At 43.7% G+C, this 72,089-nt stretch overlaps 1 long non-coding RNA gene across 2 annotated transcripts; it reads right to left on the reverse strand.

The window, feature by feature from the left end:
* Nucleotides 1–37,139: 37,139 nt before the first annotated feature.
* LOC115089567 lies at nt 37,140–58,997 on the reverse strand. 2 transcript variants are annotated; one of them, XR_003856169.1, is made up of 3 exons: nt 58,731–58,997; nt 38,156–38,293; nt 37,140–37,636 (listed from the first exon to the last, which is right to left on the reverse strand). It is a non-coding gene; the product is annotated as an uncharacterized LOC115089567 (long non-coding RNA). The 2 variants fall into 2 exon arrangements; XR_003856168.1 differs by lacking the exon at nt 58,731–58,997 and adding an exon at nt 48,595–48,773.
* Between the last annotated feature and the right edge of the window lie 13,092 nt (nt 58,998–72,089).

A 72,089-nucleotide genomic window follows, 5' to 3' on the forward strand; every position in this document is an offset into this window, starting at 1 on the left:
AAAAAAGCTGATAATACCCCTCCTTTCACACCTTTCTCCCTGCAGATCTCTTAAACTGTCTGATCATGGTTTTTAAGCATTCTGCTGAATTTCAGGCACCCTCACACAGATGGGCACTAAATGGCCTTTGTGTTCCCAGTGCTCCCAAGAGGAAAAAGCTGGACTGCAGCACTGGACCCTTCCCCGGATAAGGGAAGCCATGTGTATGCGTCCCCTTCCCCGCCCCCCAGGAGACACGTGGGAGTGTGCACGCGGCATGCTGGGAGTCCATTCTCACAGCATTGCGATTGGGTCAGAGAGCTCATTAGATTAGTCACATAGCTGCACTAACAGTCGTTAGGCTGGCTGACTAATCCTCGCTAATTAACCAAAGCACAGAAAGGATCTGACTGGGCAGCGAAGCACACACACTGTTAATAAGCAGAAAGCGGCAGCACACCAGCACAGACACTGTGTGAAGGAAATAAATAATTTCTTACTGCTATTAATAGCACATAGCAAGAATTTAAATCAGATGTCGAGGGGCCAGCCTGGTGCTCCATGGCAGAGCTGTGCATGGTACATGGTCCCTGACCCAGGACTGTTGCTGTTCTGACCAGAATAGGCATGGGGGGAGCTCTCCAGGTAGTTGGGATGGAATGATGGCTCCGGGTGCCAGATTCCAGCCTTGATTCTGAATGAGCAGGAGGAGGAAACTGTAGAGTCAAAAACAGAACAATAGTACCAAGGGTTTCCACAGCACAGGCACTCTGCAGGTTCCCCTGGGTGTGTTTAATATGGGGGCGTAAACAGCAAGCAAGCCTTGACATTTGTAAATATACATGCATTCTTTAACCATGACCAGCTGCTGGCAGAAATAGTAACATAGGGACTTGATACTAGCTGTTCGTGCATACATACACATACTTGCCCCTCTCTCCCTGAACAAAATGCACATAACAACAATGTGGCATTAAATAATGGCCGCAGTTTATTAAAACATAACCCGAGCCAGCAAATTATACAAAATTCCAAAGTTAATTCCCCCAAACCTCCACCGCCCCCATGCCCCTCTTTCGCTTACCACCGCGTCTCAATGGTAAGCCGACTTTAGGTACCCCCCCCATCACTCACCCCGCCATGGCACCAGCGAGGGTAAGCCTGCGGCCTGAGCATCGGCCCCCTCTTGCTCTTTAGGCCTTCCCGTGTAGCAGCCCCAAACTACACGAGCATTTCCCCCCCCCCGCCGACTTTAGGCACCCCCCCATCACTCACCCCGCCATGGCACCAGCGAGGGTAAGCATGCGGCCTGAGCATCGGCCCCCTCTTGCTCTTTAGGCCTTCCCGTGTAGCAGCCCCAAACTACACGAGCATTTCCCCCCCCCCCTCCAATGTCCTTTACAATTCCAAATAATACATTAAACATATGGCTCGGGTTTTTTCCGCCACAAACAAAGGCAAAATATTTGCCTTTGTTCCCCCACTGCGGCCACTTAACCTAAAAGCTGCTGCTTGAAAACTTTCTCCAAAGCATTATTAAATAAATCAATGCCCACGTCAGAAAGATGCACCCCATCTCCCAAGAAAAAACCACCTAAGGTTACCCATGACCCTGTGTGGCGAACCCAAAAAACCACCGTGTTGAACTACCCATTTACCAACTTGCCTATTCAATTCATCTTCCAAAACCCTTTCGCCATAAAGGCTCCGTGTAGTGTGTGATACGAACTATAATATTAGACCCGCCAATTTTAGTATTATGCAGGTAATTCAGTATGGTAGCCAAATCTTTGCGTATGATCGCTGCTAATTCGCGACGTGTTACGTTACCAAAATCATTACCCCCCAGATAATCGATAACAATCTCCGGGATTCCCCATCTTAGCATTCTATTCTGGAGAAAGATAAGCAGATTCCCCCGACGCATTCCCCCATTGCCAAACCAGCGAACAATCCATTCTGTATGATTCAGATCCGGGTGTTCACCATAAGGCCTCTCCTCCGCCCTTCGCAGAGCCCGATGCAAAAGAATGGCCCACGACCAAGCTCATTCACGGATCCACTCCCCCTTTTTATGTCTGCAAAACAAATTTTTTCAATTATTTTCATGCAGAACATCGTCTTCTCATCTTCCAAGAAAAGCTATTTTCTTACATAACTACGATAAACCTCCGACTTCCATTGTCCCAGCGCTTGAATTCTCCGGGCCGACCACCCCAATTCCGCGGCTGTAGTTGCTGTGCCCCTCCTAAATGAAGGTGCCGAATAGTGCCCCACTTCCAACCCCAAACCAATAACTGGTAGAGGCAAGATTCGCTTTCCTTTTACCCCCCCCCCCCTCCCCAAACACATTCCCCTTTTTCCTTGCTTCACTGAAAAAAGACAAACACCTTTATTTGGTCAAATAAAGGCCGCAGTTTATTTACACCAGACCCGAGCCCCATAACTTTATAACAAGCTAAAACATGACCCCCCCGCCTTGTAACATCCTTCTTAACTGGCCCCCCACCGCATCCCAGTGGTAGAGCTCCACCTGTATCCTCTAGACCTATAACCCCACCTCGTCCGAGCGTGGGTCAGGGATATCGCCTCTGAGCATCGGCCCCCTTTTTGCTCATTGGCCATCCCGTGCAGCAGCCCCCCCGCACTGCACAAGACTCACCCCCCCTCCTTTTGCATACCTTTTAACAATACAATAAATCAACAATATTTGGGCTCGGGCTTACCGCCACCAATGCAACAAATACATATAACCATACGCTTTAACAACACCACCGCTCTTTCATCTTCTCCCCCATTGCTAAGTAAGAGCTCCATATAGCAGGAGCCAGGGATTGTCTGATCAAATTCCGCGTTACTACGTGCAAAGATGCCAAAGGTGTTCCGGCATGCTCTCTCCCAACCCACTGGCATGAGGAGCTTCGGCCCAAAGACATCCCATTTAAAACGCGAAAGAGCATCAGCAATCATATTCAAATTCCCCGGGACATGTCCTACCTTATGTTACATGCAATTTTAAACATAATATATCATTACTCCCAACAAAGCAAAACTCTCAGACACTTTGCTGCTTGCTTATGAACCACTTGGACCACGCACATATTGTCACACCACCAAACTACTTTCTTGTTAGACCACTCCTTGCCCCATATAGTTAAGGCAACGAGGATAGGAAAAAGCTCCAAGAAAGTTATATTCAATACTAAAACATCTGAAACCCATAGCCCTGGCCACTGCGCTGCACACCGCTTGCCCCTAAAATACACACCAATTAATAATAACCGAAAAGCTGATTCAATATCAGCTTTGGCTAACCAAGACCCCCAGGACCCGCCTTACGGACCAAGTCTATGGCTTAATCGAATGATGCATACTTGACTGCGACTCACTTGTTTAGGGATGAAATCATTAACTGAAGATCTCTCAGGGTGTGACAAATTAAAAATTAACTTAAATTTTCCCGGCATTTTTTTTTTTTTTTTTTTAATCACTGCTAATGGTGAGAAGCCTATGCTCAAAATGTTTACAAGGAAATGACCCGGCTACTCTTCCACACTGAAGTTCCACCTGTATTTTATCTCGTGCGCCCTCAGCCATCCGATAAACAGATTTAGAATTCTCAGCCCTCTCCCTACCCCGGGACCTTCTTAACGGATATGGAAGTCGCATCTAAAGCCCCAGACAACATAGCAACAGCATCTCTGTTGGGATACGATTTCGAACCTTCCACTAAAGCTGCAATAAACTATGGGAGAGTCAGCCTTGCTCTACCATGGAGATTCACTTAGCGCTTTTGATAACATTAGCACCTTGACCTTGCTAACCTTTGACAGCCGAATGCGCCCCACCCCCCCGCAAGTGGCACATGCGTACCTGGAGTTACCTTCGGGGAACAGGCAAGTGAGCTTATTAAACCTCCAACAGATGTCAGATTCGCGTCCCTTACTGTTCGTACCAGACTCGATTTTGCGAACAGTTCCAGGACCACAAAAGGAAGTATTCGTACCAATACTGGAGGATAAAGTACCGGAACTAGCACTAAAGCCAGCACTCCCTGTCCCACTTTACTAAATTGGTTCCATTGTTGGTCATCTGAGTTAACCATAAATGAATGTCCTGAGAACCCCATGACAAATTTGTTCCCAGCCATTTTATCCCAGAACTTTTCAGCATAATTGGGCCATGCCCAACCCTCATAATCCTTAAAGGCTCCTAGAATACTATCAGCGGAGGACAGACGTGCTCCGTACTGAGTAGGATCAAAATGACTACCAACACTTACTAAACGCAAAAAACCCCTTTACCCAATAGACTATATTCTTAGACATTTTTGGGCCCGCACTACCTTTCTTATTCTGCCTGTTAGACTTATGGATGTTTTCCTCCCCCTTTTCTTCCCTCTACAATCAAAATATTAACAGAATTTTTTTTTTTTTTTTTTTTAAGCCTTGTAACTAACCGGATAGGACCTCCTCCCAAAGCTCCATTAAAGAAGCTAAAGCCGGAGGACCCGTATCATACTATGGCCCTACAGATAAAGCCGTATGCTGACCTGGCCCCGTGTCGCTAGTACTCGAGGAAAACGAAGAAGAGCTTAAACTACTACTAGAATGAGCCCTCTTTCTCCTCTTATTATCTTTCTTACCCTCCCGAGCACTACCTTTGGAAGTCTTACCTTGCTCAGCTCCCAAACACTGCTGCCGTGTGTTCCCGATGCCAAGCCACTCCTGTCGTCCGCAACATTCCTCTTCAGTCCTTCCTGATCGCCCTGAGCAGTAAAGGCATGCGCTGCCGTATCCAACTCCCTCCAGGCCTCACGACTGGAAGGTCCAGGCACCGAATCATCGGCTTCATCTGCAAAACCACCTGTATCCGCAACAATCCTCCCCCTCCCCCGCCACCAAATCCCCCTTTAGCGCCCCTGAATGTAAAGGGATCTTTTGTAAAGGGGCCCCGTTTTGCTTGCCCACAAGGGGCCGCCCTTTTATTCCAACATCCTGAGGATAAATCTGATTGCCTAAAGATGCTCCTAAATCTGAGGGCCAACCTCCTATACCTTCTGCACCTTTCCCCTCACCCACCACACCTGCTGAAAATTAACAAATCCTGCTTTAGCCATGAGACCTAAAATATTGACAATAAATGCAGCTGTAGCCTTGGCCTAGCACCGACGGGCACCGAAGGGGCAACTGGCCGACTGGGAAGTCTGCCACCACATTCACCATCCCCTGCTGGGAACTTGCTCTGGGAAGAATCCACTAACTCGCCCCTTACTCCACTGCTTGCCCGTTCCAGCAGCTCCCGTAAAACACTGCCCTTAAAAGAATATCCCATCATAACAGGAGACATAGCAGGCAGTCACTGGCTAGAGAAAGGGGGCTCCACTGCCACTAGAGCAGGCACGCTCCTTCTGTTTCTTAGCCTTTATCGGATTCACATTTAAATGTAAATCACTCTGTAACCCGAAACCAATAATTCTTTCCCAGTGACCTCAGCGCTGACTGCCTCTCTCACAAAATGTTGCACGAGCTGGCTGAGGAGAAAAAACAAGTACAAGGTTGTGGAAACCGTAAGCAGCAGGAACTCTGACACGAGGCTGTCTCCTAAGGGCAGGGCTTTGCCGGGGGGGGGGGTGGGGGGGGGGGAACAGCAGGTTCTGGGCCGCTTACACCTGAATCAGTGGGGGAGGCGGGGCAGCAGGGCAAAGGGGAATTAGGGGGGGGGGGGGGGGAACGTCAGTTAGTGAAGACGAAGCCACTCACCAAATGAGGCCTGCAGATCTGTAGAGACCGTCACCTGCCAACCCCTGACGACCTCGCTGAGGAACGGGATGAAATTCCACCCGCTGCAGCCACCTCCGGTTTGTTTTTGGCTCTCTTCATTTTGCTAAATAACTAACTAAAAGACAGCGAAACCGCACAAATGACAGTTGGAAAATCCCCAGCGCAGCAAAGCAAAAACCTGCCCTCTGCTTGCTGTTGAATTCCCAACTGCCGTTCTGAGCTCTGCTCCAGCCTATTGTTTAACTACTGACCAATAGCATAACAGCATTCAAATTGCTGATGCTGCTATTGGTTACCTAACTCCCCTTTTTTCCCCCAACCCCACCTGCCTTTGCTAATCCTATCCCTTACTCACAGCTGCTCAAGCCCATGTTATCTGCATCGGGCCGGGACAAGCCCGTACCGCCTTCCTGAAGTGCAAAGTGCATGCACCATGTGCACCTCCACTAGCCAGGTAGAGAGTCCAGGTGAAAATTATCCACAAGGGATTTGGGTATCTTATAACTGAACGGGCCAGTCACACACCAAAAGAGATGGTCTCAGTAGTACATTTGAATGAAATGTTCTCCTTCCTCTCTCTCTGTATCTTCTGAGGAAACTGCAGTCTGTGCGCTTCTTAATCATTTGAATTTCCCTTGCTAGTATTGCCTCGCCCTCACACTGTACATTTTTTCCCTTCTTTGACTTGTGCTTATGTTTAGTTGCCTTGCTGGTTTAAATTCTGAGGTCCATATTCAGTAAGGCAACGAGTGGACCAGTTATCCAGATAAAGTTATACAGATAACTTGTCACAGATATTCAGCAGGATTTAACATCCCACTCAATATACTCGGCTAAAGTTATCCAGTAATGTTATCCAGATAACGACACAAGTAAACTAACTGGCTATGTTTGAATATAACTGGATAGATTTAAAGGTATCCAGGCGGATAACTTTTACTTTAACTGGATGTAATCAACATTTAGCCTATTAAGTAGCACATATCCTATCTCCCAGTTCCAGACACCTGTAAAGGTTTGACAGTTGCGGGTACATAATTTGGGATTTCAGTTTGATTTTTCATGACTCGTACAGCTCACATTCAAATGTTTCTGCACCCTGGGTTTTATATGTATCTGGCCCCTGTCTTGTGCAGCGAACACCCTTCAGGGGTGCCATGGGTCCGGGTCTGAGTCCGGATTGGGGTGGGGGGGTGGAGAAGTTAATCTCTAGGACCCTTCACAAGGTCATCAAAAATAAAACAAGGATGCCAAAAGTGGTGTTCAAATTAAACTCTTTACGCAATTTAAAGAAAACAGCATGCAGTCCAAAATTACAAAAAACAAAACAATCAACATCAACCCAATGATCACAGTGAAAAAATGGTTTCCTTTTCCTTGTCCATCTCTCTTGCACCATTATCCATAGCCAAACTTCAGATTTGTTCAGAGGTCTTCAATACAAGAGTCCAAAATACAATTCTCTTCACCCTTGCTTTTCAAAAACGACTCAGCCCTTCTGGATACCCGGGGGGAGCCCATTCTTCCAGATGGTCACAGTTCCAGTCTTCTCCATCTCCACTGCACACCACAGCAAAATGTCTTCTTCTCCTTTTGATCAAAGACCTTAGGGAGGGAGGCTATGAACCAAGTGCAACTCCTGCTCCTCTGTACTTTTTACTTTTGAGATCAAGGGATGATCTCCAGCTTCTCGTCCTCTCTCTAGTCATTCTTCCCTCTCTTCAGCTCCTAACTCCCTAAGACTGTCTTGAGATCCTGAGGGGATTTCTAGCTTCTTTCTTCCTGGCTTCTTCAGCCGTGCCTATGCCTAACCCTCTGACTATTGAGCATGCTCCAAGGGATCTTATCCCCCCTTTGAAGCCTATCCCCCCAAAAGGTGGGGTTTTGGCAAGGGGAGGATTAAAAAATGTGAATTCACTCCCATCCCCATAGCTGGAAAAATCTGGGAATTATATTTAGTGATAGGCATATAAGATGCATTTGTTAAAATATGTGAGATATTTGTTGCCTTATGTATTACGGAAATAAAAATTGTGCTTCCAAAATATAGAATTCTTCGGCTGTTATGAAATGTGGCTATGGGTTTGATTACATATAGGAAACTTCGCAATCATGTTACACCAATGTTAAGTTTCACTGGCTACCAGTAGTCCAACAGATTAGATTTAAGATTTTAGAGTTAGCCTTTAAAACATTTAATTCTCCTTACTTTATGAAACCTCCTGTCCATCAGGGTCACCTTCTCAGCTTTGGGGAAACAGGAGTAATTCACTCAAAGTGAGGGAAAAATCTATCGGGTCGTGGGCCGAGGCCAGGCAGGCCTGCAGGGCCAAACTGAGCCAATGACACTCACACAAACACCTCCACAAAGGCACTGTCCATTACAGAGAGTGTGCTCCAACAAGAGAGGGTTTATTTAAATAAACTGGTCAATCAATTCAAAAATAGTAGAATTCACACTTCCAGGAAACTCAGCAACTTCACTCTCAGTCTTTTTCAAAGATGTCAGGACAAAGCCAAATTGCAGTTTGGTATACCAGCTCTCTCCAGCCTTGGACCAGGCGCAAACTCTACATCCATCCACAGCAGTTTAAGTCCCGATTTGTTACAACTTTTAGGATACCTGCAAGGCAAGACATTCCCTCTTGTATAAGATGGATTGCAGCTCCCGAACCCTGCTCAGAGGCTCCGGTCATGCACAGGCTCCTCTCTGGTTCTGAAGGCCATCCTTACAGTTTCCTTTATTCACTCTGTAACTAAAATATTAAAATCGTCCCTTGTCTTTTCACTTTACTCAGGCTTCCTGAGACACTTGTGGGGTATCTCTGTCCACAGTCCAACTCCTTTTCCTTTCCCCTTTGATCCTGGGAGAGGGTCACAGCTGCCCCCTTCTCCTGGCTTGGTGACTCTGAGGGAGCCCCAGCCCACATCCTAACCAGGGGAATACCCTTTCCAAAACCCTGCGCCCCCTAGGGCTGAACCATTCTGTCTGCCAAGGATTTCAGGAACACCCCTTGACCAACAGATAACCTTTACTTAAGTGGAACCTTCTCTGCTCTTCTGTCCTCTTTAGTATTCCCCGTAGAGGGAAAATGACGTTAAACACAATACACTTTCTGCACATTACACTTTTCACTCTTTGTGTAGCACACGGGTATTACACAAAGTTATTTTCCCCATATCAACCTTTTCTGTCAGCTTTGATCATCAAATTTGTCACCATTGGTAGTGCCTGCTTTTAAACATACTCGACTTGTTGCAACTTGTGCTTCTGCTTTTTCCTCTTATAAGTCCAGTTCTATGGAATGAGCTTCTCAAACTGTTGCGTTTTACTTGGATGTTAAAGCTTTTTGCAAACAAATAAAAGCCCATCTATTTTACGAAGCTTTTAAGACTGCAACTGTATGAATATTTGAATTATATTTTACAGCTATTTTGTGTACTTTACTATGTTTGTGATTTATGATGTTCATGTTTCATTGTTAACTGCTTAGTACCAAATTTTTGGGTCATGCGGTCTATAAATATTTTAATAAAATAAATAAATACAAATTTAAAAAGTCTTCCAGGCCAGGAGGCCAGATTTCTCATCCTCATCCTGCAAAATCGGTCAAAATGATGTTAGACATAGTGCCCAATAGCCCTCCCATCCCTTCTAAAGCAAGACTATATCAGCCCAAGGAGCCTTCTCTCCCCCACCATCCCGCATACACAAAAAAAAAATATATTCTTCTTCTTCCCACCATATCCTCTACCCCAGGCTTTCTGCTCCACCCAGCATCCCCATGAGTGCTGGGAGTGCAGTACATTTGTGAGAAAATAGATTCAGGCTCTTTGCATGTAAATGTAACCTTTCTCATGTGTACTTTTATGCAAACCTGGGAGACGAATTCTGGTGGGCGGAGTTGGAACTTACACACATACTTTCTGATTTTAAAAAGTAATTGCGTAAATTAAGCCAGTCAAGTTACACCCTCTAAAGAGCAGGCATAACGTTCTGCAAGTTAATTTGTGCCTGTATCAGGGCAATTACTCTAGAATTCTCAAAGCAAACTTATGTGCAGTTATACAATTCTCCTCGCTATGTTTCAGAAACAAGTGCTTAAATATCCCAGGCGTGCATGGCTTGGCAATAGGCTTCAACAGGAGGGACTTCCAGTGTCACCTCAGAGAACCCCAGAACCACCATAAAAATGCCCCTATTGCCATACCTGGATTCAAAACAGCAAAGTCCTGCTGAGTGCCAAAGAAAGTATAGAGGAAGACAAATAAGGCATACCAGAGGATGGATGAGGGTGCTGCTTCTCTGATTACTACCTCAATGAGAACTACCTCACAATTAAGTACTCCTGAGGTAACTGCCCTTAGAAGGTCACCTTTGCAGATGACTGCAATGGACAAGAATGTAGCAACCACACCAATACTGCCCCCATCAGCAGAGGTGTCAACTCCCTTTCCTTTCCAGCAGAGGGGGCAGAGGCTAGGGATATGCACAGGGACTACATACGTTACATTCGGTATTCATATTCGTCGGGGGGCAGATACGTTGCATTCGTCAAGGGGGGCCCCCCGATCCGTTCAAGCGTTCCATTCTTATTCGTTTTCCGGCTAAAATTTAATTAACTACAACCCCCCACCCTCCTGACCCCCCAAGACTTTCCAAAACTCCCTGGTGGTCCAGCGGGGGTCCAGGAGCCATCTACTACACTCACACCGTCGGCTGCCGGTATTCAAAATGGCGCCGATAGCCTTTGACCTTACTATGTCACAGGGGCTACCGGTGCCATTGGTCGGCCCCTGTCACATGGTAGGAGCAATGGACGGCTGGCGCCATCTTATGCTCCTACCATGTGACAGGGGCCGATCAATGGCACCAGTAGCCCCTGTGACATAGTAAGGGCAAAGGCTATCGGCGCCATTTTGAATACTGGCAGCCGACGGCCCGAGTGCAGAAGATAACTCCAGGACCCCCGCTGGACCATCAGGGACTTTTGGAAAGCCTTGGGGAGGTCAGGAGAATCCCCCAAGACTTGCCAAAAGTCCCTGGTGGTCCAGCGGGGGTCCGGGAGCGATCTCCTGCATTTGGGCCGTCGGCTACCAGTAATCAAAATGGCGCCAATAGCCTTTGCCCTTACTATGTCACAGAGGCTACCGGTGCCATTGGTTGGCCCCTGTCACATGGTAGGAGTACAAGATGGTGCCGGCCGGCCATTACTCCTACCATGTGACAGGGGCCGACCAATGGCATCGGTAGCCCCTGTGACATAGTAAGGGCAAAGGCTATCGGCACCATTTTGAATACCGGCAGCCGACGTTGTGAGTGCAGTAGATGGCTCCCGGACCCCTGCTGGACCACCAGGGAGTTTTGGCAAGTCTTGGGGGGGTCAGGAGGGTGGGGGGTTTGTTTAAATTTGCTCCTTTAGACGGCCGAATAATTTGGTGAAGATTCGTTGTATTCGTGGGAATTGCGATACGTTTCACAACGCAATGAATACAACAAATATGGCCCTATATGTTGCGGATTGCCAATACGTTGCAAACGAATGCATTCCCCTAGCAGAGGCTAGCTCCAACAGTTTGGCTGTCAAGAAGGAGGAAGCTGAGCAAGGACAAGGTGTGTCTGAACATATCAGGCACCTGACATCCTTGCCAACAACCCCATGAAACATCTGGCCCTCCTGGTTCCCTCCCTATTTCCTCCCCCATTGATAATATGAGGTGGAGGGATGGATAAGAAGTGAAAAGAAGAAGAGGGAAGTGATGGGGTAGAGAGGATGTGGCTGCAGGGAGAAAACCTGCCCCCAAAGTCAGGAGGAGGATTCTGGGACTTGGAATCAAATCTAGAAAATCCTAGACCAATCACTAACAAGGGCCAGGATCAAGGGCCTAAAATGGCAGATCATCTGGCAAAGATACCGTCAGAGGTTAAGACTTTGAAACACCAACTCTACTGGGTAGAGAAGATTCCTCCAAAAGATTTCCTTCATCCTCCAATGTCTTCACAGTTCATTGAGGTGGAGAATCCTCCTGAATGGACTAGTGAACCAACCCTGTGTCCCTCCCTCCAGCCACCGCTGGCTAGCCAAGGTTTTTGAGCCTTGGGCAGCTGAAGAACAGAAGGAGAAACATTTGGGGTTAATAGCTGGGCAATAGACCCGATCCGTGGTTATAGATAATGGGGCTGAGTTACATAATGGAGCCCATTTGGCCTTGGGAGAGGTGAAGCCAGAGGAAATGGTAGAGGAAAAGGGATTCTCTGGATTCTTAGAGACCCCTAACTTGGCCATAAAGAGAAAGCCTGGCTCCATGGAATTGTCCATTCCTGGGATGCTGGAGGGACAGGAAGCAACACCTAGAGCATCCTTAGAGGTTGCTCATCCCCTCATTAGTGGATTTCCAGAAGTTTCAGCAATGATGACCATAACCCATCCAGATGAGCTACTAGAGAGCCGGTCGTATTGCTGGAGGCATTCTCCTTAGCTCCAGAGGCACCATGCCTAGTGTCTCTAGCTTCCACCACTGACAAAACTAGGGGTCCCTCAGAATTATCAACATCATTTTGGGATAGTGAGGGACCACTGCAAATCAAGCTGAGATAGTTTCTACCCAATCAGGAAGAGAGCTTTGAAATTCTCAGCACTGGGGAGGTAGATGATAGTGACCAGTCAGATGATGGGTCTGTAGGTAGTGATGATCCTGCAGACTCTGAGGCTTTCATCTTCCCTGCACAGGAGATCCTTCATTTCATGGAGGAAACCCTGCACTAAAGAAAAATAGAGCTGTTGGTGCTGGAGAAGTGGCCAAGCACGGAGTTGCTGCGGCAATAAGTCTGGGCCATTCTCCATGCCAACCATCAGGCCAACCTGTCCAAAATGGGTGAACAAGACCACCTCTGTAAGTTTTACAATTATCTCAGATCCTTCAGGTCAGGATTTCAGAATCTGATTGGCAGAGGATGGCTCTTCACATAGTCACACAATGTCATGGTTAGTAAGGATGGGCTCTGGAGGCTCCAGATACTCAACTTAGGAGCATAAAGGAAAGGGAAGAGAGTAACCTGCAGGGAACGGCAGTTACAACCCTGAAAAATCTTGCTGGGCAGACTGGAAGGGCCATTTTGGTTTTTACTATGTTACTATGTAAAACATAAGACAGCAGCTATACTGTCTCTCTATTTGGAAATGCACACTGCGACTAGCACATCTCTTCCCAAAAGGAATCAATCAGGCAGGCACCACGACGTAAAGTGATGTACTCCAGGGTCAACCAATGTCCCTCTGCAACACGGAGAGAAGGGTTTATATCAAAATGCCATCAGCAGGCCTCCTGACTTTTTTTTCTTTTTACCAAAAGGACTGAAAACATAGCCCCGTGTAACATTTGGAAATGATTTTTGATGCCTGCGTTGCAAGTCTGACATTTTGTTAATGTCAGTATTCAGGTATTGCTGGCAGCACTTTGCTGGATTTTTACGCAGGGTCTTACCTTGTCAGTGCCCTGGCAGTGCTCTGGTATGACTCTAAAAAGAAACTGTGCCCAGTTAATGCGGTGTCATCTAATCTTGAACACATATAATTACCTGCTCTGCCATCCAAATTTTTTGCCATTTTTGCAGACACCTCAGATGCATAAAATGCTTTTAAATGTCAAACATAAAGTTATCATTGGGCGTGCAATGCTTGACTTTTATCATCATGGGTAAGTTTTAACTGCTGCTGTTGCACAGCATACACGGAATAGGGACTGAGCATAGCTTTGTTTGGGAAGTCCCCAGCTGGCACCTGTACTAGATAGTAACTCTCTGCCTACCGGTGTTTAAAGTCTCCTTTAACTCATTCTGTAAGCAGGGGACAGAGCTTTCTGCAGTGAGGAAAGACATAAGCTAGGAATGACTTTTGCTCCTGTCTGTGCCCTTCTCCTCCACTGCCACCTCCTGACTCTGTGTTTTCCACCTTACTGCCCCCCTGGGCAAGGAACTGGCTTCCTGATTCGGTGCGTCATTCTCCCTCTCTGGCCTTACTCAGATCCAGTCTTTTTGAGGCTGCTTTTAATCCTAACCACTTCAATGCAATAAATGCATGTTTGCTTGTCATATATGTTTGTCATGACTACATTGTAAGCTCCAAGGGACGGAGACATCTTTTAAATATATCTGTACAGCGCTATATATATTTTATTTATTTGAGAATATTTATATTCTGCTCTACTCAGGCAAGTAGCTCAGAGCGGATTACACTGTTTAATAAAGAACAACCAACAAACACGAGGCAAACAAACAAAACTGAATAAAAATAAGAACACAGAATGTGATTGGGCTACATATACTGAAGCGGGCACCAGATTCTTCATCATATAGCCTTGGGCAAGACAGAAAGCTTTAAGCTGTTTTCTAAATAACCAATAGCCTGAGACATCCCACGTGCTAGCATTTCATAAGATACGACCTGAGTCAGAAAATGCTCGCCGCCGACTGCATGTGTGCAAGTGGATCTCTCCGAAAGATGGAACCGTCAAAAGATTCTTATCTGGAGACTGTCATACGCCGGTACGACGATACGGTTTCAAAAGATCTCTTAGCACTTTCAAAATGATAATTAGTTGTAGTAGTTCTAAAGGGAGTCTCCTATTTCTATAAATTTTTTATTTTTTTTTTAATGGGGATGGAGAAAATGCTTCAAAGTCATTCACCCCATGACAAGACCCCATTTTCCCAGAGCCTCATTCCCACTGCACTCCCTTCCCCACACCCACCACTTCCTTCTCCTTTCTGCCTCTGACTGTTGATTGCGTGTTGTTTCAGATTCTAATCCCGGTTCTGCCATTGTCTGCATGACCTGGGGAAGTCGCCTTTCTGCCCTGTCCTTTAGTTTACCCATTGGTCGACCCCTATCACATGGTAGGAGCACAAGATGGCGCCAGCCGTCCATTGCTCCTACCAAGTGACAGGAGTTGACCAATGGCACCGGTAGCCCCTGTGACATAGTAAGGGCAAAGGCTATAGGCGCCATTTTGAATACCAGCAGCCGATGGCGTGAGTGCAGTAGATGGTTCCCGGACCCCCGCTGGACCACCAGGGAGTTTTAGCAAGTCTTGGGGGGATCGGGAGGGTGGGAGGTTGTAGTTAATTCAATTTTAGCTGGGAAACGAATAAGAATGGAACGCATGAACGGATCGGGGGCCCCACTTGCCGAATGCAACGTATTTGCCCCCCCGACGAATACAAATACCGAATGTAACGTATGCGGTCCCTCTGCACATCCCTAATAGATACATGCATCATAATAGTTTACAAAAAACATAGTGATTATAGTAGGAGGCATACAGTTACAAGGAGCAAGTTGACACAGGTACATGGATCAAATTGACATCATATAAATATAGTATAAGTAAGAAGTATTTAAATTGATCAACTTAAGAACTATGTACAAATCTACAATTTACCAAGGACATAAATCTTATTATAAAGGGCTGCACCATCAGGGAATTCCATAAATTTAGGGCTGTGTATGAAAAAACCCTGGCCCTTGTTAACTGATGTTTAAAATGTCAAAGGTCCGGTACCAGAAATTGGCCTTGATCCTTGGAACAGAAGGGGCAGACAGGCTCATACCATCTAAGCATAGTTCTAATTACACACAAGGAATCAATTCTTAAAAATTAATAAATAATTACTAGCAGCTGGAACGTTGAGTGATATTTAATGGTAACCAGTGCAGATCCTTAAGCACTTCTACGTAATCCAGTTAAGACACGTGCTGCCAAGTTGTAGTACTTGCAGTAGTCTATTGGGTTAACATATATACAGGCCACTACAATGATACAACTGCCCTAAAACCAATGACTGGAGCACAATCCTGAACGTATCAGGAGGTAATATATACTTCAAAGGTGTTAACAATTTCAATTTATAGAACACATTTTGAGCTATGAGCCATATGCGTAGTTGCATAGTCAACTGGGTGTCTAAAAGAACACCCAGGCTCCTAACTTAATACAATAATGGTAATGAACATCCCTCAACAGTTATAGAAAACAACATCAGGGGGACCCTTTCCAATCCATAGCAACTTTGTCTTCAGAATATTTAAGGCCAATCCATTATTGGCTAGCCACTTTTTTATCTGTAACATACAGTGTTGAAAAAATTGCATCAGAAATGTCCCCTAGGCATCACATGAAATAAATATCTGCTTGTCATCAGCGTACATATATGATATATTAGCCCCAAGCTCATAAGTAATAATCCCAATGGCACCAAAATACATTAAAAAGGGGGGGGGGGGGGGGGGGAGGGCAGACAATGCCGAGCCTTGAGGAAAACCAGAAGTGAGGTCATGCCACGAGAAGTGCTGATCGCCCATCTGGATATGCTGTCTTCTATTGCTTAGGAAAGAAATGAACCACTTTAGAACCATCCCAGTGTTCTCCAGCCTCCTAACTAGAATGCCATGCCTCACAGTGTCAAAAGACACCCAGCTCAGCTGTACTAACAATTCGGTATTATGATGTTTTCAAAAACCCAAACTGATCTAGTATTTCATGATCGGCCATCTCTTTGGAAAATGACACCAGTCTCTTTTCCTCATACTTTGATCTACTTTCCTAACATGAAGATTAGTTGTGCTACCAATAACTTATTCTAGTTTAGAAGAATATTGTTGTCCTGCTTCACAAAGAGCTTCCTGTCTGCTAGCCCCCTCATAATGTACTTTCCCGTTGTAACAAATTTAGCACTCCTGAAGTCCAGGACTTTGAAATGTTGTCTGATTCCTCTCTGCTTTGACTCTTAAATTATACCATCCAATGATCACTGGCATGCCAGTGACCACCAACCCAAGCTTTAGAAACACTTTCTTCATTTGAAGTAGCAGGTCTAGTATGACCCCCTTCCTTGTGGATCCAGTGACCATTTGCCTGAGAGCTCTTGAAGGGAGTCCAGATCTCTCGGTACTGATTCAGAGGGAACTCCATGGTGGGGCATTGGGTCAGTGCTGGTTCCAAGGGAAAGGTACCTTATAGAAATGTACTGGGGCAATCACTGTGAGATCAATATTCAGCAGCATGGCGAGCAGACAAATTATCTGGCTGAATTGTCACAGATATTCAGCAGAGCACTGCCAATTAGATACTCCATTAAATATAGCTGAGCAAAGTTCCATTTAGCTGGATAAAACTTATCCAGCTACCTTTAGGTCTGCTCTCTGGCAAACCCAGAGTTAAATGGATAAGTTATATGGTTGACTTAAACTCTGCCCCATAACACCCCCAAATTGCCTCCAACTTAACTGGCTAACTTTTATCTGGCTAAACAGTTAGCCGGATAAGTCGAAGATGGTCAGAGCAGCAGGAAGTTTGCCTGGCTAAGCTCCAGATTTAGAAGGTTAGATAGAAGAGTGCCACTTATTGAGCCATTCCCCTTAGCAGGAGGAGTTCTTGGAGGTCTCCTGATCAGCCCTTTCTTGCTGAGAGCTTCTAAGGTCTGCCAGGCTCAGAGCTGGAGCAATACAGCAATGTTTGCTGTAGTGGATTTGCTGGTTTCAGAGTCTCTGAGCATGGATACTTACAATTTAATGAAGTACTATTGGAACCAAGATCCAATTTGCTTTTTCCTTTTCTGGCTTTACAGCTGGAGAGAAAGAGAATGCTAGAGAAAATTGTGCTGTCACTGGAGGGTGGAATGAAATTCAGATAAAATATGAAATTTCTAAGCAGTCATCAAAATGGTGCAAAAGAATATGATGAGTGAGGAAATGCGGCAAAATGAAATGTTGTAGGATTAAATGTTTGGATGTGCAGTGGAAGCCACTTCAAATGAACATGTGTTTTTATTACAAGTTTAAAAGCACATTAATACATTAACAGCCTTTGAAGCAAAGTAAACATATGATGTTCTATGAGTAATGTGATCAGTTTTATGGAGGTTTATTTTATGAAAACAGAAAGATGGACGACTTCTGTCAGTTTTGCTTTTCTAGACCCTTTGCTTCTTATCCCCGCAGGATGAGCAAAGGCTTTGCTGCTTTTCTTTCCTCTCCTCGTACTAAAATTTCTTCTGCTTTTTGATGCTCGCCTTTATTGCAAATGGCAGTGAATTTTCATGATTCTCTTTTAAAAGCCTCCATGGGCTGAGCAGGCAGCACTCTCCTTTATAAGTCACGAGGACAGTAGGGGAATGCTATACACACAAATTCACATTTTTCCTGCTGAAACTTTTGCATTAAAGCAAGTGAAATCCCTTACTTCTCACTTTAAGAAGGCGTACATCTTTACTTTTTACATAAAGCAGGAATATATCCTTGCTTTTCACTTTGAGGAGTATTCCATTACTTCTCACATAAAGCAGGAATGTATCCTTGCTTTTCACTTTGAGGAGTATTCCATTACTTCTCACATAAAGCAGGAATGTATCCTTGCTTTTCACTTTGAGGAGTATTCCATTACTTCTCACATAAAGCAGGAATGTATCCTTGCTTTTCACTTTGAGGAGTATTCCATTACTTCTCTCATAAAGCAGGAATGTATCCTTACTTTTCACTTTGAGGAGTATTCCATTATTTCTCTCATAAAGCACGATTACCCTGTCACATGGTAAGGGCAAAGTGGATGGCCAGCGCCATCTTTAAAAACGGGGAGGAGCTGCACTATCTGGCTAACCTAGCACCCAGGTAGAGAATAGAGATGTGCATTCATTTGCGACGAAATAGGAAATAGAGTTGATATTTCCTATTTTGTCACGTTTCAGGGGGGGGGGGGGGGTGATGAAACGATAAGAAAACCCACGAAAATTCGTGTGGTTTTCTTATCGTTTTTTGGGGGGGGGGGGGGTAGAAAGGGCACATTAAAAAAACAAACAAACCCCAAATCCTCCCCAGCCTTTCAAATTTAATTAATTGCAACCCCCCACCCTCCCAACCCCCAAGATTTACCGAAAGTCCCTGGTGGGCCAGCAGGGTCCTGGGAATGATCTCTCCCTCTTGGGCTGTCGGCTGCCACTAATCAAAATGGCGCGGATGGCCACGGGCTATCGATGCCATTGGTCGGCCCCTGTCACATGGTAGGAGCAATGGGTGGCCCGCACCATTTTTTAAGATGGTGCCGGCCGCCATTTCTCCTACCATGTGACAGGGGCCGGCCAATGGCACTGATAGCCCCTGTCACACGGTAAGGGCAAAGGGCCATCGGCACCATTTTGATTACTGGCATCCAACGGCCTGAGAGGGGGAGATCGCTCCCGGGACCCCGCTGGACCACCAGGGAATTCTGGCAAGTTTTGGGGGGGTTTGCAATTAAATTTGAAGGGTTGGGGTGGGTTTGGGGTTTTTGTTTTTTTTAACAACCCCCCATTGTAATAATTGAATTCAAAGGGTTGAGGGGGGTTTCAGGCTTCGGTTCGTGGGCATCTGAAATACAATCAGCCCGAACCACGGGAAAACAAAATTTCCCACAGTGGGTCGATAACGAAGGCCGAACCAAAAGGTTCAGCCGAATCACATCTCTAGTAGAGAATGCATCAAAATAGGGTGAGAGTACATTGTAGAAATCTCATCTTTGTGTACCTTTCCTCACTCCAAATAACATCAAATCTTCACTGATGTGTACTGTGCTGTTCGTATGTGCATGTAAAACTGCCCCCAAACCCTAGACCACCACCAAAACCTCACCTCGAGTTTCTAGTTGACCCTCCTATAGTGCTATAAATAGTTGACTAATAAGAGAGCCTTATAGAGAGTTTCTCTCTCTCTCTCTCACCCCTTCCCTTTGATGAAATTTGCATACACATCACGGCGTTATGGCATTATCGCGGGCATTGGGGCCCTAATACTCGCGAAAGCCCATTTTGATGAATGACCCTGTTAGTCAGCTGGACAACAGGGTATCGCCAAAGATATCTGGTTAAGTAGCGCTGTTATTAAAGAAAAACAAAAAATAAATAAATGGTCCAGCGGGCCATCCCCTCCCTACTCCCTGAAATATCTTAGAAAAGCCCTATTGGGCTATGCCCCTCCAAAAACTTTAAATGTTCACGAGATACCACCCCGCCCCCTCCAATCCCAGTGTTTTCAAAATCAGGACCCACCTGCAAAGATTTACAACACAATGCAAACCCCCCTTCCCTGACCCTCCCAATCCCCCACCTCCCGATACCTTATATTTGTTTACCGGGAGCAAGGGATCCTTTGCCCCGCTCTTGGAGCCTCCACGCTGCAGATCTTCCTTTTCATAGGGTTCTTGGTTCGCAAGCAGTCTGTGTTGATTTTCAGGGAGAAGGAGGCACCTGTTTGCTCAGGATACTATTGAACTCTGGTCCCAAAACAGTGCATTTGTCTCTTTAGGACAGACACTCTCTTGGGACCTCTTTCAGCAAACCACTGACAAGGAATTATTTTGCTTCACTTCAGAATCAATATTCTGCTCTGCTGCTCCCTGTTTATTTCTACAGAATTTCACTTTAAACACCAGCCAGTTATTCCTTGAGAGACATCAGCTAGCATAGGAGAGTAAGATTAACATGTGCCCAGTAATTAGAAGTCAGTCTTTTACTCACAAAAGACACATTGGTGAACAGGAAGACCCTTCTAAGGAAGCTGAAATGGGCTAGGAAACAGATTGTAAATGACAATGAACTGAACATGAATGGAGTGGAATAAGCAGGAAGGAAGTCCTTGCTAACTCGTAGAAAGCATAGGTTGGATGGGTTAAATACTTCTAGCGGGTGATGTCATGCGGAGGGGGCGCTCTCGAGGTTCCCGCCATGACGTGAATAAGAGAGGGCCTGGCGCGCGCGCCTTAGGTAATCCCCGATTCAAGATGGCGGACGGGATCGCCCATGCCGTCCCGGGGACGCCGGGGAAGGCGGCATTTGCAGGCTGAGGCCGCCATGGCTCCGAGAATCGCTGGTGTAGGGAAAAGAGAGGTGAACAGCAAAGGTCACAGCCATCTGCGACCGATGGGCGCAACATCAGGTCGGGCAATTCCCTGCCTTGGGAAGGAAAGGAGTAGATAAAACATGCTTATGTCTTCTCAGGCTCAGTGGCTGGACAGTGATGACTTGCTGCAGGGGTGCTCTACTTCTGTATTTTTGTGAATGTCTTTTGTTTTTTGGTTTGGGAGGAAGCTTTTGCTGCCGCCTTTCCTGCCCAGAAGAGGGGAAAGAAAGGAGTTTTTTTCCCCCATTGAGTGCAGAATTGGAAGTGTTCTCCTGAGAAGATCTTATGTTGCCACCTGGAGAGGGGAATTGGGAGAGAGAATAATTTTATCTGGAGACTCCCACTAGAGTCTTCATCCTGGATGAGGGAGGAAGACTGTGAACTGTGAAGTGTTGGAGAACATTAGATCTTGGTTATTTTTGGGGAAGGGATTCTGCTCACACATAGGATAACCCTGCCACCTGGGATTTTCATTTGTCCATGCCTTGGAGGGACAACTACATAGACACAGAGAAGTCTGGGAAACTGTTGAGAAATGGATGGCATCAAAGAAGTGCATCCGCTGCCAGATAATTACTATTGCAGAGTTACAGTAGTAAAGTTGTAACGCCTCACCAGAGTGGTTATTTGGCAGATACTTCTATCCATACTACACTTACTGAGAGTGAAACCGACAGAAGACGTTCATCCCCTGAACGTTGGGCCCTGGACTTATAGTCTCTCCACCTTTTGGAGAATCCAAGCCCTAGGGCTGTTGTACCGTACAAGTACTTAAGCTCCAGGACTGAATGTCACCCCCCTGCCTTCAAGGACAAATACCAGAAGAAGGGCTAAATTGAAAGGAGCAAGACAGAGAGAGGCCGTGCATGATGGTACCCTGATGAGAGTCAGATAAGAGTAAATACAGAGAGAGGCCATGTCTGATGGATCCCTGATGAGCGCTGGTCAAGAGCGAGCATGGAGAGAGGCTGTGCCTGATGACTCCTTTAGGAAGGAATAAGGAGTGAACTCAAATATGACAGCTCCCCTGCTAGGAGCTGGGTAGGAAGGCACAAAGAAAGTGTGTGCAGGAAGACTTTCTTTGGAAAGACACTGTTTGTTTACACGGTTTCTGCTTCTCTGGATACATTATCTGTCACTCCTGCAATGACTGAATGAGTCTTTGATGCTTCTCCTTGCTCTGGCTGAACGGAGCCCCTTAGAAGTGGCATCTGACTTCTCTGTGACTACCTGGCACCTTGTTTGCTTATGACAAATGCACAGCAATTTTACAGTGTGAGTAAAATTGAAAAAAAAAAAAAATTAAATCCTAAGTGTACTAAGCATCAGTAAAACTGTACTGCATCTCTGTCACATGTCAGCATTCTGACTCGGGAAACAAAGGCTGCTAATTTGGTGCCACACAGAGATTGGCAGATTTACAGTAATTTATCTCTGTCATATCTTAACACTTAATCATATCCTGAATGATGCGTCGTATGTCAAACACTTTCTGGGAGATCAGGGGCTGGGAGCCTCTGTATGTCAGAACAACCTTATGGTGGAATTAATGCTCCGACTGCAGTCTTCTCTGTATTGTGTTTATTATTAACAATACATTTGGTTTCCCCAGAGGTAGGGGAGATAACTACCGTACAATTTGGTTATAGAAAAAAAAACAAAACCCCTGAAATACAATAACTGGCTAAATTTAAAAGGAACACGCGTGCACCCATAAACACACGTATCGACGCGCGAGTAAAGATACGCTGAGATTTTATATTGTGCACGCATGTATCACCCCTCCTACACACATGTGTGTGCGTAATCTTAAGAGGTGACGCTATTTCCCCTAGAGCTATAGCGGCGTTTACGCGCGTATGCAGGCGGATTTTAAAACATGCTCGCGCGAGGGGAAAAAAAACAGTTTTTCCAATGAGTCCACCAGTTTGTCCAGAGGTTATTGAGGCCTTCAAGATCCCTCCGGTTCTTCATCCTGCAAGCCTCCCCCTTGACCCTGGACCCTCATGCTGTGCTGAAAGCCTTAAAAACTCGAGATCTCCAGACTTTCTCCTCATCAGGACCAGCGGTAAAGCTACACGCACCATGGTCAGCTTTTCTAAAATTCGGAGTTACTTGCGTAAATCTTGGCCCTGTCCTGGAATATCCATGCCCCACCCATTTTCCACCCCTTCTTCTTGATGTGCGCATGGGTCTGTACGCAGCCTTATAAAATATGCGTTGCTTGCGTGCAGCCCGCTTACACGCGTATATAGCCGTTTTACGCAAGCAATGCTTTTAAAATCTACCTCTAAGTGTTAATTTTCAGCAATAAATACCTGGACTCAAATTCAATAGAGTTTTCAAAGCCATTTAGATGTAGAGATGTGAATGTGAATCGGAACCGTAATCGGTTCGGATTCCGGTTCCGATTCACATGTGGGTTTTTTTTCATCGGGCACAGCTGATAAACAAAACCACGGTCGGGCCCGATGAAAAAAAACCCACATGTGAATTGGAACCGGAATCCGAACCGATTACGGTTCGGATTCCGGTTCCGATTCCAAGCATCAGTCGCAAAGCAGACACCCAGAGCGGCAAGAACACACCAAGGCTCCAAATGAGGGGCATAAGGTACCAACAAAATTGGTAGAAAGGCCCGCGCCATTTTTAAAGATGGCGCCGGCCATCCAGTGCTCCCTCCCTGTGACAGGGGCCGGCCAATGGCACAGATACCCTGTCACATGGTAAGGGCAAAGGCCATCGGTGCACTGGATGGCCGGCGCCATCTTTAAAAATGGCGCGGGCCTTTCTACCAATTTTGTTGGTACCTTATGCCCCTCATTTGGAGCCTTGGTGTGTTCTTGCCGCTCTGGGTGTCTGCTTTGCGACTGATGCTTGGTGGTCTTCTTGCCACTCTTTCAGTTGCTTTCACCCTCTATCATGGCCTTTGGTGGATGGGGGAGCGGGAGGGTTCTGCTTTTTTTTTCATGCTAGGATGGTGTGGGAGGGAGGTTCTGGAAGCCAAAATTTAGGCTTTTAGGTAGAAAGCTGAAATCCAGATCCTTCAGTGTAGCTAGTGTTCTCTGAAATGCTCCTTGTTCCACGTGCAGGTTCCCAGAGGCAGGCAGAGCTCCAGAGTCCCAATGAGTGGATGAGACGATGGTGCAGGGAAGAGGAATTCAGTTTTGTAAGGAATTAGGCAACCTTTTGGGGAAGGGGGAGTCTTTTTGGAAAGGACGGGCTCCACCTTAACCAGGCTGGAACCAGGTCGCTTGCGCTAACCTTTAAAAAGGAGATGGAGCAGCTTTTAAACTGGAACAAGGGGGAAAGACGACAGGCGCTTAGCAGTGCAAGGTTCAGTGGGAGTTATCTTCGAAATATAGTAATGAAGCTGGAGAATTAGGGCATCCCAACAGAGGTTCCAATAAAAGCACAAGTAGTCCATATGTCGTCTATAAGTAAGTTCCACCTGAGTTAAATGATTCCAAATTATCCCTATCAACTGATAAGCAGGTTAATACAAACAAAAAGCATGCATTGAAATGTCTGTATGCCAATGCCAGAAGTCTAAGAAGAAAGACAGGGAAGTTGGACAGTATAGCACTGAATGAAGAGGTAGATATAATTGGCATCCCAGAGATCTGGTGGAAGGAGAATATTCCAATGGGACAGTATTATACCAGGGTACAAATTATAACACAGTAGGGGTGTGCATTCGGATTGACCGCATTAGTAAAACGCAACTCATATTTTTTTTTTACTTAAAAAATTGATTCGACATAAACGATCGGATTTCCCACATATCGAACATAGATATGTTCGATATGTGGGAAATCGCGATTGTTGAGCCAAAATAAAAATATAAACCCCCTCACCCTCCTTAATCCTCCCCCCGACTTACCACAACTCCCTGGTGATGGAGCGAGGAGTGAGGACGCCATTTCTGCAATCCTTGGCGAGAAGCATGTGACGTCGGCGGCACGTCGAGTGACGCCGGCGTCACGTGATTTCCGGCTTGTTCGCGCCGGACGGCTCGTTCGGCCCAAAAAGAACTTTTGGCCAGCTTGGGGGGGCCTCCTGACCCCCCCAAGCTGGCCAAAAGTTCTTTTTGGGCCGAACGAGCCGTCCGGCGCGAACTCGCCGGGAATCACGTGGCGCCGCGTCACTGAGACGCGACGTCACGTGATTCCCGGCAAGTTCGCGCCGGACGGCTCGTTCGGCCCAAAAAGAACTTTTGGCCAGCTTGAGGGGGTCAGGAGGCCCCCCCAAGCTGGCCAAAAGTTCTTTTTGGGCCGAACGAGCCGTCCGGCGCGAACTTGCCGGGAATCACGTGACGTCGGCGTCACGTGATTCCCGGCTCGTTCGCGCCGGACGGCTCGTTCGGCCCCAAAAGAACTTTTGGCCAGCTTGGGGGGGTCAGGAGGCCCCCCCAAGCTGGCCAAAAGTTCTTTTTGGGCCGAACGCGCCGTCCGGCGCGAACGAGCCGGGAATCACGTGACGCCGCGTCACTCGACGTGCCACCGACGTCACATGCTTCTCGCCAAGGATTGCAGAAATGACGTCCTCACTCCTCGCTCGATCACCAGGGAGTTGTGGTAAGTCTGGGGGGGGGGATTAAGGAGGGTGAGGGGGTTTAAATTTTTTTTTTGCACATATGTACATATACCCAACTCATTGGATTTTTTTTATGTCCATATTGGCCGCAAGTGGGACCCCCTTTCGGACATAAAAAATATGAACATAAAATTTTGCTCTGCACATCCCTATAACACAGTGATAGGGTGCATCTACTTGAGGGGGGGGGGGGGGGGGGGAGGTGGCACTTTATGTTCAGGATGGCATAGAGTCCATCAGGATAAAGTTCATACAAGAGACTAAATGCACAGTAGAATCTTTATGGGTAGAAATCCCATGTGTGTTGGGGAAGGCTATAGAGATGAGGGTATATTATTGTCCACCTGTCTAAAATGATCAGATTAATGATGAAATGCTAAGATAAATTAGAGAAGCTAACAAATTTGGCAGAAGAGTAATAATGGAAGATTTCAATTACCCCCAATATTGACTGAGTAAATGTAACATCAGGACATGCTAGAGAGGTAAAATTGCTGGATGGAATAAATGAATCAACAAGGAGCAATTGTTCAGAAACCGACAAGAGAAAGAGCCATTTTAAATCTAATTCTTAGTGGAATGAAGGATTTGGTGCAAGAGGAAACTTTGGTGAGGCCATTTGGCAATAGTGATCACAACATGATCAAATTTGACCTAATGACTGATAGGGGACAATAAGTAAGTCTACAACTCTAGCACTAAATTTTCAAAAGGGAGACTTTGATAAAATGAGGAAGATAGAAAAAAACTGAAAGCATCAAGGTGAAAGGTTAAGAGTGTACAACAGATGTGGACATTGTTTAAAAATACCATTTTAGAAATGCAGGCCATATGTATTATACACGTTAAGAAAGGTGGAAGAAAGGCCAAAAGACTGCCAGTTTTGTTAAAAGGCAAGGTGAAAAAGGTTATTTTAGCCAATAGGACTTCCTTCAAAAATTGGAAGGAAGATCCATCTGAAGAAAACATGAAAAAGCATAAGCATTGGCAAGTTAAATGTAAAACATTTATAAGACAGACTAAAAGAGAATTTGAAAAGACGTTAGCCATAGTGGCAAAAAATTCATAATTAAAACTTTTAAAAATATATCCAAAGCAGGAAGCCTGCGAGGGAGTCAGTTGGATCGTTAGATGATCAAGGGATTAAAGGGGCACTTAGGGAAGATAAGGCCATAGCGGAAAGACTAAACAAATTATTTGCTTCCTTGTTTACTAATGAGTATATGTTGGGGAGATACCCATTCCAGAAATGATTTTTAGTAGTGTGATTCAGATTAATTGAACCAAATCACGGTCAACCTGGAAGAGTTCAGATGGACAAACTGAAGAGAAGCAAATTGCCCGGAAGAGATGGTATACATCCCAGGATTCTATAGGAACTAAAATAAAGGAAATTTCACATCTATTGATAGCACTTTGTAACCTATCATTAAAATTGTACCTAAGACTGAAGGGTGGCCAGAGTAACTCCAGTATTTAAAAAGGGCTCCAGGGGTGATCGGGGAAACTATAAATGGGTAAAACTGACTTTAGTGCTGGGAAAAATCATAGAAACTATTCTAAAGAACAAAGTCACAGAACTTATAGATAGAAATTCTTTAAAGAGACAGTCAGCATAGATTTACCCAAGGGAATATGTGGGTGTACACATGCTTGTTTTAAAGTTACCGTCCCTGTGTATTTGGATTTTCAGAAGGCATTTGACAAAGTCATAAGAAAATTTAAAAAATCATGGGATAAGAGGCAATATCCTTTTGTGGTTTGCAAACTGACTAAAGATCGGAAACAGAGTAGGATCAAATGGTCAATTTTCTCAGTGGAGAAAGGTAAACAGTGGAGTTCCTCAGGGATCTTTACTTCAACCTGTGCTTTTTAATATATTTATAAATGAGCTGGAAAAAGGTATGACGAATAAGGTGATCAGATTTGCAGATGACACAAAATCAATCAGAGTAGTTAAATCACAAGCGAGTTGTGATAAATTGCAGTAGGATCTTGCAAGCTTGGAAGACTGTGTGTCTATGTGGAAGATGAAATTTAATGTAGACAAGTGCAAGGTGGATGAATATAGGGAAAAATAACCCTTGCTGTAGTTATACAATGTTAGGTTCCATTTAAGGAATTACCACCCAGGAAAAAGATGTGGGCATCATAGTTGATATTACAGTGACATCACTGGCTCAGTGTGGTGTGGTGGTCAAAAAAGCAAATAGAATATTAGGAATTATTAGGAAGGAAATGGTGAATAAAATGCAGAATACCATAACACCTCTGTATTGCTCCATGGTGAGACTTCACTTGGAGTACTGTGTTCAGTTCTGGTTACTGCATCTCAAAAAAGATATAGTTGCACTTCAGGTTCAGAGAAAGGCGACCAAAATGATAAAGGGGATGGAACTGCTCCCCTATGAGGAAAGGCTGAAGAGATTAGGGTTGTTCAGCTTGGAAAAAATATGACTGAGGGGGGATGTGATAGAGGTCTATAAAATCATGAGAGGAGGATTTGAATGGGTAATTGTGAATTGGTTATTTACTCTTTCAGATAATACAAGGACTAGGGAGCTCTCCATGAAGTTAGCAAGTAGCACATTTAAATCAGAGAAAATTCTTTTTCACTCGATGCACAACTAAGCTCTGGAGTTCGTTGACAGGGGATGTGGTTAAGACAGTTAATGTAGCTGGGTTTAAAAAAGGTTTTGATAACTTCCTGGAAGAGAAGGCCATAAACTGCTATTAATCAATAAGGAATAGCCACTGATTGTTGCCAGCATTAGTAGCATGGGATCTATTTAATGTTGGGAAACTTGCAAGGTACTTGTGACTTGGATTGGCTACTGTTGGAGACAGGAGGCTAGGCTTGATGGACCCTTGGTTTCACCCAGTATGGCATAAATCTTATGTTCTTATGTTCACAAGCAGATTGTGATAAATTGCAGGCGGACCTTGTGAGATTGGAAGACTGGGCTTCCAAATGGCAGATGAAATTTAATGTGGACAAGTGCAAAGTGATGCACATAGGAAAAAGTAACTCAGTTTGTAGTTACACGATATTTGGTTCCACATTAGGAATTACCACCCAGGAAAAGGTTCTGGGCATTATAGTGGACAATACATTGAACTCATCAGCTCAGTGTGCTACAATGGTCAAAGAAGCAAATAGAAGGTTTGGAATTATTACAAAAGGAATGGTGAATAAAATAGAGATCACTCCATGGTGAGACTTCACCTCGAGTACTATGTTCAATTCTGGTTACTGCATCTCAAAAAAGATATAGTTGCACTGGAAAATGTTCAGGGAAGAGTGACCAAAATGATAAAGGGGATGGAAAGGCTAAAGAGGTTAGGGCTATTCATCTTGGAGAAAAGACAGCTGAGGGAGGATGAAATAGAGGTCTATAAAATCATGAGAGGATTTGAATGGGTAATTGCGAATTGGTTATTTACTCTTTTATATAATACAAGGACTAGGGAGCACTCCTTGAACATAAGAATATAAGAACATGTCATACTGGGTCAGACCAAGGGTCCATCAAGCCCAGCATCCTGTTTCCAACAGTGGCCAATCCAGGCTATAAGAACCTGGCAAGTACCCAAAAACTAAGGGCCAGATTTTAAAACTTACACGCGGGTGTAGATTTGTGCGTGTAACCCGGCACGCACAAATCTACACCCGATTTTATAACATGCGCGATCAGCTGCACGCATGTTATAAAATCCAGGGTCGGCGCGCGCAAAGGGGTGCACGCCCAGCCACGCAGCCTTTTTCCGTTCCCTCCCGCCCCCCCCACCTTCCCCTCCCTTCCCCTACCTAACCCACCCCCCAGCCCTTCCTAAAACCCCCCCCTTACTTTAACTTAGAAGTTGCGCCTGCCTCTGGGCAGGCGTAGGTTGCGCGCGCCGGCCAACAGCCATCCCGCGATCCCAGGCACAGCGGTAAATGGCTGCTGTGCCTGGAGGCTCCAGCCCCTACCCCGGACTGCCCCACCCACGCCCTGCCCCCTTTTTCAAGCCCTGGGACATACGCGCATCCCGGGGCTTGTGCATGTTGCCGGGCCTATGCAAAATAGGTTCGGTGTGCACAGAAGCGGATTCTCGGGGTTATGCACGTAACCCTTTGAAAATCCGCCCCTCAGTCTATTCCATGTTACCGTTGCTAGGAATAGCAGTGGCTATTTTCTAAGTCAACTTAATTAATAGCAGGTAATGGACTTCTCCTCCAAGAACTTATCCAATCCTTTTTTAAACACAGCTATACTAACTGCACTAACCACATCCTCTGGCAACAAATTCCAGAGTTTAATTGTGCGTTGAGTGAAAAAGAACTTTCTCCGATTAGTTTTAAATGTGCCCCATGCTAACTTCATTCAGTGCCCCCTAGTCCTTCTATTATCTGAAAGAGTAAATAACTGATTCACATAAACCCGTTGTAGACCTCTCATGATTTTAAACATCTCTATCATATCCCCCCTCAGCTGTCTCTTCTCCAAGCTGAAAAGTCTTAACCTCTTTAGTTTTTCCTCATAGGGGAGCAAGTAGCACGTTTAAAAGAAATCGGAGAAAATTATTTTTCACTCAGTACATAATTAAGTTCTGGAATTCATTGACAGAGGATGTGGTTAAGGCAGTTAGCGTAGCTGGGTTTAAAAATGGTTTGGACAAGTTTCTGGAGAAGTCCATATACTGCTATTTATCAAATTCACTTAGGGAACAGCTTATTGCTGACATTAGTAGCATGGGATGTATTTAATGTTTGGGTATTTGCCAGATACTTAAATCCTGGATTGGCCACTGTTGGAAACAGGATGCTGGGCTTCATGGACCCTCAGTCTGACCCAGTATGGCAACTTCTTATGTTCCCCCTTCATGGTGCCTTCTAGGGATGTGAATCGTTTTTTGACGATTTAAAATATCGTCCGATATATTTTAAATCGTCAAAAATCGTTAGAGCGGCGATACAATAACAATTCCCCCGATTTATCGTCAAAAAATCGTAAATCGGGGGAAGGGGGAGGGGAAGGGGGAGGGCGGGAAAACCGGCACACTAAAACAACCCTAAAACCCACCCCGACCCTTTAAAATAAATCCCCCACCCTCCCGAACCCCCCCAAAATGCCTTAAATTACCTGGGGTCCAGAGGAAGGGTCCCGGTGTGATCTTTTACTCTCGGACCTCCGGTGCTTGTAGAAATGGCGCCGGCGCTACCTTTGGTTTTTCCGTACGGAAAAACGATTTGCGGCAGGAGATCGCTGCCGGACCCCCGCTGGTCCCCCAGGGACTTTTGGCCAGCTTGGGGGGGCCTCCTGACCCCCACAAGAGTTGCCAAAAGTCCAGCGGGGGTCCGGAACGACCTCCTGCAGTCGAATCGTGTTGTCTACGGCCGGCGCCATTTTGCGCAAAATGGCGGCGCAAAATGGCGCCGGCCGTAGACAACACGATTCGACTGCAGGAGGTCATTCCGGACCCCCGCTGGACTTTTGGCAAGTCTTGTGGGGGTCAGGAGGCCCCCCCAAGCTGGCCAAAAGTCCCTGGGGGTCCAGCGGGGGTCCGGGAGCGATCTCCTGCCGCGAATCGTTTTTCCGTACGGAAAAAACGATTCGCATGCAGGAAGTCGTTCCCGGACCCCCGCTGGACTTTTGGCAAGTCTTGTGGGGGTCAGGAGGCCCCCCCAAGCTGGCCAAAAGTTCCTGGGGGTCCAGCGGGGGTCCAGGAGCGATCTCCTACGCTCCTGACCTCGGGGGACAAAAAACAAAATGGCGCCGGCGCTACCTTTGACCTGTCATATGACAAGGCAAAGGTAGCGCCAGCGCCATTTCTACAAGCACCGGAGGTCCGAGAGTAAAAGATCACACCGGGATCCTTCCTCTGGACCCCAGGTAATTTAAGGCATTTTGGGGGTTTCGGAAGGGTGGGGGATTTATTTTAAAGGGTCGGGGTGGGTTTTAGGGTTGTTTTAGTGTGCCGGTTTTCGATTTACACGATTTTCACGATATTTAAAAAACCCAAACGGCGACGATCCGATTCCCTCCCCCTCCCAGCCGAAATCGATCGTTAAGATGATCGATCACACAATTCACATCTCTAGTGCCTTCAGCTGTTCATGTCATGCTTGGTACCGCTTTGCCCCTCTCCTATAGCCTTGGATGGTTCATGCCACTGTTTTTGGTGCCCCTTTTCCCCTCTCTTTTGGAGCCTTTGAGTTTTCTGGCCACTCTTTCTGCTGCTTTGCTCCATTGAAATTGCCTTTGAGATCTACTGCCACTGCTGGTACTGTTTTGCCCCATTGTGGGTCCTTGGGCTGTTTATGTCACGTTTGTGCCATGCTGACAGTCTTAATGCATTGGCATGCCTTCCCCCTTTTGATGATGTTTGCTCACCGGGTTCATTAGAAATAATTAGAAAATCCTAATTTGGGAGCCTCAAATAGGCTGCATTGCTTTCCCCATTGACTATAATGGTAAACGAAAGAACAAATCAATTTTCTTTTCAATTGAAACAAACTGAACAAATAATTGCAATGTATGAAATGAATGAATGAACCAAAATGAATGTCTGACTGTACACTGCCTATTCAGTAAAGGTCAGATACTATAAATGCAGCCTAACTCAAATTGTTAATCTAATTCTGGTTTTCTCTCTAACATCACAGTATAGCTTGGTCCTTACTGTTGTGAAAACTGCATTCAGGGCTGTTTTACCATTAGCATACCTGAGAACTCTCCGGATTTGGCCCAGAGACTCTGGAATTCTGAAGGAAATGCTGGGTCTCCAGGCCAACACCCGAAAACTCTGCGTGCCCTGCTGCAGAAGGCTGGAAGAATAATTGGCTGAAGCAGTGCGGAGTGGAGCAGAAGACAGGAACCACTGGCCACTGCAAGAGACCAGGCCGGCGAGGCTGAAGACAGGAGCTGCTGACCACCACTGGACACCAGATGGGCGGGGCTGAAGATTTGAGCTGCCCAGCTGGGGGCCTGTATGTGTATGTGAGATAGGAAGGGTGCTTCTGTGTGTATGCGAGTTCTAGGTGTCTGTGAGAGAGGAAGGGTGCTTTTGTCTGTGTATGTGTATGTATGTGAGAGCTAGAGATGGCTTCTGAGTGTGTGTGTGTATTATGTGAGATCTGGAGGGTGCTTTGTGTATATGTTTGTGAGAGAGGAAGGGTGCTTCTGAGTGTGTTTGTATGTGAAAAAGGGAGGGTACTTCTGAGTGTATGTGAGACAGGGAGGGTATTTCTGTGTGTGTGTGTGTGTGTGTGTATGTATGTATGTAAGAGAGGAAAGGTGCTTCTGTGTGTGTATGTGAGAGAGGGAAGTGCTTCTGTGTGTGTATGTGAGAGAGGGAAGTGCTTCTGTCTGTCTGTGTGTGTGAGAGAGAGGGAGCGTGCTCCTTTCTTTGTGGGTATGTGCGAAAAGGAGTTTGCTTTCTGTCAGAGTGTATGTGGGTAGAAGGGAGGGAAAAGAAAGTTTGTGCATCCACTCTTTCTGTATGATAGAGGACGAGAATTGAGCGAGTATGTGAAAATGAGCATGTATGTGTGTGAGTGAACATGTGAGTGTGCTAGTTTGAAAGTTTGTATGCATGCTGCTACTGCCCCCCATCCCCCCACACGACAATCTCAGGGTGACAGGAATTCAAACGTTCCCAGGTATGACCATTAGACAAACTATGCACCTAGAGTAAGTTTCTTGGGGTTGGCAAAGGGCAGCTGCCATGAGAGAAAAACAATAGGTCCTGGTAGACACTCAAACTCAGAGCCTTTCAGTGTTTTTAATTACTTCTCTTTGCATCTTTCGTGCCCACAGATAAATAGCCACATAAAGTACTACTTTTCACTATAGTTTTGTTTATATGGATGTGTTTATATTTTATTTAAGGGGCTGATTTTTAAAGGGTTTAGGTTTCCAACTTGAGGGGCTCCAAACTTGACCAATTTGAAAATGTACTAGGGCTAAGTGCCTAAACTGAGGCTCCTATGGGACCATTTTCAAAAGTTTATGCTCCAAACTTTTCAAGATAGGTTCCCAATTGACCCTTTTGAAAATTTGCTAAGCCGAGTTCCTGAATTTGGATTCCTAGTTTCATTAGGGTCCTACATTTAGGAGCCTAAAAGGTGGGTGGCTACAGGGGCAGAGTTAGGGCAGGGAATCAGTGATTTTCAGAACTAGACCCTTAACATAGGATCCTAAATCAAGGAAAGTGAATAACCAGCCTTAATATGGAATCCTGAGTTTTAGGAACCTAAATTTATGTGAATTTTCAGCTGAAAATTTAGGTTCATAAATTTGACTGAAAATAGGTGTCAAACTTAGGAATCTAACTTATGATCCTAAATTTAGAAGCTCAATTTTTTTTTAACATTGGCCCCTTTGGCTCCTGATTGTCTGAAAATAGGTCCCTAAGTTAAAGGCCTAAATTTAAGATTCCAGCTTTTTTATTGGCCCCTTAGGGGTCAATATCCAGTAGCATTTATCCAGATAACTCACAAGTTATCTGGATAAATGCCATCTTTTCAATATTTCCTCCACTTATCCGGCTAAAATTTAGCTAGATTGTGTGAGGGCATTCCAGAGCAGAGTTAAGTTAGCTGGATAAGTTATCCAGCTAAATCCTATATTAAGAGTGAGCCTGCTAATGTAACCAGCTAACTCTGGTTTTGCTGTAAAGCAATCCTAAAGTTAGCTGTGCAAACTTATCCAGCTAACTTTAAGATAGTTAGATATTTTCAGTGGTGTTGCTGTGCCACTGAATATCTCACCAAAGTTAGCCAGATAAGTATATCTGGCTAATTTTGCAAGCTGACCAGTGACTGAATATTACCCACTTAGGGGCAGATATTTAAAAAAAAAAAAAAAAAAAAAAAAAAAAAGCTGATCCTAGATTAGGAACCTATTTTCAGCCAAAAATTCACATAAATTTAGGTACTTAAAACTATGGCCCTAAATTTAGGACTGCTTAGATTTAGGCTCCTAGTTGCCCAATTCTGAAAATCAATGCTAAGCTCCTAACTTTGTTTCCCTGCCCTAACTCTGCTCCATAGCCATCCAGTTTTTATGTTCTCAATTTAGGAGCCTAGTGAAACTAAGAGCTTAAATTTAGGCACTCACCTCAAGTACATTTTCAAAAGGGCCAAATTAGTATCCTAACTTGAAAATTGGCCCCTTTGGGTCTACACCTTTGACGGGATGAGTTTTCAACTTTGTTCTCAGGGTTTAGCCTGTGGTGCTGGGAATAGTAGGGAAAAGGGCGAGACTGGAGCAGAGTAGAGAAGAGTTACTCTGCTCCTTAATCCAGTCCCTCCCATCCTGGATTATTTTCTCTCTCTCCTCCCCTCCTAAGGAGGGAACAGGAGGGGGAGGTGTAATAAATGGCACAAAAAGAAGAATTCTACTGCTAATTTGACATCCTTTAGCCTGTATTTGGTCTGTCTATATCCTGTGTGTGCGACCAAGCTGAGGCATTATGAGGATGTGTTGTTTATGTGTAGGGATCTCTAGCAGGCTGGTTTGTTCTGTTTTCTAGATAGGAAGTGTGCTTCATATTTAATGCTTGTGGTTTTTTTGCAGGGTTTTGTACTTCACAGAGTGCCTGGTAATGGGATAAAATGGTCTCTGTCTTCACTTAAACTGCACCTATTAATCCATCTTTGAGACTTTAAACGCTTTCCTCATTCTCCCCGAATGCTCATTTGTCTTATCTGTTTTAAGTGGACTGTAGGTTCCTTGGAGCAGGAGCTCTCTCTTAGTTGTGTGTCACCTGTCTGGTTTTACTATACGGGACTCTACTTTAATATTGGGAACATTCCAGCAATAGGAGGGTCAAGGAGATGTGAGTTAAGAAAGTGAGTGATAGGAGGGGCCTTCCCCCAGAGGGGATGAAAGAAAACAAGATCGGTGTATAAAAGAGTTTCGCGGGCACGTTTTTCCAAGAATAAAGTTCTCTTTTATACACCGATCTTGTTTTCTTTGGTCGCTGTACAGCCATCTTGGATCGGCTTCCGATTTGTTTTTTGGGTCCACACCAGAGGGGATGGGCATCATGTGATATAAAAAAACTGCTTCCACAAGGCACTAGGGGGAGACCTGAGAAAGACCCAAAGCGCCACGTTAAACACCATGCAAAACTCTTGATGCTTGGTATTCAATGTACAAACTTATGGGTCGATACAGTAAAAATCGCGGGAGAGCGCACAGGACACTCTCCTGTGCACGCGATACAGTAATTTAATTTATTTAAATTAGGGCCAGCGGTAAAAAGAGGCGCTAGGGACACAAGCACGATCCTAGCGCCCCTTTTCGGACAGGAGTGGCGGCTGTCAGCGGGTTTGACAGCCGACGCTCAATTTTGCCGGCGTCGGTTCTCGAGCCCGCTGACAGCCACGGGTTTGGAAACCGGGCGCCGGCAAAATTGAGCGTCCGGTTTTCAACCCACGAGCCGCGGGCCTATTTCAAATTTTTTTTTCTTTTTTTTTTTACTTTTTTTTAACTTTCGGGACCTCCGACTTAATATCGCCATGATATTAAGTCGGAGGGTGCACAGAAAAGGAGGCACTAATTTCTTAAAGTAAAATGTGCGGCTTGGCTGCACATTTCACTTACTGAATCGCGCAGGAATACCTAATAGGGTCATCAACATGCATTTGCATGTTGCAGGCGCTATTAGGTTTGGGGGGGTTGGATGCGCGGTTTCGACGCGCTATTACCCCTTACTAAATAAGGGATAAAACTAGTGCGTCGAAAACGCGCGTCCAATCGCGGGTTAACAGTGCGCTCCGCCGGAGCGCACTGTACTGTATCGGCCTGTTAGATTGTAAGCCCTCCAGGGATAGGGAAATACCTACAGTACCTGAATGTAATCCACTTTGAAGCGCTGAAAAAAGTGCAAAAAGCAGAATCTAAATAATTACAATAATAATAATAATAGGCAGTTTTGTGTCTTGCCGGAAGCCAGGGAGAGCAAGCAAGTTGCTGTGACCCAGCCTGGGTTCCAGTTTTGGAAATGGCAACAATTAACTGAGGAATTTCTAACCACCAGGAGAAAAATTTGTCTTGGGCTGGCCAGCAGCCTGCGATCACATTGAAGAATTCCCTGGACTCTGCACATTAATTTTCCCAGGGGCTGAACACTGCCGCAGAAAGCTTGTGGGAGAAAGCATAGTGTTTCAGTGAGCTAAGAAGACTTAAGCTGACTAAGAACGGTGTCTGCATCAAGGGATTTTGAGATTCTGGAATGCACTGTAAGCTGTTTCTGATTTCTGCATTGTTTGGGTGCAGTTTTCCACCTTATTCTTGTAACTGCTGGAACTTGGACTATTATTTTTAATACATTTTCTTGCTATTGTAAACCCTTTTTTGGAGGCTTGTTGCTTCTTAGGGCACACAATTAATTTATTTCTTTGGGGCAGCTCTGGTTAACCATTCCATCCGACACTGACTCTTAATCCCTAGGGGGGACTCTTTTTTATGGGGGGGGGGGGGGGGGACGACAATGAATTTGGTACTAAACCATACCTTGTCTCCTGGTTGGGACTCAGGTGCTGCTCTGTGATGAGCGTCGAAACATTTCTTGGCCCGCTGTCCTGCCTTTTGCGAAAGGCCTTTGGTTTGTTCCCAGAGATGATGGAGTTCTTCAGTTGAGGCCTGGGGCTGTTGGCGATGGAACTGACAAGGGTATTGGTAGTGGAGGTAATGGCTGACGGCAATACACGATCTGGAAAGGGGTTGATCCAGTGGCGGCAGATGGCTGCGAATTCAGGGCGAACTCGGCCCAGGGGAGCAACTCTGCCCAGTCGTTTTGTCTGGAGTTGACATAGGGCAGAGGAACTGTTTAAGTGTACGGTTCATTCTTTCGGTTTGACCATTTGATTGTGGATGGTACGCTGACGTCAGGTCTAAGGAAATATCGAACTTCTTGCAAAGAACTCTCCAGAACTTTGCCGTGAACTGTACGCCTCTATCCGAAAGGTATGCTTTGGCATGCCGTGCAGGTGAAAGATATGCCGTACAAACAGCTTTGCCAATTCTGGAGCAGATGGGAGTCCAGGTAATGCCATGAAGTGCGCCATTTTCGAGAAGTGGTCTACAGTGATCCATATGGTGTTGTTTCTGTTGGTCACTGGCAGGTCAACGGCAAAGTCGGTCGCAATGTGCGTCCAAGGTTCCTCTGGAGCTGGTAAAGGCTGGAGAAGGCTCCAAGGGCGGCCGGCTGGCCAGAGGCTTCTGTCTTGCACAGGTCCTCTGTAATCTATACATGGATGAAGAGATCAGTCCTTCTTGCAAACAAAAAAAGAATCCAGCTCCAGCAGATGACTTGGAAGGCCGGATAAATCCTTATTAGCAGCATGTCCAATCGCCATCCCTGTAGAAAAAAACAAACATTAGATCTTTTCCTTTTCAATCTTTGCCCAGTATTAATATTGCATCTCCGAGAGAGGATACTAATCAAAATAGAATACATTGCAATACTTGAATTTCCAATAGAAACCTCTTCTTCTTAAATTTCTCTCCTTAATCTCCTTTTCTTTAAACTTCTTCCCATCACATATAGAGTGACAGGGGCATAGGATTATTATTTTATTTTCAGAGTAATTCTCCTATAAATAAATAATGAATTTGTGTGAAGGGTGTCGAATCTTATTAGGAGAGTCCACCTAAAAAAAACACCAATCATTAATCACAAAATTGAGATAAATAAATCAGACACCCATTTTATGAAACTTTAGAACTTTATAAACTCAGAAGGAGAGAATAAACAATTAAATATGTCACATGAATAATACTATTAGCAAATGCAAACTGGCATAAATATATCTCTGAAGAGAATGTTTAACCATAAGTCCCTTCCCCAAAGGGCTGACACAGTTCATAGCTTTAGAACCTGCTGTTCTTCTTGGTAGAAGAATATCTCTGCTGAAGACAGTCCACCCTTTCCCAGAGGGGATAAAAATCTTCACCCTCCCATGGAGGGCCAGCAAAAGTCTCTGTAAACTGGAACAGCAGAAACCGACAGGATGCCCTGCAATAAAGCAAATGACAAACAAAAACGAAAAGAGAGAGAAAAAGTCCTTTAAGACCATGAGAACATGCCATACTGGGTCAGACCAAGGGTCCATCAAGCCCAGCATCCTGTTTCCAACAGTGCCCAATCCAGGCCATAAGATCCTCGCAAGTACCCAAAAACAAACAGGCCGATACAGTACGGTGCCCTCCAACGGAGCACACTGTTAACCGGCATTTGGACGCACGTTTTTGACGCACTAGCTTTACCCCTTATTCAGTAAGGGGTAATAGCGCGTCGAAAACGCGCGTACAACCCCCCCTCCCCCGAGACTAATAGCACCCACTACATGCAAATGCATATTGATGGGCCTATTAGTCATTCCTGCGCAATATAGTAAGTAAAATGTGCAGCCAAGCCGCACATTTTATTTATTTATTTATTTTATTTATATAAAGCTTTTCTATACCGTCATTCATAATTACATCATAACGGTGTACAATATGTTTATATCTAAGCGATATTCACATCCTTAGATTATACAATACAATATAAATAACCTTAAAAATCTGAAATACAAATCACATAATATAAAACATGAATCTTGATAAAATTACACTAAAGGTTAGCTGCAAAACATTTGTTAAAAAATCTAAAAACAAGAATCATATGCTAAAACTTAAATCATAATAATAGCTATTCTAAGGGTTGACAGCAAAAGCTTGCTCAAAAAAGCCAAGTCTTCAGCCCCTTCTTAAAATTCCTGAAATCTGACTCAAGCCGAGTTCAGTTGGTAGAGTGTTCCATGTGTTTGGGCCTGCTATTGAAATAACTCTTTCCCGTACCGATGTTAAGTGAGAAGTATTTAATGATGGGACAGAGAGCAAACCTTTGTTGGCAGATCTTAAAGATCTGTGTGGTGTATGCATCCTTATAGAAAAATTTAGCCAGTCTGACTTATGTGCATAAATGGTCTTATGAATAGTACAACAGGTTTTACACAGGATCCTTTGTGTAATGGGAAGCCATGCAAACTAATCAAAATTGGTGCAATGTGTTCACGCCTGTTACAATTAGTTAATACCCGTGCAGCTGCATTTTGGAATGGTCGTAATGTTGATTGTGGAAGACCCAATAAGAGAGAGTTACAATAATCTAATGACGACAGGATAAGAGCCTGTAATACAGATCGAAAATCATTAAAATCTAATAAAGGTTTCAAACGTCTAAGCACTAAAAGTTTATAATATCCATCTCTTATTTTCTTCGAAATATGCTTTTTAAATTTTAGTTCGCAGTCTATGATTATCCCTAGGTCCCTAACTGAGTCAGCCAAATCAATTTTGGTATTATGTGAAAGGGGAAAAACTTTTTAAATATCAGGTTTGGATTTTCTTTCAAGAAGAATGATCTCTGTTTTTTCCATATTAATGGCGAGTTTCATATGTGTTAACTGTTTAATAGCAGATAAATAGATATTTGTTTCTTTGAAGGTTTGTTCAAGGGTATCTACTATAGGTACAATAATCTGTATATCATCAGCATAGACGTAGAAATTCAGACTGAGGCCAGCTAGAAGATGGCAAACTGGCAAAAGATAGATATTAAATAACGTGGCAGACAGTGACAAGCCTTGCGGTACTCCAGTATTAAGTTCATACCTATCAGAAATTTAATCACCTATTTTAACCTGGAAAGATCTTTGTTGAAGAAAGGAAGACATCCATTTGAGTGTATCATTTGTCAATCCAATTTCTTTTAGTCTAGTTACTAAAATGGCATGATTGACTGTATCGAACGCAGCCGATACATCAAGCAGAATAAGAAGATATCTCTGACCAATATCGAAACCTTTTAGAACAGTGTCTGTTACTGATATTAATAACATTTCCGTATTGAGGTGTTGCCTGAAACCAAATTGATTTGGAAACAAAATGTTATTATCCTCTAAATGCTCAGCTAATTGTTTGTGAACAACTTTTTCTAGTATTTTTGATATAAAGGAGAGATTAGAAATGGGTCTATAATTTGATATTATTTCGGTGTCTAAGTTTGTTTTTTTTAAAACTGGTTTAATTATTGCAGATTTCAAAATCTCATGGATATATCCTTCTTTTAGGGATAGGTTAACAATCTTTGTAATTGCTGGGGCGATGATTGGTGCTAATGGTTTTAGAGCAGAAGGTGGAATTGGGTCTAACGGATGTATTGCAGGGTTTAATTTTTTTATGACATTTTCTATTTCCATAATCGATACTTCCTCAAAGGAGGACCATTCCGGTACATCTCTTTTATCATTTTAGGTTCCTGGTTACTGTTATTAGGTATAGAGGCGACAATCTTCTCTACTTTTCTTTAAAATACATTGCAAAATCATTACATTTAGAATCAGTCAGAATAGTTGAATCAGCATTGGAAGCTTTTGTAAGATTCTTAACTAATGTAAACATTGCTCGAGGGTTGTTATTAAAATTCTCAAATTTACTTTTGAAATAGTTTTTTTTTTGTTTCATTAATCAAATTTTTGTATTTATTAAGTTGGGATCTATACAGTCCTAGTGTTTGATTATCTTTGACTTTTCTCCATTTTTTTTCAGATTTTCTTAACATAGTTTTCGCTTTTCGTATTGTATCATTATACCATGGCTGGGAATGTTTAGTCACTTTTAATGTTTTGCTTTTTAGAGGATTAATGCGGTCGGCAATCATATTTGTCATATTGGTCCAAGAGGAAATAGCATTTTGAGAATTTGACAAATCAAGGGTGGATAATTGTTCTTCGAGTTCTTTTGTTAGTATCTCAGATTGAAATTTAGGGCGATAAGTGATTGATTGTTTTGCGTGATTGATTATGACATTGATCGATCTACTTTAAGAAATTAGCGCCTACCCAAAGGTAGGCTTTAATTTCTGCCGGTGCCGGGGAAGTGCACAGAAAAGCAGTAAAAATTGCTTTTCTGTGCACCTTCCGACTTAATATCATGGCGATATTAAGTTGGAGGCCCCAAAAGTTAAAAAAAAGTAAAAAAAAAAAAAATTAAAAATGGGCCCGCGGCTCGTGGGTCGAAAACTGGACACTCAATTTTGCTGGCATTCGGTTTCCGAACCTGTGGCTGTCAGCAGGCTTGAGAACTGATGCCGGCAAAATTGAGCGTCGGCTGTCAAACCCGCTGACAGCCGCCGCTTCTGTCCAAAAAGAGGCGCCGTGAACGGTGTCCTCTGCCCACCTGCCCGCCCCTTCCTCCCAAACACACCCTACTACTAAACATCTCAGGTTCTGGAAGTGTGTAAACTGTGTCTGTAATGATGAGCTACAGGGCACTAATGGTTTTGACTGCTAGTGCTTCCTTTCTGCCTACGAGCAGTGTATTTTCTTTGAACAGACTTTTCACCTTCCCCCATCACACAAATAAAGAAGGCCCGTAATGTTAATTTTTTGCTCAAAAGCCAAAACCTGAAGATCCTCATCAGCCATGCATTTTATATCTAGAAAACATCATGGGATGCTTCACTTTTAATGGTTGGACATGTTTTTTCCTCCCCCCCCCCCCCGTGTGGTACCACGGGATGTGTCACCACGCATCACCTGATCCTTACTCTTTTTTTTTTTTTTTTGCTGTAGCGGGCCTTTGGAGGGGGAGGGGGAGGCTTTGAAGAGCAGTGAACGTTTATTCTTTATTTACTGTCAGTTCTCTGTAGGTTTTCTTGCTATAAATCCTTGTTATCTCACTAAAGGGCTGTCATAGTTGATGGATATTTTCCCTGCATGGAACTTAAAAGCAGCTTGTCAACATTAAGTCACTTAAAGTCCCTGTGCTGCTCAATCCAGGGACATGTACACGCTCATGGGGACAGGTGTCTTTATCACATAAAGTTTACAGATTAATACTCATAAATTAAGGTCCATTATCCAGAAGTGTGAATTTGCATTGGCCTGATGGTGCAGGTATAATTCTGGGTAAGTAGATGCGTCCTTTTACCAGGCCTCTGGGTAGAGCCCACTTTGCGGGAATCCTAGCGGAGGCGTCGCCCACCTTTTCTGCCCAAAATCCTACCTTTAGACATCTTCTCCTCTGACACCCAGTATGTCCTGGTCCTTTGACGGTAGAGAGGCGACTGGGGTCTCCTGATCTTGTTCTGCCTTCCGTAATGATTCTTTCATCCTTATTCTCTAATCTTTCTTGGGGAAAAGTCGGTGGGATCAGGCAAGTTCTCCGCTCTGAAATCCCAGTGGGGAAGGGGGATCCTAAACCTCCCCACTCTTCCTAAGTCCAAAAAAATACTTTAATGTTTAGAGGGGATATCTCTTCTGCCTTCACTGTCTTGCGCAGCAGGAACTATTACTGGTGCTTGCCCACTTAGTGCTTAGTCCCCTGGTGAGAGCCCTTTTGTTTAAAAGTCTATCTCTAATTATAAGAAGGACCATCTAAAATAAACTTCCTCAAACTAAACCCCTGATGTCTTAAAATGGCTAGGCTAAAAAATGTTCAGGCATCCAATCCAGAATCTCCAGGTGGGAGGGACTGAGGGTTATGGACGGCTTCTTACCAGAGTGGGTTAAATTACAGGGACAGTGACATCTGGTGGACAGCCCGAAAGGGTCTGCCATACTGTTTTGGAACACAAAATCTGGGGTGGACCACTTTATTGGATAGACTGGTATACCTCCTAGTGGCCCTGCCTCCAATTCATGGAACCCGTGTTCTCCAACCCTGCGTGAGTGGTTTAGTGGTCTGCAGGACTGGGAAGAAGTGTGACTCCCCTCCCCCAAGTCTGTACAGCATTGCAAGTACCTTTACTATTTATCTATCTATCTATTTATTTATTTCATATTCTGCCTTTCAGCCACTTCAAAGCGGATTACTTTCACGTACCGCAGGTATTTATAGTGCTCTAAAAAGGTTTAATAATAACAACAGTAGTATTGGTGTTCTAGGGCCCAGGGTAATATTTGCAGTGCTACCTTTTCCTAGATAAGTGGCTGCTGTTTGATTTCCGGGAGCTGGTGCCCGTTTTGGGATGGTAGGTTCCGAGTGACTTTTCGTTGGGTTTTATGTTACATTGCAGCATGTGCCACTATTACTGAGATGACAACTGCATTTGAATGTTTCTGGAAGGTGAGTAGTAAAAGGGAAAATCTGAGTTCAGCCCGGCCAGTCATTTTGAGAGATTTCTTTCAGCCAATGCAGTATGGATTTCTTTTAATTTAATCTGTGGAATTGCTGTAAAAGACTGGGGGCTGGAATATTGGCAACAACGGCATTAGGTCCTCCTCCTCTCTGCCCTCACCCCATGTCCTGCCGTGGCCCTCCCCTCCCTGCGTTGATCGGAGCTGTTTAGGAGGAGGAGGACAGTGGCAGTGCGGCGCCTTTGCCTGTAGTGCAGGGCCGGTGCGAGGGTATTTGGTGCCCGGGGCAGAGCTTCAGTCATGCACCCCCCACCCACAGCTTACCTCTTGGTGAAGGTTCCAGCATAACGATATGGTATATTGGCTCCCCCTCTCTAGGCCTCTTGCTAGTGGGATTTTGCTGCCTCCATAATTTGGGCATGCTAGGTGAGTGCTTAGTTTGCGTAATGGAAGCCCTGGCCCTGCTGCTTGGTCCCGCGGTGTCATGCCTTGAACAATACTACACTCCCGTATCCCTTTGAGACACTACGGTGGCCCATGAGGTTCAAAGAGTGACACTGGTGCAGGGCAGAGGAGGAGGGGGACATGGCCTGAGGCACCACAGTCCACCTTGGAAGCCTGAATGAGAGCACGAGTGAGAGAAAGGGAAGGGGAGTGGAGGTCAAAGAGTGAGGGGATATGGGAAAGGGCAAGGCAAGACCACAAATGAGGGGTTGTGAGGGAAGGGGAGACCAAGAGCATAAGTGGGGAGATTATGGAAGGCAGAGTGAGTGAGGGGATGCAGGGGAGGGAGCATAATGAGATTAGAGGTGCTGTGGAATGTGAGTGAGGGGGATTGTTATGTTCGGCAGACTGCAGGCCCACCCCGCGGCCTGCTGCCCCTACCTGCCAGCCGGGCCCGGCTGCGTGGCCTCCCGGCACCAGGCTTCCCCAGCTTCCAGCGGGCTCAGCTCGGGGTGCTGTTCTGGGCGCAGCGGGGGGGGGGCCTCCCTGCACGCTGCGCCGACTGCCCCTTGGTTTAAGGGTCCACGCTCTCAACAGGGATTAGAGGGAGGATGTGGGAAGAAAGAGGGGATAGGAGTGCAGGAAGATGGGGATGTGAGTGAGGGGATCGAGGAACGCTGTGACAAGTGAATGAGGGGATCTCAGGGGGTTTATTTCAGGAGAGAGAGTGAGTGAGGGGATCAGAGAGATTTTGGGGTGTGAAGGCATCATCCTTTCCTCCCTTGAATCCCCTGATTCAGGTTCCCCTGTTTCTCCTCCCATTCCTGATCCCCCCCCCCCCCCACTTCTTCCTTCCCTCTCTTTCCTCTGATCCTGAAACTTCCATCCTCCCCTCTCTTTGTGCCTCCATCCCCTGTTCCATTCCCTGTCTCTCTGCTCCTCCTGCCTGAGATCTCATCTCGCTTCTCATTTTCCACATCCCTTCCCCTATTTTTTTATTCCCTTCCCACCATCGATCACTAGTGTTTGGGTAATTGCCAGGTTCTTGTGGCCTGGTTTGGCCACTGTTGGAAACAGGATGCTGGGCTTGATGGACCCTTGGCCTGACCCAACATGGCAATTTCTTATGTTCTTATGTTCTTAAGATCTCTTTTCTCTCTAAAAAGGATCAAATAAAGTGACACAGAAATGTCGGAAAATGACCATTTTTAAAAAGTAATATAAAAATGTTACATAAATTAATATACAAAAAATATTTCCATCTATGCACATTTGCAGAATTTCAGAAACTCTGCGCAGTATTTTCTAATTTTTACTCCAGAATCTATCCTGAACTACCTCAGGAACCTGGGGACCCTGGCCTACAGTACCTGAGACCCTTGCACTGGCCCAGACTGTGATGGGAATTAGGAAATGAAGACATCACATGTTGGCTCAGAGTTAGGTTGGTAACAATACCTTAATCACAAGGAAGAAAACCGTAAGGATCCGGTTACCTGGAGACCTTGCTAGGGGGGATGTACAGAGGAGGGGACAAGGGAAGAGGCTGGGCTGCTTATTGTCAACTGTGAAAATACCAACACTTAGAGATGCCCAGTAACATTTTTTGCTGATTATGTCCTTTCCCATCTACATACAATTGTTATTTATTTATTTATTTATTTCCAAGCATTTGATATTTCGCTTTTTTTTTTTTTTATCCGGACCTCACTCGAGGCGGATTACAATAAATCAGAATAGTGTAACAGGTCAGTATCAGAGCAGACACTGGAGCATGACCAACAGCACAGAATAATTCATTTTGTCATCCCACTGTTAGTAACATAGTAAATGATGGCAGATAAATCTTCTGTGAGAGTGATCTATCATTAACCCCAAACTGTACGGAATAGAAAGAACCCCTTTAGAAATCCTGCACCTCCAGTTCGGCAAGCAAATATTGCACATCCATAGAAACACCCCAATAAAGATGCATCATATGCAGAATAAGTGCCCAGACTTTAGAAATACTGAAACAAAAACTGAAATGGAAATCCTGAGAAACCAGACTCCATATGCACATCGAGAACTCAAAACAGAAATGCATTTCCTCCTCTACTGAGCAAAATGAAAGGATAAGATATGCATATTTCTAAAACAGACATATTTCAATCAATGAACTTAAAATGAAATGCTTTCTTCTTCCTTTATCTGGACATCTTATTTTTGAAATTGTGTTGATTCTAGTCTCTCTTTTCTGCTTCTTTTACAACCTTGTCCAGGGTCTCCTTTTATTTTTTTGTTTCTTCTCACTTCTGTCTTTTTCACTTACTCCTCTACATTTATCTCTGAGCTTGATCTTTCACTTTCATCTCCTTTCTTCATTTTTTTCTGTCTCTAGTCACTTTTATAGAAAGATTTCACCCCTCCTTCTTTCTCCTCACATTTTTTGTCCTCACTCTCTCTCTTTTCAACTCTCATCTACCCTCCAGTTTTCCATCTCCCACTTGCACACCTTCCCAGTCCATCTTCTCGCTTTTTCATTCTTTCCCAGTCTCCTCTTCCCTCGTCTAGTCCCTATTTTCATCCTTCAGGCACAGCTCTTCTCCAGTCCTCAACTATTTTCCTCTGTCTCTAATCCTCTTCTGTTTTTCATGACCTCCCCTGTCTCTTGCATCCTGCCCCTTTCTTTTGTTTTTTACCCCTACTCAGCATCTAAGCGTTCTTCTTTTACTGTTTCAGCCTTATGCCAGCTATCTCACCCTCCAAGATACCCCCACCCTTTTCCTCTGGGGGTGGGATGGGCACAAACTTTCTCTTCTCTCTCTCATATACACAAACTTTGCAATACACACATGCTCTCTCCCTCGCCATACACACACACGCACATACATGCTTTCTCTCTCCATGCCATAGACACCACACACACACATGCACGCTCTCTCTTCATACCATACACACACATACGCATAAATGCTCTCTCTCTGCCCACCCTACATACACACACATGCTCTCTTCCTACCGTACACACACACACTTAACTCTTTCCCTGTCATACGTACACACACATACTCTCTCTCTACACCATATACACTCATACATGTTCTCTCTCACCTGTCCTTCTCACACACACATTTACATCTCTCTGTGAGAGAGCATGTATGCATGTGTGTGTGTGTGAGGGGGTGGGGGAGAGATTCACTCCCTAGAATGTGCAAGCAGCAGCAGCAGCAGCAGGCTCTTCCATGGGCCCAAAAGTGGCATTGAAACATTTCCCATTTCTGGGGCTGACACTGCTCTGCTTTTTGGGTGCACGGACCTGCCACCGCTGATGCTCCACTTCCTTTCTTTAGCCGGGAGGGCCCGGCCACTGCTGCAACCTCTGGCTCCTCTCTTCGGCTGGGAAGGCCCAGCCACCGCTTTTCCGTCTCCTCTCTTTTTGGTTGTGAAGGCCTGGCCACCACTGCTCTGGCTCCTCTTGTGGGCGCAGTTCAAACGTCAGCCAATTGAACCTTGTGGGCTACAAATCCCTGCACAGTTCAAACAGCTGACGTTTGAACTATGCACTGCAAGAGAGACTGTGTGGCAATGGCAGCAAGGCACCCGTGGTGCTGGGCTGGATGACCAATGTTCTGCGGACAACGGACGAGGTAGAGGATCGAACGGAGGGGACTGCAGCTGGACCTGGACGGCTAAAATTTGGATATTTTCCAGACATTTTATCCCTCTAATATCCATACCGTTCGGAGAAAATCTGGATAGTTGGCAACTCTAGGCCATGCAATATAAATCCACTTTAAGAATCCAGCGCATAAGTATTTATGCTCACAAGCACGTGCCGAGTTCCCTACCGCATAATTTTACTTCTGCCAAGGATAGCATGTAAGTAATAAATAAAAAAACAGGTTAGTTAGCGAGGTTTAGGAGTTCTGGGTTAACAGGGTCAAAGGAAAGCAAACTAACAGGAAGGGGGGTTAGGAAGGCTGATTGGTTAACTGGGCAAATTGGGAATGAATTGGGAAAATGGACTGTAGTGTTAGTGCACGTATCTATTGAAATCCCTCCCACTTGCGTGTGTTATAAAATGGCCGCGTCCATTGGCGAGCGCTGGCAAATGCACGCACATGTGCGCCCATGTGCGGCTCTTCAAATTGACCTCTTAGAGCATTCAAGATACTTCAAAACTGATGAATTTTATTTTCAAGCTAGAATTATCAATATTGTATTTGCAATGAATAATATCTTTAAAACAAAACAGGATAACAGATGTTCATATAAATATTAATTAATAAGAGTTCTTTTCTTATTTTTCTTAGCTCCAGAAACTAACAGAACCAGCTCTGAATATAAATCAAGATAACTATCAGATAAGTTCTCTATTAGTCCTCTCCTTTAACAGTGGATGTTAAAGATGGAGCTTTAAATCAATAGTTGTTTAAGGAAGCTGATTCTTTGTGTAAAGTCTTTTTCAGACTGGAACCAGCTGATGAATGATACTTAGAAAAGATTACTAGGAGACTTCTCCGGTAAGTATTTCACTATTTGTGTCTCTCTTTCTCCTTTTGGCTCCTTTTACTTTTTTTTCTGTCACTATCTGATTTTGTTTCTTTAATCTCCTTCTTTCTCTCTCAGGCTCTCTGTTTGTGATGTTCACTGTTGCCTTTTCTCTTTGTGAGTGTTCTTTCCTTTTCTTTAAACTCTCTGTAGGTACAAATGGCTGTTGGTCTAGCTAGACTTTCCTGTGGCCGAGGTGTCAGTGTACACTTACCTGGGTCCTCATTTGAGGAATTTGAGTGTGATGAGCTGCTGTTAGGGTACTCTGGCTCTTCGTCTTCTTACCAAGTCTTGGGGGGGGGTCAATGATAGGGAGCGCTGTTGCTTGATTAGCTGAGAGGCACTGTAGATGCTGTCTCAGGAACTCTTTTGATCAAAATGCGCTGATCTTCTCCGAGGCTGTACTTTAAATAAATGAAAAACAGGATTCCAGACTACAGTATGGCGAAAAAGTCTTCTGGTCAGGGGAAACTAAAGTGTATGCTAAATGCTGCCTCGCCGGCTCGGTGTCCCTTAACACTGAGCTGTGTCCTCAAGAAAATAAATAATTAAATATCCCTGGATGTGGCATGTACTGGCAGTGCTGACTCAGACACTCAGACAATGTCCACTCATTCTGTATGCTGATGCTCAGGCTGACTCAGTCCAAATCAGAGTCTTAAAGTCGTAACTTGGTATCACAAGTGCAGTTTTGGATTGCAATGTGATTTTTATGACCTGCCACAGCGAATTATCCCACACTTCTTTATTCTCCAGACACACGTGTTTAACGCTAGAATACCTTTGATCCTTTTATACTGTAGCTGTAATAAGTCAGTGATCACTGTTCTCTCCCTCTCTGCATTTTCTGTTTCTGTTCACTCTTGCGGTATCAAAAAATGTGTTTTTACATAAATCCTCCTTTCCTGAATTTAGAATATCAAGAATGCTTAACTTTACAATTTTTAGTAACAATCCAGTTTTAAGATTAGGAGGGCTTATTTAAAGAAAAGGTGGGTTCTTCCCCTGCTTTGTCATACAGCACCTTTATGTTATCTGGGATTCTACTGCTGATAACAATATCCCAGAATGCAATTCCTTCAAAGGAGGTAAAAAGTATTTTAGCTCCAAATAATGGTTATGTGCTAGGGTACCATTGTAGCTCATAGGCTAGAGACTTTTTTTTTTTTCAAAAGTGATACCTCCCACATTTCCAGAATTCCTTAGTCTTTCACAAATGCCAAGAAAATATTCCACGGTCTTGCCTATAATTTATTTTTATCTGCTCCAGACCTGTCTCTACCTGGACAAACTTCTTCGAATTTGCATTTAACTATTGTAAGTTTCACATACACACCCATCCCATTCAATCTTAAATGTGCTCAAACCTTCCCTCTGTGTCTTTTTTCCAGTAAAAATGGCACTTAAACAGCCTCCGTGAAAGAATGGCTGCTCTGAGCTCTGTCCCACATCTCTCAGGATTGCTAATTTACATATTCAGCATGGAATTCCCATCAGTTCTAGCAATAGCTGTGCTGTCTTTGCAAAATGAAAGTAAAATTTCGGCAGCTTGAACAAGACTCACTCTCTTCAGTCCCATCCCCTCTTTTTCTTTTCTTCACGGTGTTTTTTTCTTTTTTTTCTCTGCAGCTTGTCCTTATCTGCATTTTAACAGCAACCTGTTTCATAGCTCCAGTACCTCCACAAGTATAGGCCACTACAGTCACACAAATCCAGCACACCCCAGAATTTGGAATTCTCTTCAAAAGGGGCTATGATAGCCCTAACAGTTTCTCCTCGAGCTGTCTTGTACACAGCTCAGAGCAGGCACAGGGCATCTCAGGACTGTTAAGAAAGAACTATAACAGCTTCACCTCAGCTCAGGTCAGTTCTGTTTTTAATTAAAAAAATATATACCCTCCCTCCTTTTAATTTTTTAACCCAGGATTCATAATGAATGCCCCTGTATCTGGAGAAGCTCTTACATCACTCACCTCTGCTGGACCACGGCATAAACTTTTTGTGGCAAGCTCTGGGAGCCTTATCCTAGAGTACTGGATTTTCCAGTGGATGCAAGCAGTGTTTCAGCATCCTTGGTGATGTGTAAAGGTCTAATGAAGAGACTTAGCAGACCCTATTAACTGAAGGCTATGCCTGTGGCCTGTGTTCCGAGTGAATCAGTCCATGTGGTGTCAGGCCACTGCTCTGTTGCAGTTCGTCTGATTCTCTCCCTACTAACACACTTGATTATATGTTTTGAAACCTCTTTGGAGAGTGATTTAGAAATTCAATAATGGTGATGCAGTGAAAAGAAATCTCATCTTCCATCACAGAGGGGTAAAGTTATGTTTTTCATCTGGAAACTGACCTTTCCCGCAATTCCCTGGCCGTCACATGGCTTGAACTGGCAGCTGTGCCCTGGAGGGAGTTACTTTATCCACTTCATGGCTGGGGATCGGTATTCCCCAAATTGTGCTAACCTAGTAACACTAATGGCATTCCTGATTTGATTTATAATATCAGTATGAGAGCATTGGGGGGGGGGGGGGGGGGGGGGGGAATTTTATCGGCCCTGGAACGGTGACATGATTTTCACTTCCAAGAATCTCAATCAGAATGACAGAACCTAAACACCTTCCGTGCTGGCATCTGACTGGTATAAACTGATTAAAGGAGAATGTCTGAATCCCACACAGAATAATGCTGTTTTTATTGGCGTTTAAATACTGTCTGCAGCAGCATCATTCAGTAATTACATTTGCAAGAAGCTACAATAAATAACATGAAGAAATCCTTTGCAGAATGAGGAACTGTCCAGGGCCAAGCCTGTGTGAAGTCAGTCCCACTTTTCTTTCTCGCTGCCTGCCTGCAGCCGCTGCTTTCATAGCAGACACAGTGGGTGCGACGCCTCCTGTAGAAAGCAGAGGTTGCTGAGCTTTGTGTAGCACACTTCTCACTGGTGGATAGCAGGTTGTTGATGTGGTGGTCTTATACTGTATATTTTTAAGTTTAAGCAAATCGTCTTCCCCCACGCATAATACTGGAAGTGGCAGAAACAGTTTTAGGGCCTGCTGCATTTATACTGGGGAGAAGATGTTTATTTTAGGGCCTGATTCCAACCTTGCATTCGATGCGTTAGCTTCCCATGACCCTGCTTCAGGGCCTCGACTCTAGAAGGAGATCCAGAATGTGGTCCTAGCTGAGCCGAGTTGGGAGGGCTGAGGGCGCAAGAATGTAAAATAGGGTATAACTCTCTGGGGTGATTGTGGATGAAAGTTCGAGGGCACCATAGTCAGGGCCGGTGCTAGCTTTTTTGGTGCCCTGTGTGAACAATTACTGTGCTGCCCCCCCCACCCCCATTCATTCATTCTCTGTCCCAGATCAGCCCAGCTCCCTTCAGTGATAGAAACTTTAAAAACTGACACCATCTCCCCCCCCCCCCCCTGATGGTGCAAGCCCAGCTGCCTTCAGTGATAGAAACTATAAGGCCCTTATAGCCTTGCACAAAGCCCCCCACTCCATTCCACACACTCAGTTAAAAGATATGCATTTATATTTTACATGAAAAATATCAAAGTACAATATTCTGAGGTAAAAATATCACATTATATTTATATGCACTGCTGTGATGCCAACCTGAAATCCCTGCAAAAAAGACACTTGGAACCCACATGGTATTAGGCCTATTGTGATGTGGTTGGGTGTGGGCTTGACCCTCTGAAAGCCAAATAGACTAATACACTTCCTCACTTCAGTCAATGCCTCACCTCAGTCACACATGCAGAACGTAAACAAACCCTCACCAAATACAGAACAGAGCAACCATAAAGTAGAAATACAAACGCGCAGACAAAACCTGAACTGGAAACCGCAAGAAACCAGACACTCTATGCAGTGCAACAATGAAAAAAACAGAACCATCTCCATTCCTCAAACATCAAACAATAAAATCAAGAAATAAAATACATACATAAGCCTAATACTAAAAACATATTAATATTTCAAAAAAAGCTGATAAATAAAAGATCAAATAATTAAAAACTCATATACAAGATTTTTAAATGACCAAAACACCAATAAAATATTTCAAAACAGCAGACACATCAAATAACAGCTGAAAAATAAAACTAAAAAGGATTTTAAAAATTCACGCTACTCATACCTGGGAATTTTTGAATTCCATCACTCTGAAATTGACATAGATTAGGGGGAGTGGGATGCACAAACTTTTTCCTCTCTTTCTTATATACACACACATACGTACGCATGCTCCCTCTCAGACAAACCTGCAGGCGTCTCCAGCTCTTCTTTGGTTGCGATCTACCAACAGCCCCAGGCTCTCATCTTCATTTCAGCTGCTGGCAGGTTGGAATCCACCTGCAGCCCCCATTCTCTTTCTGTCTCTCTCTCACACACACACAACCCAAGCAGCTCCCATTTTCTCTCTCTCTCTGTGTCTCTCTCACACACATACACAAACCAGGCAGACTCCCATTCTCTCTCTCTCTCTCTCTCTCTCACACACACACACACACAACCCAGGCAGGCTCCCGTTCATATCCACCCAAAACGGAGGTAGGTGCCCATTCTCACACACACACACACACACACACACACACACACACACACACACACCCTGCCTATTCCAGGAAGGCTCCCATGCATGCATGTGCATGTATGTACACACAGACCCCCACCCTTCCTAGGCAAGCTCCCATTTACACACACACCCATCCCAGGCAGCCTCCCATTCACACACAAACACACCCATTACAGGCATTCTCCCATTCACCCAAACACACCTGCAGACCAGGCAGTCAGGATCCATGGGTCATTCCTCCTCTGCTGCTGCTGCTGCCAGCCTGTGCCTTCTTTTTTGTGGACAGCAGCCATTCTTCAGTTCCTCTTCATGTGCTGTCCCCAAAGTAATTCAATACTGGCGGTGCTAGCACTTCCTGTATTCTCATCTCGCTAACTTAGCCAGATATTCAGCTGCGCAGCAGCACCAGTAAATATATCCAGCTATCTTAAAGTTAGCCAGATAAGTTTATCCGGCTAGCTTTAGGACAGCTCTATGGCCCAACTAGAGTTAGCTGGATAAGTTATCTGGCTATCTATGAATATCGGAATTAGCCAGTTAACATGACTCCTCACCGATCTGCCAATTCCCTGCTCCTGAGTTATCTGGTTAAAAATTTAGCCAGATAAGGCACTAATCTGCTAGCTTTTTTGTTACCCTGTGCGAATAAGTAATGTGCTGCCCCCCCTCGCAATTCATTCATCTCCCTCCAGTAATCTAAACTTTAAAATCTGACATTCCTCCCTACCTGGGTCTACCCCCTCTCTTCTGGAACTCATGGCCAATGCAAGAGTATTAGATGCCCTAGCACCCCCCTCCCCAACTCCGGCCCTTTACAAACACACGATTACAAATGATGCATTTATAATAGCAGAATTTGCATTAAATTAACATTCAGAGTAGAGTCTTCTGAGGTGAACATATCCTTACAACAACCTGTATTTTATATTTACATGCACTGCTGTGGAGCCAACCAGAAAACACTGCAAAAATACTCATATGTTATTAGGCCTATTGTAATGCATGTTGAATGTGGGCTAGACCCTGAGAAAGCCATGAGTAAAACACTTACAATATAGCAAATCTCCCATGTCAAAAACAGCACTAACTGCCAGCATTCAAACCATAACAATTTTGCCTAAGAAAAAGTAACACTGCAAATATAACACCAGGTCCTAAAATACCAATATAGAAACATAGAAATGAAGGCAGAAGAAGACCAAACGGCCCATCCAGTCTGCCCAGCAAGTTTCACACTTTTTTTTTTTCATACTTATCTGTTTCTCTTGGCTCTTAGTAACCTTTTAGTAATACACCTCCTATTAGGAAAACAGAACAAACCAAGCTGCTATATAACCCCACACAGATGCTACACACTAGCAGAATACTTCACCTCTGTCACACATGCAAAATACTGACAGACTCTCACCAAATACAAAATAAAGAGACCATAAAGTAGAAATAGAAATGTGCAGACAAAAACTGAACTGGGCATCGCAACAAGCCAGACTCTGTTTACAGTGCAACAATGCAAAAACAGAAACATCACCATTCCTCATAAAATATCAAATAATAAAATCAAGAAGTATAAAACATTAATCATAATAGTAAAACCATATTAAAAAAGAAAATAAATATTTCAAGATAGCTGAAGAATAAACATCCAATATTTAAAAACTCATTTAAATTATTATTTTTTTAAATTTCCCAAACACCAGTAATATATTTCAAAACTGCAGACACATCAAACACCCAATAATTAAAACTAATAAGGATTTTAAAAAAATTCCACTCTCCATACCTGGGGATTAGTGGTGGAGGGAGGGCACACAAACCTTCTCCTTTCTCTATGCACAGACATTTTCTTTCTCTCATATATACTCATGCTCACACACTCATGCATCTTCTCTCAGATGCACATACTCCCTCTCTCCCACGTGCGTGCACACACACACACACACCACATGTATGCTGTCTCACCCACACACGGGCTTCACCTTTTTTTCTTTTCTTCCAATTGTTCCCCTGGGAGCTCTGAGCCCATCTTTTCACTTTGACCTCTATCAGGTCGGATTCACAAGGTGGCCTCCACGCCACTTCAGCTGCTGGTGGGATGCGGTCCACCAGCAGCCCAAGCCTCTTCTCTATTAAGCCATCGACAGACAGGATGGGGTCTCACTAGCTTGGCTCTTTCCTTTATTTCTCATCCCCTTACCTCACTATCTCAGCTCTTCCTCCCGTTTTCCCTCATTATCTTTCCTTTTTCTCCCACTTTTCACCCCTTCTCTCCCTCTAGAGGCTTTCACTCCCTCCTTCCCCGTCTCACACTACCTCAGTTCTTCCCCCATTCCTGTCCCTTAAGAGATTTTTCTCCCTCTTCTCACCCCTTACTGTCTCAGCTGATTCCCTTTTCTTACCTTATTTCCTCATTACCTCAGCATTTTGCCCCTCTTCTCCCTCTCCCTCCCTCCATCCCTTGCTCTTTCCTCCCTTTCCTATGCTTTTTCATCACTTTCTTCCTCCTCCTTCCCTATGCTCTTCCCCCACCTTCTCACCCAGGCTCTTCCTCCTCCCTAGCACAGTTGGTAGCAGGAGCAGCATTTGAGTGATGTCATCTCCTACTTTTGCAGAGCCAGTCTTGTGGTAGGAGCTGTGAAATCTCGCTGCTCCTCTTGCAAGACTGACCCCACAGGAGCAGGAGATGACATCACTCAAATGCTGCCACTGCTTCTGCAGCCGGCTTCTGCAGGGGATGTGCTTTTTTTTCACTACATCGGATCAGGCAGGGGTTTAGCAAGCCTCCTATGTGTCCCTCGGCTTCTCTTTACTTCAGCTGCTCATGGGGTGGAGTCCTCTGGGTGGCCTTGCAGCCTCTGCTCCATCTTTGCCACTGGTGGCCCCAGGCTGTCATCTCCTCAGAGCTGCCACCCTGTGCAAGTGCATAGCTGACTGCAGTTATGAAAACTGATGCCGAGTTTATCAGCATCGGTGTTCATAACCGGCAGACCGCCGGTAACTGCGGGGTTGCGTTAGCAAGGAGGCACTAAGGTCACGCTAGCAACCCTAGCGCCTCCTTGCTAGCGCGACCCCCTAATTTGTTTATTACATGGTGCCCCCCATGTGGGTGCCATGTGGGCGCTAAGAAAGTGGGCGCTGAAAAGTCAGCACCTGCTTTCCGCAAATTTTATTGCATCGGCCCCTCAGATAATAGAAGGACCAGGGCACACTCCATGAAGTTAGCAAGTAGCTCATTTAAAACAAATCAAAGACATTTTTTTTGTTACTCAGCGCATAGTTAAGCTCTGGAATTCATTGCCAGAGGATGTTGTTGTTACAGCAGTTAGTGTAACTGGGTTTATAAAAGGTTTGGATAAGTTCCTAGAGGAAAAATCCATAAACTGCTCTTAAGGTAATTAATAAGCAATAGTAGCTTATGATCTATCTAATGTTTAGGTACTTGCCAGATACTTGTGACTTGGATTGGCCACTGTTGGAAACAGGATACTGGGTTGAATGGACCCTTGGTCTGACCCAGTATGGCATATCTTATGTTCTTATGTTATGTTCTTATACCCTGTAAATAATGTGATGACGGAGCAATTACACTGATCGGGCAAGGGACTGGACAACAAGCTGTGTGTATTTCTATTTCCAGAGCTGATGTGAAAGGTTAAACTGGATGACATATCGCACATGGATAAGTCCAAAGTTATAAGGTGGAAGATTAAACAAGTAAGGAAAGCATGCAGATGCATGGCTTCAGAAAAGCCTTCCAATATATTTTTGTGTGTGAGTGTGAGGTGTGACTGTGGAGGGAGAGAGGGTAATGTGTAGCAGGATGTGTGTGTGTGTGTGTGTGTGTGTATGAAATAGGAGATCTGGGGTGTAAGATTTTTGGGGGTATGGCTGTGTGATTGTAAGTGGGAGGGGGGGGGTATGACTGAAGAAAATGTGTGTGTGTGTGTGAGTGAGAGTGTTCGAGACTGTGTGTGGGATGAACTGAGAAGCCGTGTCATTTATTTTCCCTGTCTCTGTGGGGGGTTATAGGTGTGGGTGTGCTGGGAACAAGTATGTGTGTGATATGTTTGCATGAGGGGATGCATGCATGCGTATGGTATTGCATGTGGGGGCGAAATGTAGGAATGTGAGTATGGTGGGATGTGTGATTGGAGGTATATATGTGGGGAGTTGTGTGTGTGAAGTGAGGTAAAACAAAATGTATTTTAATATATAGATTTTCCATAACAATCAAAGCAATGTACAAAAAAAAATCAATATTAAAACTTTTTTTGAAGGTCAGCAAGAACTTACTTCTTATAACAGAGAATACAAACTTAGCACGGACAATCACATCAACACACTATATAAAAACATAGGAAAACTCAGGGGAAAGGGGTGTGTGTGTATATAGGGGGGTGTTATAAGAGTGTGACGTGGAAATGTCTTTTTGTGCTATCCTTTGCCATTTGCTTCAGTTGCTTTTCTGTATCACTTTTTCTGCCAGTATTACCCTAGGCCAAAGTGCTGGAAGGGAAGGAGAAGGGGCATTTGGAATGGAGTGGTGGTGAACATTGTAACAGTTCTAACAACTTCTAATAGTTTTCTATAGAAAGCAATGGATATTTTTTAATCTCAAAGAAAGCAATGCTTTTTTCCCCATAGAAAGCAATGGGAAGTTTTGGGGGTTTTTTTTTTTGGGACGCTTGGTTCTCTGAAAATATTAATCTGATGTTTCTGGTTTTAGAACTCTTCCAAGATATTCACGATTTCTTCCTGCATGCCAAATCTAGTGAATTTCTATCCATTTTGGGAGCATTATTGTGTCTACAGACAGACAGATCGATCTCTTTTACATTATTCTTTCCAGCATTCTATATGTTGAAAAGCATAAAAAGAAAACTCCATGTATGGATAATATTGGCGCTAATCAAGGATGTGTATAAAAGATTTTAATGATCTTCAAACTGGTCCCATTCTCCCACTACCAGTCAGGTTTAGAGGATTACAAATGAGATAAATGTGCATACTTTGGATGCCCAGTATGAGGTGAATAGGCTAGGGATGAGAATGACTATCTATTATATTATACAGTGAAGCAGGAGCTAAAGGATGTGGATGTGGTTAGTGCAGTTACTGTAGCTGGGTTCAAAAAAGGTTTAGATAAGTTCTTGGAAGAGAAGTCCATTAACTGCTATTAATCAAGTTTACTTAGGGAATAGCCACTGCTATTAATTGCATCAGTGCATCAGTAGCATGGGATCTTCTAGGTGTTTGGGTAATTGCCAGGTTCTTGTGGCCTGGTTTGGCCTCTGTTGGAAACAGGATGCTGGGCTTGATGGACCCTTGGTCTGACCCAGCATGGCAATTTCTTATGTTCTTAAGGGTGGATGGGTGTCCTGTGACTTAGCATATTGCATTCCGCCTGGACTGAAGGTCCTTTATACCAGCTTATCTTTAAAAGTTCTTGTACACTGCAAAATCCATAGCAACGTTCGATGCAGATTTCAACCATACAATCAAAATGATCACATCCATAACCAACAAATCAGATAAATAAAAATCAACTCAAATCATCTAATCAAAAGCCAGCTGTGGTGTGCCAACACAACGAACTCCATGACAGAGACCAATTTCACCTCCCACACGCGTTCAATAACTTTTAGAAGGAAGCAGCGCCAGGCTTCTTTCATCTTTTTTTTTTTTTTTATCAAATTAAAGAGCTTGAGAAAATTGCACTAAACAATGGGACCTAAATGCAGAAAGGTTGTAGAAACAAATTGTGTGAAAGTCACCCCGGGAGGTTTTCCTCTGCTCCTTAGTTGGCACATAATGCAGGGAGGAGGTCTGTAGTTTTGTCCTCTGTGTCTGCTGAAACTCAAACGGAGAAAGATTGCGAGTGACAGCAGCAGTAATGTCGGTCGGTGACTGCAGTCTGGTTTCCTCTTGGTCCAGGCGCACTGGGTTATGATCTAACGGAGTAACGCTGCAGGCAGACCAGTGATCAGGATGGAGTTTACGTCCGTGTTTTCCCAGGTGCCGCTCACTGCGTGCATAAGGCTGTGATGATTCTGTTTGCTTTGCAGCCATATGTGCTCCAGCTGCCTGCTCCATTCATCTTTAAATTAAGAGACACTCTGGTATTTACCAAGTACCGTAACAATTAGTGAAAATGTAAGATAATTATAGAAATAACAAGGGACTGATAATTATGGAAATAACAAGGGACTGGGACAAGGTGGCTGAATAAAATCAATTAATAATCAAAACTAGATAATGACCCTGCAGTGATTGTGGAAGAGAATTAGGAAATTCACATTTGATTCATGTACTTCACTTGTAATCATCATAGCACTAATTAGCAAATAAAGCACACTGAAAGAAGATCCTAATCAAGAGTGTGAAAGGAGGGGAGTAGAAAGAGAGTGGGGGAGGAGTAAAGGGGAAAAGGAGACCTTGGACAGAGAAATTGAGCATAGGGAAGGAGCCAGAGACAGGGGGATGAAGGAGGAGAGACAGTGTGTATTACCCTATTGCTCCATACCAAAGTAATAGTATTGTTGTACAGCCATGTTGGATCTTTGATTACAGGCTGCATTTTATTCACCGCAGTCGCCATTACCAGACACTGTTTCCCTGCTTCAGGACCAGATGTGTTCAAAGGTTTCCCTCCTTTTGTAATCGTATTGGGGAAACTGCGCAGTGCATATAAGGAGAATATGTCTTGCCTGGTAATTTGGTGTTTCTATCCTGCCACCAGGCCAGAAACTTAACCTGATCAAAGATGATAAGGAACCAGAACTAGAGAGAACTGTCCTTGTTAATTCTCTGAACGTACAAATTTGTCAGGCCAAGAAAGATTGATGGATGTCAACCGGAGCCTGCACTCGGGGTCTGAGCACAGTTCTGAGAGGAAACAATGCAAATCCTTTGGAGTCCACAGTCTGGAAGACTTATTTTTCGCACCTCATTCTCTCCTCTCTTTCTAATTGTCTCTCTTCTCTTTCGTCTTTCTCCCTCCTTGCCTCTTCTTTCTTCTCCCTTTCTCCCTTTCTCTTTTACTTCAAAACATAAGAAGTGCCATGCTGCGTTAGACCAAAGGCCCACTGAGCTCAGCATCCCGTCTCCAACAGTTGTCAGTCCAGATCACAAGTACCAGCAGATCCCAGAATCTAGATCTATTCCTTGTGGCTCACTCCCAGGGATAGGCAATGGCTTTCCCCAAGTCTGCATGGCCAATAGTGGTTTATGGACTTTTCCTCCTCTATGCTAACTGCTTTCACCACATTTATTTGTTTGATTTATATTCTGCTTCCACAACACCACTGTGCGCCAAGTGAAAAAATAATTTTCTCCAATTTGTTTTAAATCTGCTACCTGTTAGTTTCATGGAGCGTCCCCTTGTATTAATAGTATTTGTAAATAGACTTTCCCTATTTATCCATTCCAACTCAATCGTGATTTTATAAACTTCTATCATAGCCTCTCTGTCATCGCCTGGAAGTTCCAAGATTAGCGAGCTTGGACATCACCAGAAACAGAGCGTTCTCAATAACAGGACCGAGCCTTTGGAGCGCTCTGCCTGAATCAGTTTGCACAGCTTCATCTCAGAAATCCTTTAAGAAAGCCTTGAAGACTTTCCTTTTTTTGCAGGCTTAGTAATCCAACATGAGTTCTAGTTAATGAATCAGTTTTGGGTTGTTTTTTTTTAATGTTTTTACTGACGTTGCACAGTTATTCTGCATATATACTGTATGTGAAACTAAGGTTATGCATGTGTTGATGTAAACAGCCGTGTACTGTCCATGAAACATGTGTGTTATAAATTTTAATAAATAAATAAAAACATCTCTTCTCCAAGCTGAAGAGCCCTAGCCTGTTTGCCCATTCTTCCTAAGGGAGCAGTTCCATCCCCCTCAATCTTTTTTCTCCCCTTTCTCTGTACCTTATCTAGTTTATTTTATTTATTTACTTAGACATAGAAAGCCCGATATTAAAAAAAAAAAGTTAGCTGGATAAGTCAGTCTTATCTGGCTAAGTGGTGCAGCTGAATATCTGGGCTACAGTTAGCGGGTACCAGATAGCCAGATAAGTGACTTACCTATATGGCTTAGTTTTTAGCTGGATAACTTAGGGGCTAGGAATGGGCGGATTGGGGAAGAGTTGGGCCCACAGGGCTGCCTAAAGTTAGCCGGAAACTCTTATCTGGCTAACATTAAAATATACTCAGCAGTGCTGCCATGCTGCTGACTATCCTGGCTAAATTAGCTTTGTAAATGTTATCCGGCTAACTTGCCAAGCCTCATGGTGGCTCAACATTGACCACTATAGTTTACAAAAGCCAATGTTTATTGTTTGACATGGCGTACAATTTCAAACACTAACATAATTATACACACAAAACACAACATCCCAAAGTCAAAAACAACAGCACAGAAACTGGCAACACAAATAAAAACTACTTAAAAAGAGAACATCAAGAATAAAAATGTGGCATCCCCAGGAGCGGATTGGCCTATCGGGGGATCGGGCATCCCCCGGTGGGCCGATCGCTCCAGTCACGTGGTCTGCCGTGCGTGGCCGTGACAGAGCCGCGCTCGGTAGACCACGTGATGTGTCCTGGGCCGGCCTGGGCGGCGAATACCTGGGCCGGTCCGACATCATGAATCCGCCGCTGGGCATCAATATGGGTTGGCCACTAGATGTCACGAGGTCCCTGCCCAGAAGCTTACGTCATCTATCAGCCTTCTTTAACTTTCATGGAGTGTTTAACTAACATGGAGGGTTGGATTGGATGTCTCATCCTATTTGGAGCAGCCATTTCAGTGTTCCTTGAAGTCATTTGATTTAGATTCAGAGCAGCAAGGATGTAGAGCTTCCACTCTATGGTGAGGCCTCCCTTCCTTATCAGGTTCCTTTCTGTGCACACCCTGCCAGAGGGCTGTCCTGTATTTAGTTGCAGTGAGATAGATTTTTGCCTGATTCCCTTTGGGGCAAAAAAGGCTCTCATCTCAGAGACCTGAAGACCTGTGAGCCCACACTACACCCTAGGTGAGGCAAGTACCAGTGGCAGGTCCTCTGAGTGAGATTTTTGATGGTCAAGATGTATCCTGACTTTTTCCAGAAGGGGCCCCTGCTTAAACCTTGCACCCTTCGGAGAAGGCTCCCCCCCAGACACAAAGGACAAGGACTAAAAACCTGTGAGCTTTAATATACATCCTAGATGGGGCGAGCACCAGTGATAGTAAAGCAGCAGTCACCAAGAGCTTATGCAGAGAGCCAGTATTCATATATTGTTTTTAGGGAGGTTTTTTTATTCACCCCTCACCACAGGATCCCAGGGCTTGGATAACCCGTCCCTATGTTCTAAAGACTTTTCCTCCAAGAGAAGTCACCAACACCATCATCAGGAAAGGAGGATCAAGATCGTGGAGTTTCCCACTCAGATCTCCACCCATGGGATCAAGGCAGGCTGGGTAATTGTGAATGAACTGGACTTAGACAGGACTTTTCCATGTTTGTAGGGCACCCTTGCAATAGGTTACCATTTGGCCACTAGGAAAGCTTTGTGTACTCTAAAATCACCATGGGAAGCTTTTCCCAGATACCTGAGATAAAGGACATCTACCCAGAAGAGAAAAATCACCTTTGTACATCAGTCAGCTGTAAATTCATCTTTTATGTTTAAATCTTTTTATTAAAGAATTGACAAAGAGAATGTACAATCAATACCTGGTCCCTTTGTCTCTGAGCTCACCAGGTACTTACAAAAAAGAACATCAAAATGATTTTGTACATTGAACCAACAGAACCCCCCACCCTCCCACTTCCACTGTAGTAATGAAGTAACTCATTCAGTTAACCAGCTACAAATCAGTAAGCGTTCAAAACCCATGCTCCGAGCATGCAGTGGCAAAGAGTCAATATAATGCAACCATAAGTCCAATATTTTCTTTTTGCCTTTGGGAGGACTTCTTCTCCCAAAAATCATCTCCATTAACATTATTTGATGAACAGCATTCCTCCCAAACACAATGCGTGGATCTGATTCTGGTCTCCAATGGTACAGAATAGTAGTTCTGGCTATTAGAAAAACCTTTGAGGCCCACAAATTCTGTAATGCAGTGTGTCGGTCTCCCAATTTCATACATCCAAATATTGCCACTGGCGCAGAAAAAAACTAATCGCACAGAAAGAATATTTTCAACATATTGGTATACTTGCTTCCAAAACTTGGATATGCACACATAACCAAAAAGAATGACCCAATGTACCGATTTCTACTTTACATTTCCATAAATCTGAGTCAGTAATACCAGCTAGATAGGCTTGTCTCTAAGATATGAATGCTCTAGAAATAATTTTATATTGTGTTTCTCTGCATATTCTGTGTAATATGAGAAATGTACACAAAACATGCAATAAAAGAGGATACAGAAAGCTGAATGTGTGATTCTTGACTCCATTTAGACCACAAACCCTCTAGCGAGAATAAATGAACTTTAGCTCTCAATGAATGGTGAAAAGAAGATAAAGTATGTCTCACAGGATCTTCCAGATCAAATCAATCTTGGAATAATTTCCATCCTAAGCCTGAAAGTAACTCCAATTGTAGTGATTGGGCATAATGACGAATTTGCAAATAACTAAAAATATCTATGGCCCTTTCTCCCAGTTTTTGCTGTAAGGAGTTTAAAGACAATGTATTCCCTTTGTCATCCAGAATATGAGAAATAACAGATAGTCCTTCCAGCTCCCAATCCCTAAAGGTTCGCCTATCAATCCCTGGTTAAACAATTAAGGTTACCAACAATAGGGAGGAAGGGAGATATGGAATAGCTCAATTTCAAATCAGAAGTAATCCAATACCACGACTTATGAACTTAAAAAGGCCAACAGTTGGGAAAGTATAGCATGTAAGATAAAACGGAGATGAAGGGGATAGAACAATAGCAGCTTCATACTTGTTATCACAATAAAAGGAAGAACCCATGAGCCAATCCTCCATCTGTCTCAGTGATTGTATTGTCTTACATCTGGTAAACCCATCCCTCCCAGTTTGCTCAGGCCCATCAGTTGACATAAAGGCACTCTTGATTTACCTCCCCTCCACAAAAAGAATCACGGTTCTCTATGTAGGGTGCGGATGCCCCTCAAACTCAGAACATGAAGGAGAACATTGAAAACATAAATCCATTTAGGAGGGATAGTCATCTTGAACAATTTAATCCTGCCCCCCTCCCCCTCAACTATACTGCCAAATGATTCCATTTCCATAGAGTATGTTTAATAACCTCTTGTAACTTAGCTACATTAAAAGTATGTAGTAGGCACAGATCATTGGTAAGTCAGATACCCAAATATTTCATATGATCAGTGGTCCATGTTAATGGAAATGTACCCCTCCAATCCTGAGCGCCTCATGCACCAATGGCCATAGCTTTGGATTTATCTAAATTCAACTTTAATCCTATTTGACTACCATATAGAGAAAGTTCAGAGAGCAAAGCAGGCAAGCAGGATTGTGACTGAGAAACCTTACAGACATTCGTGGTTGTATATCTCCCTTTAGTGAAACCAACCTGTTCAGGGGAAATCAGAGAAGGTAATATTTTAGCAAGCTGGTCAGCCATAATCTTGGCTAACAACTTAATGTCATAATTCAATAAGGAAATTGGTCTGTATGAACCAGGCAACAAGGGATCTTGCCCAGGTGTAACCAAGACCACAATATTTGCCAGGTTGGCCCCCCCCCCCCCGAAAAAAACTCCCCAGTTTCCAACAGAGATTCAAACGTCTTACCCAATGCAGACAAATCTGATCAGTCAAGTGTAACAGACCCTTTGTTCTGTTACACTTGGGTGTCAGATGTCAGCTAGCTAGCGTAGGATGTTTAGTGGGGAGGATCCATTCAAATACAGCCCCTCCTTCTGCGGGGTCTTTGTTACCATGAAGAAAAAATGTATATTTATAAAACAGCGAACTTTTTTTTCATTTGTTGGTGTATCAAATTATTCAAGGTTGTTTGCATATTTAAAAATTGTACTTTGTTCTGAGGAGAAGGATCGGTGGCAAATCTCCTTTTATCAAGTTGAACCTGTTTCTCCAAAGCAGCTCTCTCCTTATATCTCATCTTCCTTTTCCCCGCTGTATAAGCAATAATATCTCCCCATAGAAAGGCCTTCACCGTTTCCCAGAATAGTAACGTACTGCATTAAAGCAATCAAAATCCTTTCACTTCTAAATCTGGTAAGAATGAAAATCTGAATCCTGATATAAAAAGGGGGGAAACTTCCGGAAACCAAGTGCACTGCTATTTACAAATCCGTCTAATAAAATCCACATTGGAGCATGGTGATAAATTTCTAGGGGCCCAATCTATGTTTTTACAACCATTGGAAAGGAGGCTTCAGAAAGTAGCAGTCAAATCTTCACTTGTTGGGTCATGTGCTCTAGAAAAATGGATACAATCTAGTTAAAGAGGGTGTACAAACCTCCATACATCTACCAAAGAAAGGTGTTCACATAAATAAGGCATGCCCTGCCTTTGATCTTGTTTTCTAATAGACTTATCAGGGATCCTATCCATAGAGAAATGGATACCACATTGAAATCATAAGAATTGGGATATGTGAATATGGGATACAGTATTGACTACCTTAGCAAAAAAATGTGTGTGAATAATTTTTTGGGATGTAAACACGACCCAGCAACACACTTTTTCCAAATAGAAAGCCATCCACAAAAATATATCTGCCTTCTATTTCCTTAATTATATTGATCATTTGAAAATATAAGGATCTGTGTAAAAGAATTGCTACCCCAGGTTTATGGGATGTAGTGGAGGCATAAAATACATCACCCACCCATTGTTTCTTCAATTTGTCATGTTCAGAATGTTCTTGCAGCACAGCAAAGTCAGTATGTAGTCGGTGCATAGCTTTCAATAATTTATAACGTGTCACTACAGAGCCTACTCCACCGACATTCCATGATAGGCATTTCAAATCTTTACCCATAAGGAAATATTTTCTTGAGTGCAGTATAAGACATAACAAGCACTTGCAGCCAAAAGGAAAAGATCTCCCAGCCTAGGTCTCCCCACTGCGTAATAGTAAAGAAAGTAAGTACTTCCTGTAATAGCTGGTCACGCATAACTAGATTTTTATTCCCCAGAGCAGTTCCCCTATCCCTACTACTCTTTTTATTATAAACACTCCAAAGATTCCATAATAATAAAAAGAAAGTACTACAAAAAAGATAGCACAGGTCTCTGTAAACCTATTTGAGGCAGAGGTCATCATGAATTATTCCATGGGGACTATCCCCTAAAGTCCAAAATAAATGAGACACATCAAAACAGTAAGATTCGGCCATACAGAAAGCAGATAGAGTCATAAGAACATAAGAACATGCCATACTGGGTCAGACTAATGGTCCATCAAGCCCAGCATCCTGTTTCCAACAGTGGCCAATCCAGGCCATAAGAACCTGGCAAGTACCCAAAAACTAAGTCTATTCCATGCTACTGTTGCTAGTAATAGCAATGGCTATTTCTAAGTCAACTTAATTAATAGCAGGTAATGGACTTCTCCTCCAAGAACTTATCCAATCCTTTTTTAAACACAGCTATACTAACTGCACTAACCACATCCTCTGGCAACAAATTCCAGAGTTTAATTGTGCGTTGAGTAAAAATTGTGCCACATGCTAACTTCATGGAGTGTCCCCTCGTCTTTCTATTATCCTAAAGAGTAAATAACCGATTCACATCTACCCGTTCTAGACATCTCATGATTTTAAACCATCTTCCAAAGTCCTGAAGCAAAAGAATCTTCTGACCTGACCATTATAGAGGGGAGGAGAGGTTGTAGCTTCCTATAAGCCCTTAGTATATCCACCTTATGTGCAAAGTTAAGCACGCATATGATAACAACTTGAGGCTTATTCTGTATCTGATTTTGAGAGCTCAATCTATGGGCCCTTTCCATGCACAGTGGATTGTTAGAGGTAGGAAGATCCAGAGATGAAATGAGTCATTTCTCCAATGTTGCCCCAAGATTCAAATCTGGAATTTTTTCTGGAATGACCACCAGTCTAAGATTGCTCCTTCTGGAACAATTTTCAGGATCATCATTTTTATCAAGCAGAAATTGCTTTTGTGGAGGTCTTTGAGTTCCATTTCTAGCTGCATCATTTTATCTTCAAGATCAAATAATTTTGTTCTGCATCCTGGATACAATGGCCAAAAGCTGTTATTTTTGTATCCAACTCTTCATTTTGGTGCTGATAAGGAAAGAGCAGCCTCCTGATGTTCCTGTGAAACATCTCCCTGGATCTCATGACATACCAGTGTGTCCTGACACACCTATTGAGAATTGCTCTGAATCAACATCATAGAATGTTTCCAGTGTGGGTATCTCCCCAGCATCCTGCTCAATACAAACTGAAGCAAAGAATTACTTTACTATTTCTGCTTAATTTTCCTCCCCGAGTGTCCCTTTTATCTCCCCTAGTCACATAATATTCCAACTGACTCCCTCATAGGCTTTTTATTTGATTGTTCTTGAAAAAGAGTTTATTATTCTTTGTTGCCTCTGGGGCAAGCATCTTTTCAAATTCTCTCTTGGCCTGCCTTATTCTTTTTTTTACATCTAACTTGCCAGTGCTTATGCTCTTTCTTATTTTCCTCATTTGGATCTGCCTTCCATTTTCTGAAAGATGCCTTTCTGGTTTAACTGCCTGATTTACCTCACCATTTAATCACATTGACAGTCATTTGGTCTTCCTTTCATCTTTTCAAATGCATGGAATACATTTTATCTGGGCTTCCAAGATGATATTTTTAATATCCATGCCATATTGGAAACAGGATACTTGGCTTGATTGACCCTTGCTCTGACCCATTATGATGGTTTTTATGTTCTCATTCAAACTTTAAACCCTTGCAACCATGCCTTTAAATTTGTTTCTAAATTGTTTCCTCACTTTATCATAATCTCCCTTTTTATAGTAAAATGCTTCTGCAGTAATTTTATGTAAATGTCCTTTCTCCAGTGATTATGTCAAATTTGATTGCATTATGAATGTGATCAGTATTGCAAAGTGGCCCTACCACTGTTACCCTTTGTACCAGGTCCTGCATTCTACTGAGGACTAGATCTAAAATAGCTGCCCATCTTGTTGGTTCCAGGATCATCTGCTCCATGAAGCAATGATTTATGGCATTTAGAATCTTTACTTCCCTAGCATGTCCTGATAAGACATTTACCCAATCAATTTTGGGGTAATTGAAATATATCATTGTTATTGTGCTGCCAGTTTTATTTGCCTTTCTAATTTCTGTTAGCGTTTTATTAACTCTTTATCCTGGCGAGTGAATAATAGTATATACCCTCTACTACAATGGTTCTCAACCCTGTCCTGGGGACTCCCCCCAGCCAGTCGGGTTTTCAGGATATCCACAATGAATATGCATGAGAGAAAATTTGCATACACTGCCTCCATAACATGCAAATTTTCTCTCATGCATATTCATTGTGGATATCCTGAAAACCTGACTGGCTGGGGGGGTGCCCAGGACAGGGTTGAGAACCACTGCTCTACTATATTCTTCCCCATCATACTTGAAATTCCTATTCCATAGTACATTTTCATTCCTGCAGAACTTTCATCTTGCTTGACTCTATACCATCCTTAAAATACAGAGCCATCTCTCAACCAATTTGATCTAACCTGTTGTGTTGATCTAATTTGTATCCTATCTCTCCCATTGTTTATCCTTTTTCCATCAGATTTCTGAGATGACTATTATAGTTACATTTCACTTCTACCTTCTCTTCTTCCTCCACTTCACACGCTCTTCCCTTCTTAGAGAATCTTTAGTGAATGTGATTAATTTGCTAATTAGCATAGCAATTATTAAAATTGAAATACATCAATCAAATGTTTATTTCCTAATTTTGTTGCCTCTCACTAATTACTATCCTGCTATAGCACTGCCTTCTCATTAACCAGTTAGCAGTTCGTTATTAATGGATTACATTCCGATTCATTCTTGTGCCTCAGACCATTATTAGTGCTTTAATTAGGTCACATTTCACTGAACATTATGCTACTGGAAATGAAGAGAATGAAATTACATTTAAAAACTATTCAATGTTTATTTCTTAAGAGACAAGGAACATATGCTTCAAAAAAGCAAAATGAGTGTGTTAATTTTTAAGAAAGTAGGCTCATTTAGCCAAGAAAAGGCTAAGAAGAGCAGAATTTATGAATAAGAAAGCTTTGTAAAGGACTGTGAAGCAGAAACTGAAACAGACTGTGGAGAAATTTAAAATGAGAGGAATGGATTTCACACTTTGCCAGCTAAGGCTCTTGGGAGTGGCTGAACATGGGATCTGACTGAGACACCTTGCACAGAAGACTGCACACATATGCACAACTGGTTTCTATTATGGTGGAACCCTGTCTGAATGCAGGGGTGTCTGGATAATTTGGATGAACTGGGGAAGCCCTGGAGCGGATATGCTGTGGCTTTACTGGAATCTTCATCTTCACCTGTTTGGTGCGGAGTCAGTTCAGGAGTGATTATTCACATATCCTCAATTATATCTGAAGCATTCAAAAATTTTCACTATTTTCCAATACCCTAAATCTGGAGATATTCCAAGATATGTGCACCAATCTGAGTAAATATGGAGTGCACCAGTGAGGAGAGGAGATAGCAGCAGTCACTTTATTGTGCTTACTGCCATCTCCTCTCCTTGCTGGTGAGCTCCTGCTAGTCCTTAGATGATGCTGATACACTGCTAGTGGTAGTCTACTTACTCTGGATTCCTTGATCAGCAATCGGCCTCCATTGAAGTGCCCTTCAGTGGAGGTCCTTTGAGCGCCCCTTCGAGAGACAGTGAAATAAGTCAAAGTGTCTGACTCTGGGACATGACTGCTCCTCCCTGTGAGTTGTAGTATATTATGCTATATGTATGTTTAATACTTTAGTGGTGTTGATAAGGTCGTTATCTGAAACAACTCCTTAGTTGTTAACTACTTTGGTCACCATCAAATTTGTGCTAGTCTATAAAGCTTGTTTACTAGCAACAATGACTTTTCTTTATACCAACTGTTTGTGGCATGGGAAGATATAATCTTGTATGGCCCAGCAAATGAAACACAAAAGGCATTTTAGAACCCTTTGTTATCCATCTAGATTCAATTTTCCCAAGCCTGATCATTATTTGACCATTAATCTTAAGTATATATATATTCATATGCATTCAGTAAAGAATAAGGGTACAGCTATTTCACCTTAGTCAAAGATATGTATCCAGACTGTAGGAATCAGAGTCACGGCATTTGGAAACTGACACTATTTTCTGAACCAGTTGTTCACCTTGCCTATTTCAATGTTCACCAGCCTTAGACTGGTGAAAGTAGGGATGCCAACTGGCTCCAGATTTTTAGGACAGTTTGATCCAGTCCTGGTTTTATTCCCCCCTGCATGCAGGTACGTATAGTCTTGGTTTTCTTAGGAAATGCAATTGGCAAATAAGAATAAGTCCCAGCATGCAACAGGATAAACCAGGACTGGATCAACCTATCCTGAAAATCTGGAGCTAGTTGGCAACCCTAGGCGAAAGAGATAGAAGTATTTTATTGATCTTAAGACAACATTTGGAATTTACTCAACTTCTTTTCAAGATCCCCAGAACTGTGAAGGTGTTGCTGTTGAGCTTGACTCCTACATTTTTTTTCCTAATTTATTGTCCACCTGGTTTTGAGTTTTCTAGTTACTCTGAATTAGTTGAAATGATTGCTGCCTTGTGTTGTAAAAAAAAGTGTGTCCTGATCACTGGTGATTTCAGTCATGTAGCTGACTGCTTTTTGAAATTGGCAAATGACTTTATAGATGCTCTTGCCGCGCTTGGTCTGTACCAACTTATTAATAGCCCTACTCATGAGGCTGGTGACATATTAGACTTTTTGCTGGTATCAGTATTGATATTGCTTTTAAGCAGGTTGGTTGGTCTGACCATTTTCCCATGGAATTTATAATCTTGTTACTTATGCAATCTGGTCTTTTATCATCACAAACTGACCCTGGGAAACCTTCTAGAGTTCCCATCAGTACAGAATTGTTTGAATCTCATTGGAGTTTGGTCTGCAATTCCCTAGATTATAATAACACTTCTGTCCTTCAGAACACGTCTTCAAATATCACAATGCTGTGGTACCATTAAAGTATCCAAAAACATGTAGGGTCACTCTCCAAGTTCCTTGCTGGTAACCTTAAAAGAGAACAATCATCGGTATGAACATACCTAGCATAAGAACACAAATGCAGAAGCAAAATCCCCTTTCAAAGCATCTATGCACTCTTATCAAGTTGCTTTTGGCACTCCCAAGAAAGCAAAGTTACTTACCTGTAAGAGATATTCTCCAAGGACAACAAAATGTCAGTCCTCACAAGTCAGTGACATTATCTGATGAAGCCTGGCCCAGAACTTTTATGTCAAAGTTTCTGACTGTGCCTCACTGGGCATGCCCGGTATGCCACTATACCATACATCCATGAAAGGGCTCCTTCAATCTTGTTCCCTAGCATTATAAGAAGCCAACTCCAAGGGAAGGTGGATGGGTTTCGTGAGGACTGGCATTTTTCTGTCCTCACAGAACACCTGTTACATGTAAGCAACTAGCTAGAGTGCACCAGACAAAAAAAGAGAAAATAACAAGTGCTAATGGGCACAACAAACTACTTTTGTTGGCAACAAGCCTTTTTTCCATATTATAACTTAATTACGAGGGGCAGCCTGGAACAAAAAAAGTGGCCCTAGTTGGGAGTAGAGTTGGGTTCTACATCTCAAATTCCGCAGGACAGAGTGGACATACTGTCACATAGGAAGGCTCTGCCCAAACAATAGTGAGATGTGAATGTGTGGAGAGAACTGCACATTGCAGCCTTGCAGATCTCCTCCATAGAGACCGATCTTAGGTGAGATACCAATGCTGCCATGGCTGCGACAGAATGAGCACTGACATAGCCCACAAAATTCAGTCCTGGACATAACACAAAGTGATCTGCTAGCCAATTAGATAATGTCTGTTTGGCAATGGCAATCCCCAGTTTTTTGGTGTCAAAAGAAACAAAAAGC

Source organism: Rhinatrema bivittatum, chromosome 4, assembly GCF_901001135.1.
Source record: "Rhinatrema bivittatum chromosome 4, aRhiBiv1.1, whole genome shotgun sequence".
NCBI lineage: Eukaryota > Metazoa > Chordata > Amphibia > Gymnophiona > Rhinatrematidae > Rhinatrema > Rhinatrema bivittatum.